Genomic DNA, 72,089 nt, shown 5'->3' on the forward strand with positions numbered 1-72,089 from the left:
TTCCAGTGTCCTTTTTCCCATGGATATATATCCTCCTCAGCTGGACATTACTCTTCTCTCACCGTCCTCTACCCATATTAAAGCAGTGAACAGGAGGTGAAACACAATTAAAAATGTGTTTTAAAAACCCTTAGAAAACAACAGAAGCACTAACAGATTTGGGAGGCACAACTTCCCCTGATGTCTCCCACTTAACCACGTGTCTCCTGCTTCCATTCTTTGTTACAATTTCTATCAAATCGGCCAGTGTGATTTTATTGATCTGTGGTTCCAATATGTCCTCTGAAAATTTTTTCCTTTTTTCTTTTCCTTTTTTTCACATTGGCATCCCATTCTTGTATTGGGCGCTCTGTTTCGGGCAAAAGATTCCTCAACATAATTAATAGTTTAGCAATTTCATACTTGAGCTCCTCTGGAACTCTTGGGTTAATAACATCTGGCCCTGGCAATGTGATACTGTTAATTTTATTGATTTACTCTTAAAACTTTTCTACTGATACTCCAATTTGAACCAGATCTTCAAATTCCCCTCACTTTAAGGAAAACTTTTGGTGTGAAATCTCCCTAAACATATCAAACTTAACGATGGAGAATTCTTTTTATCTATAGCCCTGTCTTCTCTGTATAATCTTTTTACTTCTTGATCATCTCTCAGTCCTACAAACTCTCTGGCAGGTATCCTTATTCTGGTACTGGCCAAAAAGTTTTCATTTTTATAGTTTTAGCAATATGTTCTTCAAAACGACTTTTTTTTTCCCTTTTGTCCTGCTCTATTATGCTTTTATATTTAACTAGTTCTGTTCTCTTTCCCTTTTTTGGAAGGTTTCATTCAGTTTTCTGAAGGATATCTTTTCAGTTCAAATAGGGTTTTTCACCTTGCTTGTTTAACCATATCATCTTTAGGTTTTGGTCTTTTTTGCTTTTTCTTTTTTTTTTTTTTTTTAATCTTTCTAGTCTTTTTGATGGGTTCGCCCTTTCACAACAGTCTCTACAATTCACCCCCAACCACGATGTGAAAGGACGAAAAATTCCACATCCAAAATAGTGTCTGCAGTCTGACACAGATACACATGAAAAGCCCCAATTTCAAGCCGAACTCATAGGCTGCACAGAAATTCCCTGCTGAGCTTTTAAAATTATTCTCGCACTTGCCTTACGATGGAAATCATCTTCTTCCAAGGACCAAAATTAAACAGTAATAGGTTCCCTTTTTAGTTGTTTAGGTATTTGATGGAGGTGCTGTTTCTATAAATACACACATAAATTGCTTAAAATTGATTCCATTGCTTATTTAACAACTTTAATTTTCACTGAGTGCAGGGCTTAAAATGCTAGCACATGTCGTGTTCGCCTGGGTCAGTTTTAAGAATAACTTGATCTTCTATATTTGCTCCTTTTTTAGTTTAGCTTTTCTGGTGTAGGTTGAAACCTGCCCTTGAAATTGCGTATGGCTCCCATTAATATCAATAGGAGCCATATGTGTACACTGAAGGACTAAACGCTACATGTACCCCCTAAGCACTTCCCCCATAATGACTGAGTGTCCTATTACAAAGTCATTCTTTAATTACCATTTTTAGCACAAACTTTTTCTTTTAATATATTCTAACTGATGATACAATTAATTCTCTGAAGTAAGTGTCATTGCATAGTAATTGGAAATACCATTAGTAGTTTCATGCACTTTTCACAGTCAAACTGCTTTACAAATATTTGTTTACATTTTCTCATAGCATTTTTGGGGCTACAGTGGTGTAGCTAGAAGAACTTTTCCCAATTTTCTACTTTAATACTTGCCTACAGCTAGTGCTCCAGAAGTATGGCAGAAAACATAATTCTACATTGCCTGTAACTTTTTCCTGATTGAACTGGGTTTTGCCTCTCTGTTTTACAGAGCTACACCACAGCCACATCTGTGTTTTTATTCTGAATTGGATTCCTTCACAATCATAGACACTGCTTGCAATTAAATGCATAGAACCTGCTGCTTTAATTGAGTTCAGTCCAATTTGTCACTTCAAACTTTGGAAAATAATGTGTAAGGAAAGATTTACTTGCCAGTTTCATTCAGCTAAAGTTGATGGAAAACCTTTTGATCACTCAGCCATTAAACACATTTCAGAGTTGTGCCAAGCTAATTGCTTGAGCTTGCTTGAGTTTATTTGTATTTAAAACAATCTAAGTTGATATTTTCCAGGGCTGTGCAAACCATTATCATTGCATGCACTTGTGTTTCCTTACTCAAGAGTTTTGGGGGTCTGATTCTGCTCTTACACACCTACTGGTGTAGATCAAGAAAAACTCTGGTCCCTCTGGGAAACCAAGGAGGAAAATGGTGCAGTAGCAGGTGCCAACACAAATTTGTTTGTCCATCTGTTAACTGGTGCAATCAGAAAGTGGCAGAGCCACAACAATGTTTATTCATCGCAGAGCACCTGCTTCTGGTTATGACAATAAATGTAATGGTGCCTCAGCAGCTGAAGTGCAGACATGCCCTTTGGGATCTTGCTGGACTGGGGTGGAAGCGTCTACTGGGAGCCCAGCTGTAGATAACTCATAACAAGGCCTCCAGCTTTCGGGGGTCATGATCAGCATTGTTGCTGTCTTGCTTCTAAGAAATACAGTGGGGGTTTTTAATCCCTTGATTCGTGGATAAAACCAGTAATAGGAACTGCAAATTGGTTTTGCTTTGGTCTCATTACTTGAAGTAAAGGAAAAGCCTATGTTAAATTCAAAGTGCAGGGCACAGAGTCTTCATCTTTAAGACATCATTACAGGTCATGCAATGCCAACTTAAGGATATTTTGTTAAACAGTATTAAAAAGATTCATGCTTCCTGCCAGTTCCTTGAAGAAAGATAGTCATAAATGAAAATTTTAATACTTAAACCATGTAGAACTTACAAGCAGGATGGAGCTTCTGGGCATTACAGAAACACATATTATAATTTTCCAGTCTGAGACATGGAAGTGTGAAATGTGTATGTGAGAGGAGGAGGCGGAGTGGACAGTCATTACTGTCCTGCGTATTTTCATTAGATATATTTCCAAAAATAAGGACTAGAAACTACCATCACTTACCTAAATTTCAAGGACAGGGTACTGGTCTGCCTCTCATCTGGTAGTGGGCTACAAGTCCTAAAGGAATTAAAACAACTAAATTCTTACTGGATTCCCTTAGAATAACTGATTTGCACATGCAGAGACTGAGAAAATCATCCATCTAGTGACACAGGAAATGCAGGTCCAGTTTGCACACACAGAATCACAGAATTGAATCCCAGGTTGGAAGGGACCTCAGAGATCACCTAGCCCAACCTTTCTAGGAAGAGCACAGCCTAGACAAGATGGCCCAGCACCCTGTCCAGACGACTCTTGAAGGTGTCCAACCCCTTCCCTGGGGAGATTATTCCAAAGGTGACTGTCCTCAGTGTCAAAAATTTCCCTCTGGTGTCCAATCAGAATCTCCCCAACAGCAACTTGTGTCCATCCCCCTTGTCCTCTCCATGGGACTCTGTGTAAAAAGGGAGTCTCCATCTTCTTTGTAGCTGCCCCTTAAGTACTGGTACATGGTGATGAGATCCCCTCTGAGCCTCCTTTTCTCAAGGCTGAACAAACCCAGCTCTCCCAGCCTGTCCTCGTATGGCAGCTTCCCAGTCCTCTGATCATCTTGGTGGCCCTTCTCTGGACCCCTTCCAGCCTGTCCACATCCTTTTTGTACAGCGGGGACCAGAACTGCACACAGTGCTCCAGGTGTGGCCTGACAAGCGCTGAGTAGAGTGGGATAAGTTCCTCTGTTCCTAATCAGGCTTGTGTGGTTTTTAGCTGATCACTGGATTTCTCTGTCAGATACCTTCTTCTCTGCAGAAGGGAAATAATATTGCTTCTTTACCTTGGAGGTTTGTTCATTGGGTATCAATACATCATGGAAAAATTCTCAGGTATCTTGATAACGCATAAGGTGATTCAGAGTGGCCATGTAAGCACTTTTCACCTCAAAATTCACTTTTTCTGTAAAACTGACAGAATAAGACTTTGAACTTGAAGGGGAGATGTCTCGAGTTGCTTCGCTTGCGAAGTTGTTTGCTTTCTAGTAAAAGATAGGCCATCTTATCGCCTTGTTTGTCCACAGCTGACATGAAAGCACATTGATAGACACATCAGATCTCAGTAATTCAGCAGCTGAACTGGCAGCCCTACCCCTGACCCTTTAAAATTCAGCATAAAGATATCATGAACAGAGAAAGATAATTCTTGACACTGACATTTCCGTGGTTCCCTTCTCCCTTGATGAAGTATGAAGATGTTTCATTAGAATTGCAAGTAGTGACCCTTTGGCATGAATACTCTCCAGAGCAATGCTTTCTGTTCAGGGATCAGTGTAGTGGAACAGGCTGATAGGAATGGCACAGAAACACCAGTTTTAGGCAGAGTTCCTTAAATTTGTTAGAAAATTCACAATAGTTTTTAGATCCGACCTGCATACCCAAAGGTCTGAACAGATATCTCCTTTCATTTGTTTTTATGGATGTAAAAGTACATATAACACAAGAATGAATTTTGTATATTGTTTCAGGCTGGCATTTACACTGTGTCCTCATTAAGGTTCTCTTTATATTATTTTACACTACAGTATTTACATTTATAGTCTTGATTTCCTGGGTATGATCTCTTAGGATACACTTGACCTAGAGCATAACACTTAGAAGTGAAGTTTTGAGCATTTAACTACTATCACATAGGTTGTCTAAATTAGCACAAGCAGAATAAAAGCCCAAATGCAAACTCCAAAGGCAATTGTGTTTTGAACCCAGGGAAGCATCTGGTAAAATGTTCTTAACAATATTTGCATTTTAACTAAATAAGCAAGTGTTTACTAGGCACAAGAGAAGGAAAATAAAATTCTGGCTGCATCCCAGATTAGCAGTCAGCTCAAACTGGTGAAGATAAAATAAAAATATCTTGGTCTGGAGGACTCACAACAAACAGCCTCTCATAGTATTTTTGCATTCCTCTGAATATATCAGAATCTCAAAGCTCTCCTTATTGTCAGGATTTCTTGATGTCCTGATTGGGTTTTTTTTCTGTTTTTCTTTATCTTCTGTTATCCCTTATATAAAATCCACATCAACAAACTAGGAAATGTCTTTTGCTACATTTACATGCAGCTACATGCCTGGATTAGCATTATTTTCCTTTAGACTTTCCTTGGTGCATCTCTGTTCTTAGCCACATGGCAAGCCTGTTCTACTCAGAGCAGGTCTAGACAGTCCAATGGTTAAAAAGTTGATCTGTCTGCACAATAATCCTGCTCTTACAACTGTGATTGTACCTTGCACCCAGGAAGGTTGCAACAGGAAGCTTGAGTGAAATGGTGGTTTGGAAAATACCAGCTGAGCTCTATGGAGTATAAGTGGTGAGATGAGAGTTTACTATGTGCTTTACTGTCTAAGCACATCTCCTGGAGGATCCCCTGTCTATGAGCAGAAAGACCTTCTCATGGAAGGTCTTGCTAGAGGAGCAGGCACTGACTTTGGAACATGGCTTGTTCATCTTCTCCAGCAGTAAATGTAGCTCAAAACTTATTATAATGGGTCTGTCACTACATAGTCCTTACATGAAGATGATGGAGGAGCCTGTCCCTCACTTCCCACTGTTGGTGGGAATGTCCCCAACTTCTTCATTGCTTCCTTTAAGTCTGTATTTGATTGTTATGAGGAACTAAAGGTTTATTTTGTGTGTGTGTGTGTGTGTGTGTGTGTGTGTGTGTGTGTGTTTATTAGGATGTATTTCATTTCATTGAAGTGGAAGGAAGAATCATTCATTTTGTATTATCATCTTTTCAACTGTGTAATGGGCCTCCCTAGCAGAGTGCTACCTTCCACAAGAATGAGAGAAACTTTTCTGAATAAAGAAAAAGAAAATGCAGGAGGACAAAGCCAGACTTGGGATCTGATATAAAGAATTATATAGATATATAGAATTTAGCAGGTGTACATTCATGTCCATGTGCATGATTGTATGCAAGAGTGGTTGTGGCTGCTTTAGAGTCTAGAATACATTTTCCTCTGCTTTCATATTTACGAAGAAGCAAAAATTAAAAATCATTGTTGTCTCCAGGCACTTGTCTCCATTGGCATGCTGCCTCAATGACAAACAGGGGATATGTTGGTCTATAATTACCCATTTCCGAGTTCCCCAGTGAGACTGGAAGCCCATCAGCTATCCAGAAAGTTTTCTCTCTTGCCTGTTATCCTGAAATGGGCTGTAGCAATAACTAAGCTTACACTGGTGCAGTTTCCTCCCTCCTGACCTCCTTAGAGAATTAAAGTGGCTTTCACAGGATCTTTCCTACCAGTGGGAGAAGCTTCATGACCACGTCAGTCAGCATTCATATTAACAAAGGTTTTTGTGGAGTCTGTACCTCATACAGACTTCAGTGCATCCCACATACCCCTGGGTGGAGAACAAGGACCCTACTGCAAGCTGTGAATACAGAAATGAAACTTTACTTCTTCCAGCTCCAAAAACAGCTATCTTCTTTCTGCTGGAAAAGCAGTTTTAGTGGCTGCTAGGCAAGTTTTTCTTGGAGATTCTACAAAACAGACGACAACTGGAACACTATAAAAAGATGTCAAGATAACAGCCTTTCAAAATAAAACCTGTGACTAATCCTAAGGGCTGGTGTATGGACAAGGAAAATCCTGACCTGCTCACGTGCTCCCTTAGCATCACTAATCCACAACAGAAGAGGTAGTCTGTGCTCTCCATAATCCATACAGTCTTATCTGCTGAAAACTCACCATATACTGAAATTGCTAACAGCGTAGGAAGAGTTACAGAGAAATACAAGTGAGGAAGTCAGCAGTAACATCATATGTTTTTTCTTCTTGGGATTATGTTGGTTAGCAGCATTTGTATTTTCAAGGTTCTATTAATTTATATATATACATATATTAATTTATATGTATATGTGAAGAAATTTGAGGCGGATATATAAGATGGAGGCAAGAAAGGCCTAATTCCACAACACAGTTAAAGCTGCAAAGTTATTTCCTGATCCATCAAGAATGACAGGAATAGGGTTAAAGACACTAAGTTACCTCTGTGACTTTCTAATAGCTGCCCTGAAATGTATGTTAACCTTGTGTGTTAATTCACATTTTAAGATTTCCGTATGGAAGTGCTTCCAAAACAGCATCGTTTAGATTTTCCATTTAGCTTCCTCAGAGGAGATGTTGATGGCATATATCTGCTTCCCAAATTATTCTTTTTCATAAGAAGGCCATGGGCAGTCAGAGTATATAATGGGAGTTGTGTAATGGGAGTTACGAGGGCTATAAAGCACCTCTAAATAAATTAGACCTTTAAACGAAACACAGGAAAAAAAAAAACAGAAACAAACAAAGAAACAAAAAACATTAGCCTCATTAATTTCATAGCATTCCTGAAATAACTGACAGTAGCAAAGGGACCAGCACTGATGAAGTATTGCCCTGATAAGGAGCTTAAAAGGCATGTTGCAGAGAGACCTGGAAACTGAATTTATCACTTTCTTCTTTGCAGTAGGAAGTGTGAAGCTGCTCTCTTTGCACCTGTGGCTAATTACTATAGCCCTAAATTGAGGTTACAAGTAATAAGGAAAAATATGCCCAAGAGAAGAGTCTGGACTGCAGAAAAGAGAAGAGAGATAGAGAAATACACTGCCTGAATGCCAAATCCAGGGGAAGACATGGATGAAAATCCTGCCCCTTATGAAGTGTATGGGGTTTAAATGGCAAGTTTTTGACAGAAGAGGGGTCTGCAGGGGTGGCTTCTGTGGGAGGACACCAGGAGCTATCACCATGTTGGCCAAAGCTAATTTCAGCTGGCTCTAAGATGGACTCACTTCTCTCCAAAGCTGAGCAAACAAACAATTCTGGTAGTGCCTCTGTGATAAAATATGCAAGAAATGGTAAAAAATTCTATTCAGTAGCTGTGAGAGAGGGGAGTGAATAAAAAGTGAGATAAACAGCTATGCAGGCACCAAGGTCAGTGAAGAAGGAGGGGGAGGAGGTGGTCCAGGTGCCGGAGTAGAGTTTCCCTTGCATCCCACAGAGAATACCATGGTGAAGCAGGTTGTACCCCTGCAGCCCATGGAGGACCACACGGGAGCAGATATCCTCACTGCAGCCTGTGGAGAGCCCACAGTGGAGAAGGATCCTGGCAGGAGCTGTGGCTCATGGAGAGGAGCCCAGCAGAAGCAGGTTTTCTGGAAGGATCTGGGGCCCATGGGGGACCAAGCCATACAGGAGCAGTCTGTTCCGGGAGTATCGCACCCTGTGGAAAAAAACCATACTGGAGCAGTCCCCAAAGAACTGCAGCCCATGGGACCCTGCGCTGGAGCAGGGGGACAGCATGAGGAAGAAGGAGCAGCAGAGGTGAAGTGTTATGGACTGACTGCAACTGCCATCCACCTGCACTGCTCAGCGGGGAGGCGGTGGAAGAGTCATGAGGGAAGCTGAGCCTGGGAAGGAGGCAGGAGTGGGTGGAAGGTGTTTTTAGATTTGTTTTAATTTCTCACTATCCTACTCTATTAATCAGCAATAAATTAAATTAGTTTCCCCAAGCTGATTCTGTTTTGCCTGTGAAGGTACATGGTGAGTGATCTCCCTGTCTTATCTCCACCCATGAGAGTTTTCATTGTGTTTTCTACCCGCCCTTGCTGAGGAGGAGGGGCGATAGAGCGGCTTGATAGGCACATGGTGGCAAACCAAGGTCAATCCACCACATGAAGTCAGTAAAAATCTTGCTATTTGGTTTCCAGAGGCCTGGTCTTGGTGGCTAGAGAAGAAACAATCTGAAGGATAAATTGCCCGTTTGAGTTAGCCCATTGGAAAAGCCAGGCAGACAGCAAGCGCCAACCTTCCTGCCCCTCTGAAGGGGGCCTCTGTGAAGACAGGCCTGTGCACTCATTCTGTCCCTGCTTCCCATGCACATGAAGGGATCACAGAGGATGTCTACACTGCTCCACACCAAGACTATGTCCTAAGAGCAGACTGGCAACCCTCCCTCCTGCCCTGGAAGGGTTATTTCTTCCAGCATTACCTGGATTTCTGGACTTCCCCAGAAGGGAAGAAACTAAGCGTGTTTGAAGACTTTTCTGCAGTTCCTGCCCTGCAGCAGGTGTCATGGATGGAGGCGAGGCTGAGAGTGCTCCAGAAGGGTTGCACAATTTGGTGGAATTTGAATTTCACTGAAGGCTGTTTGGCCCATAACCAGCGGTAGATGTTGGGTGCTGAGGGAAAAGTAAAAGGACAAAGCAAGCAGGGAGCCGTCTTTCCTCCAGCTGTCAATGATCTGCAGCTCAGGAAATACCTAAGCCAGAGGCAGTTTCTGTACATCTAGCAATCTGCAAGGTTCCCTTTATAGTCAACAGAAATAATTAGGCTTTTCTAAAGCCTAAATATCTCACCATAAGGTAGCTATTTGAAATCAGTCAAATGAATCATTCCCTAGGAGGACTTATTTCTTTCCTGTAACTGTAAGGAGGAGAGGAGAAAACTAGCTTGCATGCAGATACCTACCCTGCAGATGAAGTGAAGTGGGCAGTCAGCAGGCAGAGGTAAACCTTCTTGGGACCTGAAATGTTTAAAACAGAGCAGAACTTGCAGTATAGCAATTGCTGATGGCCTCCCTACACAGGTGCAAAAAGTCAAGGAATATTTTATAGCCATCCTTGCCCTGAGCATGTTGGAGTAAAACTGGTAAAAATAGGTGCATATTGTCTAAGAAAAATACATAAAATATCTCTTTCTGTAAAGTAGGTGGAGAATAAGTAGTGGAGTACCCAGTGAAGAGTACACAACTGTGCTATCCCTTGAACTTTCAGGGGGGCATGATAGGGCTGTGTGTTTCATAATTCATCTGAGAGTTTGTCTGCAGTCAAGGCAGAGAAGAGATCAGACATCTTCAAACTCTTCTGTTCCATTAGTAGTTCCTCTGATCAGCACTAGTTTCCCCGCACTCCCTCCCTCCCTCTCTCTGTATACTTCATGTGATTTAAAGAGTAAAATTCCTGCTTCCTTAGCTCTGAGCTGCAGGGGGGCTCACTTTCGCAGCCAAAGGATGCACAGTATGGGGGTATGCTTTGCTGATCTTTTCCTTTTGAATGGGTTTTGAAAACTGATTATGTGATTTTAGCAGATTTTTTTGTAGGACCTTTCAGGGACTTCTGTCTGGAGAGTTTTGTATTTGGGTGATTTGAAAACAAATATTTGGAGCCAGGTGGCTTGTTGCAGAAAAAATGTTGATATAAAGGAGGAAAAAGAGCAATTATTTTAAAGTTTGCTTTCTCTCCCGTGGCTAATTCACCCAATTATAAGCTGATGACTGTTTGCTTGGTTCAGGAAATGGGTCAATGAAAGGTTTCCTACAGGCACAAAGAAAAACTTGCACTTACTTAGATAAAGAAAAACAAGGAAAAAAAAGAAAGTAATTACAGACTGTCCTGCCAGCAAAATCTCAACAGAGAGAAGTCCAGCATTGCTCCTCCAGAGATCTCACTTGTAAAAGGAGCTCTACAAGTTTGAAACTATCCTTTTATTGTGTGTTTGGAAATGCCTAGGATTCTGGATTCCCAACCCACATATGAACTTTTAGGTAGTGGCAAAATAATAAAAATACTATAGCAAATCAAGTGTCTGCATTCTTGTTGAACAGCATAAGTGGGGTTCAATTAAATGAAGTGAGACTTTTGTTTGCCTTCAGCTTCAATTGGCAAAGCAGGACTAACTTGATTAGTCCAGAGGCAAATGCCACACTGGGCTGTGTGGATAGGATGAGTGGCTTTGAGCTGAATGCTTGTTCATATTTTCTTGGCTTCATTCAAACTTCAAAATCCAAAGCCATAAGAAAGAGCAAAAAATGAAAAGAATATTTATTTGGCACAATTTGAAAAACTTGGCTTGTCTTCAAGTGAATCCAAGAAAACAATAATTTAAGCCAATACAGAGCTGAGTGGAGAAGGGACCAAACATGAAGAGGCTGAGAAGCAATGTGCTCCCTTACCATGATTTCAGCTGCCACCTTTGCTCTCCCCTGTACCACCTCTTGCTCTGGAGACTCACAGGTCACTCTTAAGATTGTCTCAAGTCTGTTCACCTCTGTAAAAGTCATGTGTACAGAATTAAACTCTCTTAGTTCATTAAAGCACATCAAGATGAAGGTAGCTGTAATTGTACGTAATTAACTTTTTTCCTGTTCCTTAATAGTTGAGATTATGGACATTGTTCCCACGGTTTGCAGTAATGGGGCCTGAACTCTCACTTTCTTAAAAAAAATAGGGTATAATAAGGCAGCTGCTAGATGGTTTGTAAAAAAAATATGTTCTTCTAGATGTCTGTTTCTCTGCAGAAAATTCCACCTTGCAGTGGAGATGGGAGGATTTCTTCTCCACAGCTATGGCTCTGCAGACTAGACCCAAGTAGATCATGAGGAAGCATCATAGAAATGGGTCATTGAAGAAGGTGAATTTACTTAAAATTATTTAAAATCTACTGCATACACCAAAATGTGTCAAGAAATCATGCAGAAATCCCAGAGCTACTACAAAAAAGGAAGTAGAAAAGGAACCGTAGAGGGTGTTAGCCAGTTGTTGCATCATTATTTCAGGCCCCATCTAGACTAGGCCTGTTAGGACAGCCCAAAGCATACATGTTGTTATGTGTAAGTGTAGGCACACCCCACATCAGTGTGCCTGTCTCTTTAAATTCATCCACCATTGCTATCACAGGGTACCTGCTCCAGAGCAACAGAAGCTCTGGGAGATGTTCCTCTGAGCTCAGTAACTGACCAATTTAGATGGCTTGGCTTCTTTCTGATCCTCCTCAAGGTCTTTTAAGTGTAAACAAGATCGTTAAACATTTAATTTGACATTTATTACCTTTAAATATTCATAAGCAAATGAATATTAAGGACACACCTACTGCAGAATTCAAGCCTGACTGAACGTCTCATTATGTGCATGTGAAAGCCAAAGCAGGAGCACTAGGCAGAGCTGTCGTATGGGTTGTTGCAAATCCCTTTTGTGACTAAAGAAATGGACTTCTCCTCTTTTGGAAGAGCTGAAAGGGCAGCTGGACATCTGTCCTTCCCTAATAAGACTGACTTGTGGTACGCAGCTGTGAAACCTCTCTGACCTAAGGAGTTCATTTAAACACTTCTAAAACCATAACGTACTTTGTTATGTTGTTGTTGGATTTCCAATGCACAGGGGTCTTTTGGCCAGCATAGAGCCTAAACCACAACATAGTCTGGAATCTGGGCATAGGAAGTTAAATGTAAACTGGAGCAGCCCTAAGGCTCCTCTAATTTATGCTGGCAACCAAACAAATTGCTGGAGTACAAATGTGGCATAAAGCCTAATTTGCCTTCAACCCATCCCCAAGGAAGCTATGCCAAATGCCATGATGAAATCAGGATGGAATCAAGGTCTCGCTGTCGAAAATCTCTCTCTGGCTTTATTGCAAGATTTTCCTTGTGACAGTATTTCTTTACTATATTTTTTTATTATCACCCTTTTAGTGCTCCTATATTATCTATCACTTAAGAAGTATTTTTCCTTCATTGCAAAACCAGCACTCACATGCCCAATAGCTTTTTCATTAAAACAAAAACAAAACCAAACACAAAGAAACAAACAACAATGCAAAAAGCTTTATTTCCCTTGGATAGTTGGAAAAAACACATTAAATAATATAATCTAACTTTTTCTTTCCCTGACAAGCAGGAGACTGTTTAAATGAGTGGGATGATATTCTATGGATTAGGAAACATAGGTTCTTAGCAAGGGAGAAGAGGTTGGATGTGTACTAGAGTGGGCATGTAAACTGAAAACGTTTAATCCTGAAAGCTGAATCCAGCAACAACAGAAATCCAAAAATATTCCACTTTAAGAGTTGTTTGCTGTAATCAGATTACAGGATTCTCTGTAAGATTTCAAAACCTTTTCAAAGAAGCACTTCTGCAAATGAAGCTCTATAGAATCCTGGTAGGGAGGATCTTACAGGCAGCTATTTTGTTTTAGCACATAATTATATGTAATTTGTCTAAATATTTTGTTAATTGTTTAAGTTCTTAACATATTGCAGTGTGTGCGTTCCTTTTCAGTGCGTTTCCATTCACTTTTTAAATAAGACAGAAAATGTCATGTCTGGGTTCCTCTTTTAAATATACTCCTTTTGTACATGATATCTTGATTCCTTTGGCTTAAAACACCTCAAATTACAAAGCATGTACATTCTTCAGGAAACACATACACCCCCACACACAGAGTATATCAGATGAAGTTGCTTTAAAATAATCCTATAATTTTTCCTGAGCAATGACAAATTTTTTTTAAAGAAAAACTGTTCCCAGGAGACATTTTGATAAGAGCTTTAAGTTGATTACTTTTTATATCCTGTGTCGTGTTTGGCTGATAAGCTCCCAATCTCCATCCTTTCACATTGTTTTTATCTTTCTGTGCTGAACCCATCTACTCAATGTCATCTTTCAGTTGCCAGCATGAAGGTGGCGGTGGAGGGGGGAGAGTGGAAACATGAGAGTGGCACAGTCCAGCACCAAGTCAGAGATTAGGGGTCAGTCTGCCCACACAGATAACTGCTACACTCTCAGGAATTAAATTTGTTAATCTTTGGAATGCTGTTCATCTTTAATTAATCATATAAGCTATAACAGAGTCTTTGATCTAAAAGCAGCATAGCCAGAAACCTCCTGCTTCTTTTGGCTCTGATCTATGAAATCTGAGTTGTTGGGAGAAATGCCCTCCCTGCTTCTTTTAAAGCTCTCTCCTAACCCTCTCCTGCTTGATTTACAGAGAAATGGGATGGTTTCATGGCTAAGTCACTGTGCTGGAGTTTCAGCAGTCAGGATTGGGCCCTTGGCAAATGCTGTCTGCCACTGTCAGCAGGAAGGTGATCTCTGCTGGATGGTATCTGAACTGCTTTCTTTGGAAGGGTCACCTCCATCAACCTGGCTGTGCCAAAAGCATGGTCTTCCTGAAAGAGGATAGAAGTCCTGTCCTGGATTACACCAATCCCAATACACTTCAACACAGGCAGTGACTTGCTTTATTAGTGTTAAACGGCACTCAGAGGTTTAGAAGGACCATGTTGTATGAGGACCTTATTAATTTCATCAAGCTGGTTCTTTTTCTAACCAGAAAAAAAGGAAAAAAATGATGATCAGCTATGAGGTTTTACTGTCTAATCTTTTGTAGATAAATACACCATCATGCTTGTCTTCCTTGGAGCATGATTAAAATTGTTTACTTGTTGGTATTTTGTAAATGTATGATATGGAGGCATGGTAAAATTGAACCACAGGATCTCAGACACCACTGGCACTCTGACACACAGTCATTACACTGTTATGGATCGGGTGTGGATTATTGACACAACCAAAATACAGTTAAACTAGGTAGCTAGCAAAAAAAACCCCAAGGAACCAAGCAACCAACCTCATCACATGTGCACCTACGCCACAAAATCCCTGCAGGTAGTACCTTGGTAGAGCTTCACTGACTTCTGAAGGACTCAGAACTCCTTTCAAGGGATGCCCCATGGCTGATTCTTTCCAGCCTCATGGCTGATTCTGCTTCCTTGAAATACGCAGTTCACAGTACATACGGCAGGATGATACACTCAAGGATGCGGTGTGATAAGGAGGGGAGAAAAAGTAGCGCAGAAACTTGAGGGAGAGGAAAAATAACACAGAAAATTTGTGGTGGCATCAAACAAATGGAGCTGGTGCCTTTCAACATATATGCTGAGGTGGAAAATGGTATGAGACTGAACTCATCAGCTTCTGACACCCATAGGACCCTCCACTCCTATTTGTGCACTGTCTGCTATCTTCCCAAAAACTCACCCCTGTCCCTGTCCCGAGCTACCTCGTTAGTCCTGTTCCAGTGGATCCCTCACAACGAGTCTTATTCCCTTCCTTTTCCTGCTATATTGCCTGTTCCACCAGAGGCAACCTCCCCGGTGTGGGAACGGATATGCTGCATGTCTACACCTTTAGCTCAAATTTATTGAGTAAATGGTCACTGTTTCCCTCTGAAGTAAAGAGGTACTGTGAGACAGTACTGGCATTTGGCTGAGAAGCAAAGACTCTATAATTTGCCCAGGCTCACACAATTAGTAAAGAACTAAAGCCTCTATGCCATGTTCCAAACCGTCCCTTAAGTGTGAGCAATCTTAAGTGTGAAAATCTTACCAAAGATTTTCTCTCCACTCTTTGCCATATAGACAGAAGTGCTGTTCCTCTAGGAAGAAAGAATCATGGTATTAAATTTCGTACTTTGAACTATTTACTTTAAAGATTCACTTCTTTTATCATATTCAGCAGCTATAATAAATAGAGGTCCTTGCTAGAACACCTATTCACAGAAAATATATATATGTGCAGTCTCTTACTTTTTCAAGTAATATAATCGATATTAATTGTTGTACTGTAAAATAAGATTCATTCTTCACTATGAATGGGATGGAATGTGAGTTTCATTAAATCTTCTCTATTTCAGCGCAATACAACAAAAGCCAAGTTAAACTGCAGCTTTGAGAATTTCTGCAGATGGTACAAATGGAATATATAAGAACTTAGTTAAAAAAGTCATGTTTCAAAAGTGTCAAAACAGAATTCAACATGTTTAGAGTGTCCCTGTAGAATGACACACAGAGAGAGAAAATACAATCGATTGATTCATGACAGAGACAGAATTGAGACCATCAGGTTTACACTTGGCTCTGCCACTGTTTTCTCTGAGTGACTTCTGGCCAAGCCATTTAGTTTCACCATGACTCAGTTTCCCAGTTGTAAAACAAGGAGTTGTTGTGTGCCTACAGCACCCAGCTGTTGTGAAGATCATTTCTGCAAAATGCTTGGTTAAATGAAGAGGCATAAGAGTCCTGTAAGGTTGGCAGTGAGCTTTTTGCAGTTTGCCTGAATCAAGGAGAGACAAGATGATACAAAGAACAGAGGTGTTAAACATCCTTCCTGAGGGCTGATTCCATTCTGCTACGTATGTTTATGGCATATTCAGATTTGGAAGAATCTAAGGGATGGGTTTTGGTTTTTTAAAAAATATCTGAAGTATATCCTTTACTTGGGAAGAAAAGCTTACCAAATGTACAGAGCCACCTACTCAGTGTTTATTTTACTGACTCAAACCCAAGTCTTTGGGATATGCATATTTCTCACCTCGGTGTTCTTTGGGATGCTGTACTAGAATCTAAGACTTTCTCATGTAATCATTCACTACGAAATTATTGATCACTTTATGAGATAAAGGTAAAGCTCAAGATTGGAAACTAGGAGTTGCTATAATAAAGAAATGTGAAAGGACCAAAAAAGGGAGAAAGATGAATAAAGAGAAGAAGCAGAAAAGCACAAAAAGAAAGACGAAGAATAGAAAAGCTGTGATTGTGAAGGTGAAAATGCTTTAAAAAATAGGGTAATTGATAAGAAACATTTGTTATTTATTTGGCTAATGCTTTATTCTTGGTCTTTGCACAAGATTTAATTGGCAGCAGTGGTTGACCAACCCTCAGTGTCAGCATGGTTAGTTTCAATGCTATGTCACCCTGGTTCACAGGACCCCAGTATAGAAACATTATTCAGCCTCCTCTAGGAATCAGTTCAAAATTCCTGACAAAGAATAATAAATTCCATAAGCCAATGAAATGTATTAGATTCCACCTGTTTCCACTTTTGAAGGATGGAGTCAAGCTTCCTGATTAAAATATTATTTTGAATGCTATGTTTTAGGAAAAATATCTCCACTGCAAACATTTTGACCTGATAAAAAAGCCATCAGGTTTACATCCAAAGTACACAAAGCAGGGAAATTCATAGAATCATAGAATTATAGAATTATTAAGGTTGGAAAAAAATCTCTAGGATCATCAAGTTCAACCATCTACCCAACACCCCCAGGCCTCCTAAAGCATGTCCTGAAGTGCCACATCTACATATTTTTTTAACACCTCCAGGGATGGTGACTCTCCCACCTCTCTGGGCAGCCTGTTCCAAGGCCTGACCACTCTTTCAGTAAAGACATTTTCCCTCATATCCAATCTTAACCTCCCCGGTGCAACTTGAGGCCATTTCCTCTTGTCCTATTGGGAGAAGAGACCTCACTACAACCCCCTTTCAGGTAGTTGCAGAGAGTGAGAAGGGCTCCCCTCAGCCCCCTCTTCTCCAGGCTAAACCCCCCCAGCTCCCCCAGCCGCCCCCCAGCACACTTGTGCTCCAGACCCTGCCCCAGCCCCGCTGCCCTTCTCTGGACACGCTCCAGCCCCTCCAGGGCCTTCTTGTCCCGAGGGGCCCAAACCTGAGCCCAGCATTTGAGGTGGGGCCTCCCCAGGGCCGAGCACAGGGGCCCCATCCCTGCCCGGCTCCTGCTGGCCACACCAGGGCTGACACAAGCCCAGGGGCTGGTGGCCTCCTTGGCCACCCGGGCACTGCTGGCTCATGCCCAGCCGGCTGTCAGCCAGCACCCCCAGGGCCTTCTCCGCCGGGCACTTCCCAGCCCCTCTGCCCCAGGCCTGGGGTGCTGCCTGGGGTTGGTGTGACCCAAGGGCAGGACCCGGCACTTGGCCTTGTTAAACCTCACACAACTGGCCTCGGCCCATGGATCCAGCCTGTCCAGGTCCCTCTGCAGAGCCTTCCTGCCCTCCAGCAGATCGACACTGCTGCCCAACTTGGTGTAATCTGCAAACTTACTGAGGGTGCACTCGATCCCCTTGTCCACATCATTGATAAAGATATTAAACAAAAATGGCCCCAAAACTGGGCCCCAGGGCACACCACTTGTGACTGGCCACCAGCTGGATCTAACTCCATTCACTGCAACTCTTTGAGCCCAGCCATCCAGCCAGTTTTTTACTCAATATATAGTTTGAATATATTAGATTAATATAGTAATCTTACTATATTAATATATTCCTTATATTGACAATATCTTGTTAATCTTTTCTCCATGTTTACATATGCAAGAGAACAAATCAAATCATTCCTATTTTGTAGCTTAGTAGGCATATTTTTATTATCATTTTTGTTCTGAAACAAAAATTAACTTTTTTCTTTCTTAATTTTCCATTTGCCTTTATTGCATACCACCTATCATGTGGCTATCATGTTGTTTTCAACTTCCTGAAAAGGTAGGGCTCAGTATTCTGTTCATGGAAATGACAGACAGCAACACCTAAATCTCTTCCTCCAGCAGCCTCCTTGTTAGACACTGGGAAATTCACTCAATCTCTACTTCAGTATGTTATAGTACTTTGAATGATCAGAGCTGAAGCCTAGAGGATTATATCCAGAAAAGATTCAGGCACCTAATACCTACCTTACACTGAATTTTAGTTCTGTCATCCCTGTGAGCCATCCAGAAATCAAATCAAATGACAAGCTCTCTACGCTACACAAAGGAGACTGGCACAGGGACACCTGACTTGGGAAACTGTACCAAATCTGAGATTTCTCCAGCTGTTTCACCACTTTGCCACATCCACATTAATAAGTCCATTTTACAAATATAGTACAGATAGAAATACATCAATGTGACTCCTAAAAACAGAACAGAAAGTGGAACTGAGGGCTCCTCTCTCCCTCAAGGTGTTTGTGTCACTGAGTGACAAACCCTTCTTGCTTTACTGCTGACCATCCGCAAGTTGCTTTCTTCATACCTCTTGGCTTACTTTCGTCAGGAGATGTAGCACACCTGTGACAGCCTCGTCTGTACTCACGGCACTCTGCAGAACTAAGAAATTCCCGCAAATGGAGAAGGTCATTTAACCCAAGTTATCCACTTACTGAACCACACTGAATTTGGCCGTCACTCTTGCTCACCCACTTATCTACAGCCAAAGAAATAACTGAGGTACTGAACTGTTGGAGACAGGTTTGGCACCAAATCTCAGTCTCATATTGGCTCAGGCCAGAAGTGACATGCCTAAGAGGCAGGATTTGAAATCTTCCATCAGGCTTTCTTTTTGGCTCATGCAAGCCTCCTTTGGCTCAAAGTTGTGAATTGTGTTATTATGGGCTGAACTCTGCCTGGCATTATTTGAGATTTTTTTCTGTCAGACTTTTAAGATAGAAGCTTTGAAAAGCGAAGAGTTGAAAATGAGCACAGTTAGTTGTTAATTCTTCTTAGCAAACTTACATTATTAGTAGTACTTGAGTTTTAATTCTTCTTCTCACACTGCTTATTTTTTTTTTACTTCAGTCCCAGTAGTGTGTGAGCTCAAGTACTGAATGAAACACAAAACCAGAGGAATTCTGATGGGAAAAAAGAGTATATTCAAGAGGGAAAAAAAAAAAGAGTCAGAAACTGGTCTTTCCATGTGTTGGATATACTCCAGAATTATCACTGGAAGGAGAATGCGTAACTTCCATTAAGCCTACTGATAATGGAGCTAGAGAAGTGCCTGACTAAATACAGTTATGTGGCAAGCTGTATTTTATGGAGACTGAGCAGACACAAAAACAAAGCAAAGCCCCGGGAGGTCATCTTAGAAAAATCCAGTGATTAGGAAAACGATTATCAGGAATGAAATACTGACATTAGATTGCTCTTGAAAGCTGGATCAGAAAGGGAGATAGGAGATGTGATGTGTTCCTCATATATCAAAAGTATTAAAAGGGATTACCATTGTGACCTGTAGCTGAATACAGTCTTGCCCTCTAACATAAATGTGCCAACTCCTGGAAGTTAAACTGAAATGGCAGCAGGCTTGTTATTACTTGAATGAGTAAAAAGTCTTCATGATACTGCCCTTAAAAGAGTATGGTATATAAAGGAACACATGGTAAAGATTTGCTCTGAGCTGGATTGGAGTGTGCAGCACTAATCTGTTGTGCTATAACAGCTGTGTTATGGACATTCATTGTTGAACTCTGTTGCATGACCCTGTGGAGTTTGAATCTGATCTCAGCTGGTTAATAGACGTGTCAAAATTGGAGTGGAGACCAACCTGTTGGTTGACTGTAAAATGTTTTTCGCTGGATACCTGTAGCAAGACAAATACAGCATCCTTTGCTTGATTTACAAGGGATTTATGTTGACAAGACAAGTATATGAGGCTGAAAAAACTAAGAGACCAAAGGTTTAAATTTTGTCTTGCATCAAGATCCAGCTGGCAGAAGGTGAAAGCAGGTTGAGAAGGAAGTGTAAAGACAGTAGGAAATCTTTTGAAGCAGTGACTGCAAAATTAATATAAAGATTAATGCTTCTTATGACAGCCAGTGATGGCCTTTCAGGAGTATTTGTTGGAGCGTGGTCCTATTTTACCCCAATTTGCCCTCACACGTTCACAAGGATTTGGTCCCATGTGGGATACCAGACTTCTTTTGCTGATTTTATTATAAGTGAAAATATTTCTCTCTCCTGCCTGTTCTGAGAATATTCTTATAGAAATTGAACACAATTAAAAAGAAATGCATCCTTAATTAAATCAGGATACAGCCATTATTATGAAAATCAAATGATTTTAAAATATTGATGTGCAACAGATATAACTGAAGCGTTAATATGTTTACATGGGGCTGTGGGGTTTACATTTCTTCCAGGTATCAGCACTACTGATACTAGGGACTGCATTTCCAAAACAACTAGTTATTTTGAGTGCTCCAACCAAAATACTTCATAAGCACCACTATATTTTATCAGGGTCAAAAAGAAGCTCTGAAAATCACCCTCTTCAGGTACCCAAGTCAGACTCCCAAAAACTGAGCCATATAATTTCATCAGTGTTTTGAAAATGTAACCTCAAGTAATGCAAATCCTAGTTTTAGGGTCCCAATTTTTGTCTTTCATTGAGATGCGTCCTTTGTAAGAGAGGCAGAGTGTAGCAAGGATAAAGCTAAACTCTTCCATGCCTCTTGAAACATTGTGGGATAGAATTAAACTGAAAACAGTTGTTGGTTCACTGAACCACAGGAAGACATTCAGCCTTGGGGGATTTTTTTTTTTCGCTGTCTGTAGCCACATGAAATTTAAGTATCTTATCTAGTCAGAGGAGAGAGAGAAATGTAACTCCACAGGATGGTATCTCAGGTTGGACTAAGTGGTTGTCTGTATGTAGCTATCTCTCTCCATTGGCCATTTTGGATTAGATTATTTCTCTGATAAGTATTTTCAAAGACTTTGGGTCTGTTGCCTTGCAATGCTGGTGGGGAAGTATCATAAGCTACAAGGCATATGATTTGCCTCCCCTAACTTCAGATATCTACAGTGTAGGTCACCGTATGTAAGCTGGTTGACCGGGCTCCCTCCAGAGTGAGTTAAGAAAAACACGATAAGATTCATCTAACTTATTTCAGAAGTTTGTTTCAAAGATGAAGTGATTCTGCTTCTGGAGGTGTATTTCCTCTACATGTATTCAGAGGAGAACAAAGGAAGCCCAGGTTGGCTGTCTCAGATGAAGACATCTACACATTGCAGAAGTTTGTGTTTGGGCAAATGTTCCTCCTCCTTAGCCATATCTATGTTCTTTAGATAACAGACTACAATAGCTTCCCTACCCTTAAATGCAAAAGTTAAATAACTTGTAAACTGTGCTTGTTCTGGTAGATCAATAAAGCTGTTAACCCTCATGTAAATGCTTTATCATGTAATTTTTAAATTAATGCTATTTGTTCAATAGTTTGTAACGTACCCTTGTACTGCCATTGCAACCCATGTCTATACTGAAGAGTACGTAAGTACACAATACCCAACATATAGGCCCAGCTGGTTTGACGTATAAATTATGTGCATTCTGCATGTCACCATTTTGTAAAATGTGATTTAATCAGGGCATTTTTCAGCAATCGGAAATATTCCTAACAAATACCTGTAGCCAATGGCTCAGAAATATTTCTACAATGTTTTCTTGCCAATACGAAGGAAGAAGGGTTAAGATATTTCTTGTATGTGGCACCAAGTATAGAATAAGGAAAGAGAGTTGACCATTTCTTAATTCAAAATTGTTTTTCTTAATTTTTCCTACTGCTGTCCCAAGCTCCAGAGGTAAACCACATATCTAGAACATTTTATAAAAACTTCTGTAGATGTTCTTCTTGACATAGTGGCCATGTAAACCGTGGCACTCACTTTCACCAACATAACAATGGTGGAAAACCATAAGAATGCTTTTCAGATGAGCTGTTTTCAGTGTAGGCTATAGAAAAGCACTTTGGGGTGAAGTTCTGGCTTCACAAAAATGATCTAACCTTTACTGAGGTCAACGGGACCAAGACTTCACCTTCTTCCCCTCTTTCCCTGTCTCTGCAATTGGAGGACTATTAATGAATGTGTTAGTTAACGTTTGCTTAGGGCTTTGGAGAAGCAGTGTGAGCAAAATGCTCATTAACATGGCAGACGTCAGAGCTTGTGTCCCCACTCCTCGCCATGGGAAGCACGGCCGCTTTTACTTTTCACCCATCAGCTGTATTCTCGGGCCCATCCTCTGGGTCATCTGAGCTGTCCAGCAGCAGTGCTTCCATTTAATTAAATTAATTCTCCTGTGCTAGATATTAAACAAAATTCTTCTGCCACTCTCATATCAAACTTCAAATACATTTTAATCTGGGTTTGCTTCTCATGCTGTAGTGGGAGGGAGAGATAAGATTAAAGAAAAACCTAAACTGGACAGAAAAGGGGCACAAGCGAATCAAATTCTGTAGTGGTGGGTAATGATTATGGTAGTAAAACATATTTCTAGGTGAACTGTAAGTCAAATATTAGACTTTGGCATAAGTATAAGCCTCTGCAGACATGTTCCTGAACTCCTGAGGGCAAAGCTGTTTGAGGGTGCTCAGGACGCCCTTAGCTGGAGCAAACCCAGCAGGAGCTGTACAGCCTGCCAGCATTTCCCCCAACAGCTCCATCTCTTTGGTACCGCATAGGGTCTCGTGAGATATTTGAGTGAAAAGTGCTGGGATGGAGATGACACAGTAAAACAGAAAGAGGGAGAGAGAGAGCATGCTGAGCTCTAGGGACTATATAAATATATTATAAAGCCCTGGAACACTCAATAATTAATCCTAAGCAAGAAGTCTCTCTCACTTTCTCTCTTTATTTCCTTTTTGGTTTTTTTTTTTTTTCTTTTTCCCCAGTAAGGAAAGAATAACAAAACAAAGGCTGAGGAATTCCCTTCCCCCACTAAACTTAGTCACTAAAGCAAGAAATAGTTTAGTTTAACCCTTGATATACATAAAGTTATCTGCTCTTTGTTCACACATCTTTTCCCTCCGTTCCCGCACTGCTTCTCGTTTCCTCTGCAGGTGTTTTAACCCATGACAGGAGGCCGACTTGCCTCCTTCTTTCTGGTTTCCTTCACAGTGTGCTGCTCAGGATTTTAATCAGAATTTCTGGAGCAATCCCAAATGCTGCTTGTCCTTGTTTCCTCGTGCAGTTTAACCTTCTGCAGCGGCTCCCGCTTTCAGCGATGTGTGCCGCAGGTGATGTCTGCATCAGCCTTTTTTGCTGCTGAACAGTCCGGGTTGTCTCATTTTCTGTTCTCCGTCTTGGGCTTTGTCCTCTTAATTTAACTGTGAGATGATAAGGCTGCAGGATGTGTCTTAATGTAGCTGCTCCCAAGGCAGATCCAGACGAGCCGATGAGGTTATGTGACACTGGGAGATTCGTCAGCTGCGATGTAGCAGCGAGATAACAGCCTTCGGTGTCCCTGGGCTGGCGCTCGCTCATCTTCTGCTGGTCTGTGCTGGCTAACAGGAGATGCAGAGTTGGGAATTCGGTTGGTGGCTTAGAGATTTGTCTCTTGAGATGAAATACAGTCACCCCTTCCCAGGAACCGCTGCTTGGGCCTCCTAATTTTCTCCCTCTGTTGTTTTTTAAGTAGCATGTTTGCATACACATGCATCTGCAGAAAGAGTTGCTGATAGTTTAATCAAAAGTACAGATAATGGAGCAGCTCTGTTAGCTGAGCTCTCTTCTGAAAATAAGCTCCTCTTAATATCAACAGTGTTTATCATTTCCTTTACATTAGAAAAATGCCCCGAATTGGGTCTCTTTTGTGTTGGGCAATGACAGCAAAACACAGCCCTTGACCTGAAAAAAAAGATCTTTGCAGGCTGAATAAATAAAACACAAATGAGGCAGAGGGAACTCCTGCAGAAATGAGCAGGAAGAGGAATGTTTTCAAATGTCATGTTAGATTTACAGCGCCAGTACCTCTCATTTTTGCTCAGTCTTTGTTCAGCCTCCCTTCCTTTTGTTTCTTCATGAGTATATTCTATTGTTTGTTCTCAGCTGATTCAGGGTTTGGAGGGAAGGCTGAAATCCTTATTTTTTAAAGAAAATTTCGTGATAGTTAATGGAAAAGGGTGGCTGGGCTTCAGTTATTACTAGGTTTTTTGTTCAAGATGGTCCTGTGGTATGGTTATGTCAATGCCACATTTGCTAAATAAAAGCCTATGCATCTAAAGCAGTTTAAATACAATAACACCAAAAAACTCTTTTTAAAAAGAAGAAAACAAAACGAAAACCCCAAAACATATTAAAATAACATTAAAACAAAACAAAACAAAACAAAACAAAACAAAACAAAACAAAACAAAATAAAATAAAATAAAATAAAATAAAATAAAATAAAATAAAATAAAATAAAATAAAATAAAATAAAATAAAATAAAATAAAATAAAATAAAATAAAATAAAATAAAATAAATAAATCCAGAATGGCCTACTATTGCTAGACAACACTTGGAGCAGGAGTTAGCACCCTTCATCTTCCATGTCAAATCAGACTGTCCAATTAGTGATACTGAAATTAATGTATTTTTCTTTTGCCTACAGAACATGAATTTATACATCAAGCCTGGTAATAAATCAAGATTTTCTTCATTTTAGTGATGTTAACACTGAGTATAAACATCGCCTTCATTGTCAGGCAATGGAAAAGTAAGTTTAGAATAAGCTGATGTATTAGTTTATTCAAGACTAATCATAGCATAATGGTATTTAGTATTACCTGAGGTATTTCCATAGCTAATTTTTCTGAAAAAGCATGTAGCGTAATGATCCTAGGTATTATTTGGTTCACACCCTTTACCTCATCTTCTCAATCCATAAAACATCTCTAATAACTCTTACATTTTTGTTGTGAAGTACTTGGAGATTTAGTGATGAAAAGCTCTAATAAAAAAGGGGTAATAGGAACAGAGCATAGGACCTCAATTTAAAGAAATTCAGAGAAGAAACAAACATATTGCCATTGATTGCCTTACAACAAATCCCTCAGGAAGTAAATGCAATGTGAAAGAAATTTAAATTACTGAGTTGAAAATTCAACCTTATCAAAAATTCTTCTGTCTGACTGAGAGTGTTGGGTTGTTTTCTCATGGTGATAGCATGGTCAGCCCTGTAAAATGTGCACCATTGGCCAAAAAGTCTTTGATAAACCATGTAATGATGCAATTCATGTTGCAAGTGGCACCTTGATGCCACTAATTATTCAGGACAGGCAAGAGAGAGAAAAACAGAGAACTGTCATAAGTCAGAAGGGGAGCTGGAGCAATGTGTAATCCTTGTTTTTACCAACATAAGCTTTTTAGGGATTAGGGGTGGTTATTATATTTGTGTCTTGTTAAGGTGAGTACCTTGACTGTGCTGAATAAATAATAAAATAATTAAGACGAGCGAGCGTCTAAAACATGCAGGGCCCAAAGGGTGCAGAAAGCAAAGGTGAGGTTGTTTTGTTACAGTCACAGTTACAGTCTCGCGGAAATTGTCAGCTTTTAGGGGTTTCATATATGCAAACTAAAGTGTAAATGTTTGATTTAGGGCACCAAGGATGATTTCCCTGTCCTGTGTATTCAGCTGAGCGAATGAATGAAATCAATAAGTGTGAATATTTGTCAAATTACATTTGGACCTAATGAGAGAGAAAGCTGATCATCATGCTCGAGAGAGAGCAAAGGATATAGACTCCAAAACATGATGGAAAAAGAAAGAATTATGTTCTGCTCTGCTTCATACCCAGCCTTTATCACTGCACGAGCTGAGTGCTTTCCAGTAGCGCATTAAACAGTATGACTAACATCTGTCACATCAAGATCTGTTCTCCCTGTCACTTCTTCCATCACCACCACTCCCCTTGAAAAGTGGGAGCATTTGATGTGCAGGAGACAGTTTCATTTTGGAAGGTTTTGGGAGGGGGGGTTGAGTGCTTTTTTTTTTTTTAATTTTATTTTTTATTTATGCGCAGGCAGCTCTCTGTTTAGTTTGGAGAATGCAGTGGGGTCGCTTTTGACACAGAGGCGATAAGGTCTGCTGTGGTCCTGCAGAGGTTTGTTGACCTCTCACACAGTTCCTAAAGGTAGAACGTTTCTCTGTGGACTTTTAGAGAAAAGAGCAGATTTTGAGTCTGATCCAGGACCCTATGGGACGGTGTTATCCACAGATTGAATCACAGAAGTGTTACAAACCTGAAAATCCCATCAGTATGGTTGTGCAAGGACTTTGGGGAGACTCTGAGGATGGGTGAAACCTTGAGGTTGAAACTGAGCCCTGAAGCCCCACACAAGTCAGTAAGAGTTTTGCTGCAGGAGGAACAAAGAGGAACAAAGAGGATTTCAAAATTTCGCCTTGCTAATGATAACACTTCTAAAACTTCAAGGTCTGTAGCTATTGATTCTGTTACACCTTGTTCTCCACAGATGATAGTGCTGATGGTGATTTGACCTGCATTGGCATTCATGAAGCTATTTCTCATTTTGAAACTCAAATAACTGGGACCAGGACCAGGACGTCTGGGTTTCAGTTTTTCCCTGAAATGTGGTTGCTGGGATTTGCGTTGCTGGTTTTTAAAAAGAGCAAAATATATTCAGCCAGACTGTAAAAGAGAAAATAATAAATTCCAGTGATTTTTAACATTTTTTTATTTAAGAATCATTAACATCTTCAGCTGGAGATATTCCTCTCTAAGAGATGTCACCTATTTACATTTCACTTGCTTTATCTCAGTTTTCTTTTACAGATCTGTTAGATCTTGTCTACAGATCCCATTGTGATCTGTGGACTGGTGCTGAAAATCATTGACCTCCCTAAATTAAGACGTATAAAGATTTCACATGCAAGAGATTCACTGTAACTGTCATGTTTCTGTTGAAAATTTTGCTTTATTTGATCAATATTTTTTGTAATTTGCACCTTCAGAAATTATGCCTTCATGTGAAGACCTGAGCTTTTTGTTATGTATAAATGAAAATTTGAAAATATGACCCCAATACAGCCTTCTAATAACTTGCTGGTATTTTCAGGAGAGTAATTAATGATTTTAGAATAATCAGGCTTACCCATACTGCAGGTATTCAGAGCAGTTATAAAGAGAATGATGCAGCTTCTCCTTTCCCCTTCCAGGACTACCAGGAAGGTTTGAGATGAGTAACGCAGAAAGAGCAGGTATTGGCACAGAAAAAGAGGCATGAGTTCAAGACATCCAGGAGCCCAGGGTATATCTTATGGTTCTGGTCCTCCAACTCCTTCCAGGACACGTGGCTTAACTCCTCATTATTACTGATATCAGGCTTGAAACTTGGAATGTGTTAAGGTGAGGAATGGAAAATTAATCAACATAGTAAATGATGAAGACTTGAACTGAAATGGTGGAGGGAAGAGGGACATGTAGTGAGCTGCTGCAATACCAGTGGCCTGGCAGATACTAGGCTAGAGAAGCACATAATTATTTCTCATTGGACATTTTGGTTGGAGGGGGAAAGGTGGCTACACCATCTGGCAGCTTTTTGTGCTTTAGTCCCAGCTGGTTCTTCTAGTGAGGGCTCCCAAAGAGACTAGAAAGCTGGCCTTGTTCACCAGAAACTGTTGTGAGTTGGCTCATATACTCTAAGTCAGAAGAGGCTGTTCAAAAAGAAAAATTTTGGAGGCTCACACAGAAAATTATAGTAACTTTCAGGCCAAATCTCATGACTTTGGCAGTTCAGGTCATCTGTTCTGGAGTTCCTGGGATTGCTCGTCTTGCTGCCCTGGAAAGGCTTAAACACATGCTTACTGCTATGCACTGAATAAAACCCTGCAAACGTTATGCCAGGAATAGACTTAAACACATCTGTGAGTCTTTGCAGAACCGATGTCTTGCACTAAAAGCATATGTTTCCATTATTTCAGTTATTACTTTTTATGTAGAACATTTTTGTCCGTGGTTGTGTCTGATTCTTGTCAGGTATCATTGTGGTGGAATAAGGGCTCATCCTCCTTGGAAAAACTAGTAACCAAGTTTCATTGTCTGTGTGGTTAACACTCAACCGCCACCTTTCCAGTCCATTCATTTCCATTTCACTTTCAGCCCACTTTAACTCTGTCCAAGCTCCTGCAAATAAAGCAATCGTCATTGCTTCCTGGTATACACTATCCCTTTTCTTCTCCTTTCTCTTTTCATCCTTAAAATCACCTGCAGGATCCGGTTGCTTTGCACCGATTTGAAGCACTTTATTCAGAAGCCTCCATAGCCCTCCCTGGCAGCATCTCATTTCAGCTCGCGGTATTTGGTGGGCGCTGCCTCTTGCACCTAGTCTCCCTCTCATCTCAGAACAAGCTTCAAGCATTGCATTTCCCTCTCCTCATTCATTTGCCTGCTTTCAGGCTCGCTGCTCCTGAGAAGCGATCATCCTCCCTCAGTCACTGTTGATGTGGTAATAATTCACTAGTGCAAAAGCTGAATATATAAATTGAGGATTGAAAAAGACTGAGAACAGCAGCATAATTAAATCAAACCTGTGATCTCTTGTTTCTCTTACCCTTGCCTCCCCCATATCTCCAAGAACCGCTCAGACCCCTACTTTTGCGTTGCAAGGCAGAATTCAGTACAAGAGCTATAGGGGGGTGTATGAGTATGTGTGTGTGTCTGTGTGTCTGTGTTGCGGTGAGACCATCGGAAACACAGCATCAAACCCTAAGATCTAGAACGTGGAAACCGATCTATAATGGCACTCCCTTTTCCATGCTAAGAAAATTATGACAGGGCCTTCTCACTCAGAGTGCCCAAATTCCTGTTGAATAAGAGTCATTGCTTGTCCATCTGTTTGCTTTTTTTTTAATTAGTTAGACTGACAAGAAGCTGCCTGCCACATTTTATGTTGAATTCATTCTATTTAGCATGGGTTGGCTGCAAAGCAACTCCCTGCTTCAGTCAGATGGAGAGGCCTGGCAGATGGGACATCTTTCAAGGTCATTTTTGCATGTGTCTGTGGGTATATGTGGCCAGAATAACCTTCACTGTGTCACTTTTATTTAAACATTTTTTCCCCCTTTGGCTGTAATATACTGAAAATACTACAACTTTAAAATATTCTGCAAATACAAACTCATTTTCATAGCCTTGACATCTTTTAAATATGTCATCAAAGTTTATTTTGCTAGCAATAAAACCATAAAATGTGATAATTTATGGAAGCAGTGGTGTCAGTGTATGAAATTAAGGAACAAGTGATGAGTGGAATCAACAAGAGAACTAAGTAGTAGCGAAGACCCCAATTTTTATCATTTGCAATCCCATCAGGCTCTGCCCTTAGGCTCTGACACAGCAGCCGTAGCTACTCAGTAAAACTGAGGCATCAGCTGGCCTGAGAACGGCCAGTCTGCCCAGCGGCTTTCATCTTAGGTTCCCCTCCATTGATACTATTCTTCCTTTATGCAAGATGTTTGTTACAATGCAGTTTTCCCCTTGACTCTGCCAAGTTTTGTGTCCTTGGTGAGGAACACTGGGCGATTTACAACCCGGGATCCTTCGCTATCTTCCTTTAGCGACTGTCCAGGCTTCTTTGACCTGCACAGGGTCCTTTCAGGGAGTCAGCAGAAGAATCCTTTGGACACCTACAGGATACATGAATGCGATGGTGTACATATGTATACATCTACTTACAGTCCCATAGCACATCTGTACATACATGCTCTACAAAAAAGAAAAAACATAGTAATTACTTGTAAAATATATAGCAAGTACAGAAGCAGAACATCTTTTCCATTCAGAGCCAACTGTGAAAGAATGCAAAACCCATTCAGCTTATGCGACTGAGCAGAAAGCTGACAGATCATCTTTTTTTTTTTTTTGAAGTGCAGATGTAGGTAAAAGTTATAAAGATGAAGATTGTATCATCCTGAGTCTCCGAGAGGGAGTCTGGTTGCAGCTGACCTGGAAATCCCAGGGTGATTGTGTGTGTCCCCTGGAAGGTCAAAATCTACTGTGCTATTTCCACCTTGTAAAATAATACAGTATTTCATTTTAATGTGGTGGTTTGTGTCTGAAACAAAGAGCATTAACATATCTGTTCATTCTTAAAAGTGTTTCCAATGAATCTACTCAAAGCCTGTTTGCAGTATTTGAAACCACTATAGCAGGTTCAGTCCTTTTTTGCCATCCTGTTTTAAAACATACCCATCATTGCTGAGTCTGTTTCTAACACATAAAAACAAGAGAACCAAAATCTAATCAAATGGATTACTGAGGATTAACTAAAGTGGATAAGGACATTTTTGGAGGTTCATAATCACTTCTAGTTGCATAACAGACCTGTTATCCCACATAAAAATATTTTTTTTCATACTTAGAGAGTTGTATAAGCTTTTGTCTGAGAATTTTCCTTCTATCCAACAAGACAAAAGGATCACACATTGATACTCAGTAAAACTTGTTCTTGTCACAATGGATGAATGGAGTAATGGATTATTTTAATATTACTAATAGTCAGTTACAGGCCACAAAAACCATCTGTGTAGGAGATACTTTTTTAGGACATGTAAGAAGCAAAAAATGAAATTATCTATGTGTACACATATATGTTCATACACATGCACACACATACGTATACACACCTCAGAGAAATCTTTGTTTTCCTTTTTGTCTTCCAAACAAATAGTGGAGAAGAAAATGTTTAGATTTGTAATATTTCTGATAATACTGACAACTCCGTAACTACAAACATCCAAGGTTGCTGAGCACAGCTATGTTCTTCGAAGAAAATTTTAGCACAACTGGACTTGTTTTGGATACCTCAGTCTGTAAGAATAATGGTGATGTAAAATCTGACATCATTTCTTTGCTGCTCTAAAGCTCATTCTGTAAAAGTAGCTTGAGACGGGCTTTCTTCTAGACTACAAAAACAAGCTGAGCGTAGCAGATAATTAACATATTTCTAATCACCACTTTTTACCGACTAAAGGTGAAAATTGCATTATTTGCAAATGTGTTATCTGCTATGGTTAAACAATACATTTTCAAGATGTACTAATCCCTGTCAATGCTAAATGGATGATGATGAAAAAAAAAGTGAGCATCATCACACCAGGTAGTTTTCTGAATAGATGTGTTTTTCTAGTCTGGGCTGAATGATTAAGTATAAACTATTCCATACCTGAGTAAAAGAAAAAGGAGCTGAATTGTAATTTTTGAAGATGCAAAATAGTTGTGAATGAGAAGCAGTATGATCCTCTGCTCTGACTTTCCAACAAGAGAATGTGAAGACAAGGGGCAGTCACCCACCACATGGGTGGTGGGAGAGCTGAGCATCTCCTCCCTAAGCCTTGTGTGACACGGGAAGACCCCAGGGAAGGCACTGGGACAGGCAGCTGCCACTGCACAGGCTCAGACAGCAGAGGTGGGGGTGGGAAGAGGCGCAAGTCCTTGGCTTTTGCACAGTGCGGAAGGATCTCACCCAGTGCAGGAACCCCGTGGGCTGGGGCCAGCTATTTTCTTTGATGATTAGCTGTGTCTGGAGCTCTGGGTCAAGGACTTGGAGGGAATCCACAGTCTTGTGCTGGGGGAACGGATGGGCTGACAGAGCTTCAGCAGCTGTAAGGGCACCCTCAGTTCCTCCCTGCTATGTCCAGCGATATAGTTGTCCACAGGGGACCTGACGCTCCGGTAGATCTCCTCCAGTTTTGTGCTATCCTGGAGCATAGCACTCACTCAGTAATTTCTGTGACAATTCTACAACCTCTACCTACATGTCTTTTGTTTTTCAAATCGGTGTGCTGTGGCTCAGTCTTAAGTTAAACAGTTTAACTGATGAAGAACTAACATGAAATCTAGATACACTCCTTGAGGAGCTAATCACGCTAATGGTTTAGCCTGAATTTATCTAGTTTCATCATCCAGACACTGGCTGGTACACTGTGTTTGTTTTTACTTCATCTAAATTAAAGATCAGTTTACAGTCAGAAAGCTCTTCCTTCTCTAAGTGCATATAACCCATGACCAGGTCAACTCTCGGTCATCTACAAGTATACTAAGTACACTGGGAAACTATGATTTCCCCTTAAAGGCATGTTTTCCTATCATAGATTATCCTTTTAAGATAATTTCCAAAATCTTTCTTAATTAACATCTTTTTTGGAAGTATGATTGCTGGAAACCATGCAGGTAAAGCCTTTCAAGTCCTATCACTAATAGCATTTCTATACTCTAACTTGATGCTTAAGCACCCAAAGATTTTACTTACGTTCTTTTTTATAGCATCACATGTTTTTTACTTTTCTTTTTTCGGTTGGTTATCCAGGAAGAAGCCTTAGATCTTCTTTCAGTATAGCATATCCCTGCCTTTTAAGCATGGACTGTCGCCCTGGTTCCTAGATGGAGGACCTTGCATTTGTCTGACTTGAAATGCAGTTTTTATTAAATGAGTCACTCTTAAGAAAGTACTCACAAGGGTCAGGGTATGTAAGGCCTTTCCTCTCTCCCACTCTGCTGATTTTTATCCATAATGAAACTGAATGAGTGGGAGCTGAGTTTTAATGTTTTTTTAGTAACTTCTTAAATTCATTTCACTATGTTTAAACAAGTGCTAAACTTCATTTCCTCTCCCTAAAATGATGTAATCAGACTGTCAAGTCTACGACTTGTTTTGATGGTAGATAGTCCTTGATTATTACTAATGCAAACGGTTTAATATCCCCCCGAGCCACAGCTAACCTGCATGAAAAGAAATGCTGCCTCTCTATAATATCAGGAAAGCAAACTGAGCTGGCCTTCTCATTGCAAATTTGGAGAAGAAAACAAAAAGGCTTACAGCTGGCCACAGATTTCACATTTGTACCCCAAGCAATGTCTGAGTGTTGCGTTTCTTTTCTTTTTATGAAGGTGTGAGTGTGATCTGTCAAAACTCCACTCAAACTTCCTCTGAAACTTATTTGACTTTTGAAGAAAGGGTTGGTTTTGGTTTTTTTTTTCATAATAAAAATACCACCCAGCTGAAGCAGAGTTGCATGCATTCAACAAATTTACAAGGTGATATTGTTAACATAGATTTTACTACCAGAGGTCTTGCCATGGGCCATACCTTTCCCCCCATCTAATTATATGATTTCCTTTTTCTTTGTTCAGCAGAGTCCCGTCCGTTTTTCCTTCTGGTCTCTCCGCAGCCCATTTCTCGTGCTGCTGGCCTGCTGCATGAGCTCCCATTTCAGGCAATATAAAGCCTGTCACAGGCCACGTGCTCAGTACTTTCCTGCTCTATGAAGTGATTTCCCATGCTGGCACCTGAATCTAGAGGGACATAAGTCTTTTTTTTTCTCCTCAGCACATTCAGTTTCTGCACGGCTGGCCTTTTCAGAATAAAATCCCATCTTTGCTCACACTGCAGTCAATCCTTGCACTAAGGGACAGGGGAAAGTGCTTAGGATGAAGCACCAGGGTTTCCAGAAGGCCAGGGTAGACACCATGACTGGTCATCACTTACAGAGTCTTCCCTCACTTGTTGTGTGGCAGAAGGTTTCACCAGCACATTCAGGATTTTTTCTGGGGGGTGCTTGGAGAGAGTGTAGATGCCGTGTTGGATCCAGTAGGACGTATAGGAAGTATACAGTGGGGTAGGTGCTTGCTGGTTGTAGACAATCGTAGAGAAGACCACCACAGGCTTGGAGCAGAGAGGCTGGTATGTCACTGGTGTAAACGTGCCAACAAGTCTGTACTGTTTGGCTGACATGAAACATCAAGAGGTCTACAGCAGCTTGGCAAGGGGGCCATTACCTTACCAGACTAACTGCTTAGTCAAAACTCCTTGTTTAGGGGCCTCTTCCATGCAACCCAAACAGATGGCTGCTTTGGTATCAGTGTTGAGATGACTACGCTTTTTTTCTCTTATAAAATGTTTTTAGAAGACTCTTGAAATTTATTTTTCAGTTCTCACTTGCTACTTTTCCATGCCTCACCATTTTTCTCTTTCTTTCCTCATGCATTCTGCTTCGTGTCTTTGGAAAGAACCACGTTAATACACTGCATGCATTATACAGCACCTCCACAAAGAACAAAAGGAAGGCTAAGTACTAAACGAGGGAGGATGCATACAAAAGGAGCTCAACATATTTCTATATTATAATTAAAGCTATTAAAATATTTCTGTATCCAACACTGACATTCTGTACCTTTGCAGCAGCTGCAGAGTCAGAAGAAAACTTGAGGCTGTAGTTACAGGCCTCCAGGGAACGGCAGCTTCTCAAGGCCATGAATGCCTTATTGCCATCAACACGGTTTCTCCTGCTTTCAGGCTTTTTCTGAATTGTATAAATAAGGATCAATGCTGAGAAAGTCTGTGTATCTTGAGTAGTCATTGACTCTAGCTGAACTGAGAGCCCTTGGGTCCTTGCAGGATCCAGTTACTTGCTGATCATTAAGCTGATAACAACTGCCTCTTCTTCGAGTTGGTCATTTTTCTTGTAGTGCTGACCCTCCAGACAAAAAGAAACAAAATAAACAACGAAAAAGGAAAAAAAAAAAAAGAACAACAACAACAAAAAAAAGCCCCAGAGAAAAATAAGGATAATTATTCTCAATAGAAAGAAATATTGGACTAGATCTCCTTCCTGTGCCTCCTCATGATTCATAATTTAAATATTTGGAGTGTTTTGGATAGGAGTACATAAACAATGGATAATACGAGGCAAAAGATGAGAACTGACATGGCAATTTTTTTGCTGAACAGGTCAGAAGTTCAGGTAATGTGCAGCTCACTTTCTGCTCACAAGACTCATCAGATGCTGAATTCATCTCAATATGTAGAAGACAGAATTTCCCATAATGGGCAGTAAGGCACAAGCCTCTAAAACCTGAACTGCAACTATATATACATCTATTTTTATATTCAGGGATCTTATAAAAAATCACCGCCCCTTTTCTGCTAAATCTAGTAGCAGAGTGTACTCCATGGTAGCACCTAACTACATGTTTCTGAGGTGGAAGCACTTTCACCTTTCAGCATTTGCTCTGAAGCTTTGATAGGGAAAGAGTTGGCAAAGAGGACCCTGCAGTTCTGAAGACCTCCTGTTTTGGATATACTCAGGTCAGAAGCCTTCGATTTGATTTGCAACAGAGGTAACAAACTGGAATCTGGACTTGTACTTCCACAATCAACTGAAAATTTCTCAGAGCCTTATCCCAGAGCTTATCTCCCAGGACTAGGAAATCTCAGTTTCCAGGCTATGTCTTGTCAACTCCTAATATTTTTTCCATGCGTGAAGTTAGCTTAAAATCACCAAAAAGCATATTCTGCTCCCTGGGATTGTTCCACCCATCTTCCGTTCATCATTTACCTGTTATAAATTCTGACATTATAGGAAAGTTCACTTCTATTTTTTCCCTTCTAATTCCACCTCATTTCTACTCTGTGCAGTGGCTAAATATTCCTTTTCCTCCTTTTTTTCACACATTTTGAACATTTGCCACTGATTAGCATATCTTTGTCCTTTATCAAGATCCCATTGAAACCTTCGCAAAACCTCCCATAAAAGTCACAAAGAGCCAACACAGCACCTTAGTCATCACTTTCCCAAGTTATTCAGAGGCTGTTTCCTCCCTGATCAGTCCTCCTACCTCTTTAATTGTTTGAGTTGATGCCTCTGAAGTGCCTCCAGCTCTTTCTGATAATGAGGTGTTTCAGCTGAACACCTTTCCAGATGTTGTGTCACAGGCAGTAGGCACAAGGGAGAGGTTGTTACCACCTTATGCAGAAACATGGTGGTAATTCTGCTTATGCACTCTGGAATAAAGTTTGAATAGGTTTTTTTCGGGGGGTTGGGTTTTGTTCGACCTTTTGTTTTCCTGTTAAGTATCGATCACAAATGTATGTCTAATTTACAGGTTAGAAATGAGCAAATGACTTGAGCCCATTTTCAGAGGCTGTAACCTGCCATCTGAGGTGATGATATTTCATTCCAGTGTTGGTTGTTTCCCTTCAAATTGTCACCTGAGCTGCTGTTTTAGAACAGCAGGTTGCCCTCAGTTTTCTGGTCATCATTTTGAGGATCTGGCTGAAGCACTTAGCAGGATGAAGGCTGCGATTTTCTGCCCCATGGTGATGCTTGTATCTGCTTGTCTGGTTTTTCACAAATGCTTGGCCTGTTATTTGACCTAGGTGACTAGTACAGATCAACTCTGAAATAAATACTTCATAAATTTTAAGGCCAGAAGGGAACATTATGCTCATCTAATCTGACGTTCTACAAGCAAAAGTCCATGGAGTTTGACAGGTAGCTCCCATCTTCTGATTTAGCTGAAATATGTATTCTAGAAAGTCCTGTCTCAGAGATTTGCAGTGATAGGCAGTCTGCCTTATCTCCTAATAACTAATTGCCCTAACTGTACCAAGAAAAAAAAAAGAAAAGAGAACATTATGCAGCATATCCAGAGTCAATTAATCCAGCTTTAGAGTCCAGTCATTAGGTCTTGCTGTTTCTTGATCTTTTAGATTGCTATAATAAATCCTTTACCAATGTAAGCAACTGCACTTGCAAAGAAAATGACAAACTCAGGGGCTTAGATATATTGTCTACAGATGTGTGTTAAGCAATAAAAAAAAGATTTAAGCTCAGGAAAAAATAAATATTAAATATTTAATTGTTGATCTGTTTATGGAAGATACATTTTCCCCATAAGAGTATTAAAAAGAGTGGATAAATTGCTCATCATAAATAATTGGAGAAAGCTGACTAATGGCCCAAATTTCTTTTTGTTCCCCCCCCCCCCTTGGAAGATATTAAGATATTACTTTAAAAATTGGGGGGGGCTGTGGTTTGGTGTTTTTATTTCCCTGCAGATATGATTTGATTCAGTGACGACTTCCCAATGAAAGTGGTTTTGTTCTGAAGAGAAATTGTGAAAGAGAAAAAGAAATCAAATATTAGTTTCTGTTCACATAAACTAATGGCATCAATGAGAAGTAAATTTGACTAGAAAGTAATTCATAAGTGCAGCAGGGGTCTGGTTTTCTGTCACTGTGGAAAGTAATTAAAATGGAGCTCTCACAGATAAAAATTTGGAGTACTCAGAATATTCCATCTGTTACTGCATCCATTTCTGAGTGGTTCCAGAGCTGGGGGATCTAGCTTTTTCCAAGACAACTGTCTCTTGACTGAAGCAAGCTGCCCACGCAGTGGCCATTTCAATTCAAGTGCAAACCACACAAAAATTATCATTTACCTTGAAACGGTTGTCAAGGTCGGTCTTTTCTGCAATACATGGGGTGAGTGTGTGCTGAGTGTGTTTACTCATGGTGTACAGTTTCATAGCTTGTTCTGGCTCTATAGAGTCCCTCATTTTTTGGTGAACAGCAGAGCGGTCAGCCTCTGAACTCCATGCCAGCACCCTGTGCACAGTCTGCCAAAACGCAAATGATGGCTTGAAGACCAGCAAAGTGATACAGAGCTGATCCAGCTTCATGATTCCTTTGGGCAGGAGGGAAGATTGCTTTGGGTTCTTATTTTGGGTTATTATGCAGCCCAAACACATGCCCTAAAGCCCTGGGTAGAACCATATACGTGCTTCACTAATGGCTTATTAGTTATGAGCCTCCTTCCATTTGTTCAGTGGGCAAAGCGGGCAGTGGTGCGCACCCTGTCCTGAAGAGCCCAGAACAGAAATTAAAATATGAACAACGAGCAGAAGACAAACCCATCAGGAACCCAGGGAGAGGATAAGGATTGCTGGAGAGTCTGGCTGAACAAAACATGCCGAGATCATTCACAGAGCATAAAGACACAGCTCTAGTACCGTAATTAGATTAGGTGTCTCTGGTTTAGATATACCTGCAATGACTCATTAACAATCCTTAGATAAAGCAACATTAATTGGATCCCATCACGTTTACCACCTTTCAGCAGACCATGTGATTAGCCTAGGACAAAACACCTGGAAAGAGACTTTGATGAAAGCATGTTATGAATATTCTTAATGGGTGGGATTTAAACCAAATGGATTATAAGCCTTTATTAACAGCTCACCTGTAAATCCTGATAATTTTCCTTTCTGTGAGTTTCCAGTGTAATATTTGCACACCCTGATTATAAATTTTGAAGAAATAGCTTATAACTGTGGTTAAAATGCAGCATTAAAGCAGTTAAACAGCCTCCTTATTAGCATTAGAACTATAGTCAAAACACATTATACTTGGCTAATAAATTTATTTTTTATGTAATGGAAATGCCATCAAAGCATAGTTAATCTGAATTGAATTAGATTATAATTGGAGCTCTTGTGCACAAGGAATGAAAATGATTCTTTATTGTTGCAGACTGACAATGCAGCATTTGTTACTCCCTCCTCACTACCCTTCTAAGTGGCAGCTGTAATATTAGTGTGCTCATCTCATAAGCTGTGCATATAATATCACTACGTCTCTAAGCATGGAGTTTAGCAGTAAGACAGAGGGAAATGTATTGCTTTGGATGTAATTCATCACATTTCCACCCTGTTCCTTCAGAGGTGCAGGTACTTGAGAAACAGTCTTGTGCATAAGCATCCTCCCTTTTTGCCCGCACTTCTGGCTACGTATGTTGGGGGGTGGTGGTGTGAATGTGAGCTCCCAGGACTCAGAGGAAAATCTCAAATGCTCCTTTACAATGTTAAAGGCTGAATGGTAAACATGCACCCCAGGGCTTAGCCCTACTCATCAGGCTTACTGACTGCTCACCCAAATAGCTGAAGTAGTTTCCCCAAGACTTTATACACCCAACTTATATCTCTAGGGAAGAGGGCATGGTAAATGGATGCTCACGGCATGGAGTTTTTGGTGTCTTTTCATCCTCTGCAGGGCACAGGGAGGGAGCTACACGCTGTTCCAGTGCGCACAGGTTCCATCTTACGCTGCCTAACTGGCAGACTCACCGCAAAGAGGTGATGGGGCGAGGGTGGGGTGTGCAGTGCCCTGCTAATGGGGAACTTTTTGCCTAAGAGCATGGGTGTACGATAAGGACAGATAGGTCCCTGCTACAGGAGGGAAAACTTGTGGCAGTAGCAAGAGGAAATTGGATGCAAAAAGCAAAGGGTAGAGGTCCCCATTCAGGACACTACCATGCTCATCACCATGGTACCTAGGCACGTCGTCAAGGAAACAATGTTAGGACCTTTTTAGCAAGAACTAAGTGACACTTACACTGTCACTAACATAACCTGAGCAGGTATGAGGTCTGGGAAGGAAGAAGAGGAAAGCAGCAAGGAGTGATTCTCTTTTTTCCTTCTTTATTTTCTTCTTGTTTCCCCTATGTTAAACCAAGACAAATGAGCAAAATGCACTTCACCCGCTCATAAAACCAACTGGTGGTGTAAACAAAGAGAAAGCAGGAAATTAATAACCTATAACTCAGCTGAGAGCAAAGGGAACATCCCTTGTAAGTCTGTCTGATTTCTATGTCATCTATCCCAAATTTACAACGTGGCAATTTCTAGTTGCTTATAAACCATTAAAATTTGCAGCACAGTAAGCAGCTAATGTAATTTTGCCTGCAAGTGGTATCATATCTTGGATCCGCAGGGAGATGAGCACACTCGTGTCTTATCATTGCCTTCTGTGGTAGGTAAAAGTGCCCAGTGCTGTTGGGCTTAGGCCCAGTGTGAGTTAGTTGAAGTTCATTACTGACAACCTGGGGCTCAGTTCCACTTATCTGCAAGTTCTCATTTAGCGTGAATCATCACAGTATCAGAGCATCTTCCAAAAACACGTTAAGCAATCAGATTAGTACCCAGCACATCTGGTTTTATCTCTCTTTTCTCTTTTTCTCCACAAGAGTAGCACAGGGCAAAAAGGCACTTTACTCAGAAAGATGACATTGCTACCAAAACCCGTAATATATCCCAAGCCAGCCTGGCAGAATGTTATTAATGCTTCAAAGTCAAACACTGAAAAACAGAGAAAATCCAAAACGAAGGTTGCCTGTGAGACGTTTATTGCCTTTTTTATTTAGTATTCATTAAATACACAGATTTTGTTGCTAGGGGATTTATTTTTTTGACTCTTTATTTCATGCAGTACCATAGGTGGAGAGTGCTTAGATGTTTTTATCTTTATGATTTTATTTTTTGTGTGTGTATAAATAAGTATAATAAACATATTATACACATATATATATTTTTCACCTTTTTGTGGCTTGTTGACTGTATGGAAAGAAATTAATTTGCTTATGTTCTTTTCTGAGGTGTTCAGCAGTTTTGTCCCTTTGTCCTTGAGAAAAGTTAATTAACTGATATTTATATCTTTCTGTAAGGTAAGGGAGAGGTGTTAGCTCCCATTTTCCCTTCCAGCGCCTGATGTCTCAAAGTATAATGCCATATAATACGGCCCAGATTCACCCTATCTACCTTTGCCAGTCCCTGTTTGCTTTTCTCACCACCAACCCCAGCCCCACCAGACCCCTGTTAGAGCTTTCTGCTTTACTTCATTCTGGTTTGGATTTCTCCCGTTCTGCATTTCAGCCTTAGAGCTCTGATGGTGGCATGGGATGAAGATCAACATAGTTCCTGACCCCAGCCTGGAGCAACTGAGAATAATCAGTACAACAGAAAGTCTGCCTTTACTTTGCAGACCTGTTCTGAAAATACTTAGCCAATTTGTCCCAATGTCATGTTGAAAATCTGGCCAGTGCTTGGGGCTGTGAAAGGAAAGGACCCATTTGGCAGAAGTGGATTTTTCTGGGCTGGACATGGTCTGTTACAGACTAGAGGAATAAGCATAGGCCAGTAGCACTGGAGCTGAATATCTGCTAGAAGATGCTGAATGCCTTGGGTTACTGCTCTTGGCTTCAGTTAATGCAGGATTAAACTCTGATTGTCTTCAGCTCCCGCGGACATGAGTGAGAAGTGAATTTGCTCAGCATCTTGCAGGCTCTCGCCATACAGAATCCATTTCCCAGTGCTGTGTGTTATTTTCTAGAAATGATTTTACAGTGTGTTTAAACACCTCTATTAAATTATTTTCTTCCCAAGAAAGTACTTACTGCTCATTCAGTGGCTGGAATTGATTGCAGCAGTTTTGTTTTGTTTTCTTTTTTGTTTTCATTTTGTTTTCTTAGTAGCTTAATGTACAGAGGAATAAAAACTAGGCAATGACAGAAAAAGTAAGATTAGAACAAGGGTCAACTCTTCCTTTTCCTTATAAGAGAAAAAAAAAATTACAGGACTTAACTGAAACTGAATAGATCTAGGGAAAACTATACTATGCAAATCGTACTTCCAGCTTGTTTGTATATCCACAAGCTGCATAGCTGCTCAAAGCAAGAGGATGACTCAAAAACTCATGAAAGCAACTGCTCCACACTCTACCCTCCTAGTCCCAGCAGCTCTCCTGTGTCTACACCTCTTGCTGTGGGGCTGCAAACTACTCAGCTAGAAAGTCAGTACTGGCAGAGGTAGCTTAAATATACTCAAAATCCTTTCAAGTTCAATTAGATCTCTAAAATATATTTCAAAGTCCTTCCTCCTGTTGGGAAGAGTTGGAGTGAAAGGGTCTTAAGAAAACCTGAGTGGCTACCCTGAAGAGTGTGAGAAGAAAGGTCTACCAGCTCTGGCGTTGGCAAGAAAACATAGAGAACTTCCTATTATACTTTTGCTTTGCCCCTCAGTGCTAAATTTACCCTTGCCTGGTTTCTGCTCCTGTTGAACACTAACAGCAAAGAAACCCAGCCACTGGAGAGCTGGACATTGCTACTGGGGATTGCTCAACCCTAGTCTGGTCTTGACCACAACCATGAATTATATTTGTGCCTGGGAGAAGCTTTGGCAGCACAGAGCCCATCTAACACACGCTTCCGCTGAAAGATGTTTAACTCCCTGTTGGATATGGGTCAGACAGAGCTGGTCAAGTGACAGCAGCCCTCCATCTGCAGCCATATGGGTCTGCAGCAAGAAGGACGCTGAGATGGAGTCGTGCAGTGAATATCAGCAAAACAAGTCTTAGACATCACTTTGATAAACTAGTGGGGGTGGGAAGGCCTGGGAAACCTCAAATCTTTATGTGGCCTTCACTTTTCAGTGTCTCCATTTAACTGCCCCCACACACTACTATTGTCTGTCTTGTCTAATTTAGAGTGTAAATTCTTCAGGGCAGGGACTGTCTCTCACTGTGTGTTTGTGTGGTGAGGCCCTGATCCTGATTGGCAGCTCCGAGTACACTACAAATCTATTTTAATATAACCCCAAATTGAAAATTCTGTATCTTTGAGCCTTAGGGGATGTGGGACTGTATTTGGGAAAGCAGAAGCTCTGAAAAAATACGGAAAGGTCATTGCAGACAATGTGCTGAATCTGAACTGCAAATGTGGAGCTAATGGCTAAGAGACAAGGCTAATTTTGCTCTTGGTCAAATGCAGGCAAGTTGAACAGGTCGATGGAGGCATCACTAACCACGTATTAGGATACTGAGGGAAGCTGGGGCTGACATGTGTCTCCATTTCTCATGTTTACCCTTCCGAAAAGTTATTGAGAAAATAGAAAGGATTTCAGAAAGAGATAAAAGATGATTTAGAGTCTGGAAATCTCACCAAACTTCAGTCCCTTAAATGAGGCATCCAAGTGAAGGTCAGAGTTGTCCTAGAATAGCTAAATAGTTATCAGAGAGAGAGAGACACCTTGAGGAGATATTCACATTTGAGGGTAGTTAAACTGCCTCCTTTAGGAGCCTCCACTGATTACAGAGGGATGCTCAGGCAAGTAGGCACAGGTAGTTACCTGAGTTTGGTACCATCAGTCTTCCCACCCCAAGAAAGAATAGCTTTGACACTGAGTGTATTTAGCTTGTTGGAAAGAAGGTTAAGAGGAGACTTGCTGACACTTTGTAAGTACCTACACAGGAAAGGCGGTTCTCAGTAGGATAGGGCTCTTTCATCTCTCAAAGGTATAACAAGATCCAGTGACTGGATGTTGAAGAAAGACAGATTCAAACTAAAGATAAGGTGCAAATTTTAGCAGCAAGAGTAATGAATCTTGGGAACAATTTACAATGGAGGTGTTAGATTTCCCATGACTTGAAGGCCCTAAACCAAGGTGAGATGTCTCTCTAAAAGATATGCAGTTGCTTGGCCATTAGTTATGAAGCTACAGGAATTGCTAGGTGATATGTAGAAGGTTACATTAGATGGTCATAAAAGCACTGTCTAGTGATAAAATGCACTAGTCTAAATAATGATACTAAATATTCCATCATAACAAATTGATTTTGCATATACTGTACCAGCTTAGTGTTACTCAGTTAAAATTGCCTGCGCTTTTAGGGCCTGATGCAAGTGGACAAAGTACATGGCTTCCTCAGCACCCCAACAACAGGCATATATCCATCCCTCCTTACAGACTGTTTACAGCCTAATCCATCATCTCCCGAACTCACCATTTCCCAGCGTAAAGACTGTAATATTGCTCATTCATATATATTTGTGGAGAGATATATACACACACACACATACATGCATCAAGAGTGCCTTATGGAGTTTGTTAAGAACCACATTTAGGCTCCTGAGAATCATTTTCAGAACTGAGGTCCCTCTGGTCTGAAGGAATTGCCTGTTTCTCAGAGATGCTGTAATTCTCCAGGACTGCACTCTCCACTCTTGATGGAGCATATAAGGGCAATCAGCTTAGAGAGCTGAGTTAGTGAAACACTAAAAGTGAGGAACATGGTTTCCTGAGCTTTTCTTAGTTGGCGTAGCTAAAAGAAAAGCATAATCACAGGAATTACTTGCAATATTTCCCCCTCGTACTGCTTCAAGACCGATAGCTGTAGATGGTTTTCATTGCCCAGGTGGCTGCAGATGAACCTGAAATGTCCACTGGAGTTGAGACAGGTTGGTGTTTGCTCTAGAGGGTACCTGCTCTGTGTGGATGGCGTGGTGTGCTGCTCAGCACTGAAGCCGTCAAAGTACATTTGTCTGTGATATGGGGGATTAAACTTTGGTTTGCTATGCATGCAGGACAGCTGTCAATCATGCATGCCTGAAAGGTGTGCAAGGTGTTCTGATAGGAGGAAGCCACAGCCAGCTACAAAATGAGAACAGGATTTCAGGTGCCAGGATACGCTGAATATTCATCACCGCGGTTTTGGGTTTGGTTTTGTTTTTTAAGAAAATTATGAATTTGAGAAAAATTGAGCAAATAATTGCTGTCTGTGACAGCTGCAATTAATGTGCTAATAAGGTAAGGTTTCTGAAGCCCTTCTTTTCCAGTAACTAAGAAATTTCAGATACTTACCCCACTGCTGCGTGTTGTCAGTGATCATTCTGTACAAAAAACAGTTATTTGGGGAGCATGAATACTCTCAAAATGAAAACTAAACCACAAAGAAAAGTTTCCTGGCAATGTCTATTATTAATACCCAAGGACATTATGGCAGACAGGAAGGAAATTCTTGTGGCTAATTTACTAACCTGGAGACGAGGAGATGTGAGCTCCGTCACAGCTTCTTAAACATATCCTCCTGACCTTGGTGAGGCAACTCAACCTCTTATTGCCCTCAGTTCCTGTCAATAGCACTTGTTTTACACTACCTCGTTTCAACAGTTCCGTATTATAAGCTCTGTTGTGCTGCCCATCATTGCTATGAGGCTGTGTAGTTCCTGGCCCCAGAGAGTCTCAGTCTCAGATGTTGCACTTCATATTTATGAGAAATTATAGGAAAGGGTGCTACCATCAATGCAAATGAAAACTTAAACTCTACACCTAGCAAAAAATATGCTTGGGTTTACACTCCTGGAAAGAAAGGAGCTTCTTTCCATGGAGAGAGGGAAAACAATTAGCAGTCACCATAATTTTCATCCCTACGTCACAAAAGTACTTTACAAAGGCTGCTAAGTACCATTAACCCCATTTTACAGTTGGGTGGGAAACGGCATCATGGAGCTGCAAAGTGAGTTGCTAAAGGCCATGTAGTAACTCAGCAGAAGCTATGCAAATAGAAACCAGGTCTCCTGATGCCAAGCCTTATTCCTTGGCCCACACAGCTTCTACACAGGAGACCTGACCTAATTCCAACATCCGTGAAAGCGGCATCCTCCTTTGCAACAAGCCTAAGCAGGTATATGGAATGAATGAATGAGCCTGCTTCTCCAGTGCTCACCATTCTTGTGCAATAATTGCTCTGCAGATGTTTTTGTGAGCTTGATAAATGTTTTATTTACATGGAAATGTCTCGGCTAACACCCACAGTAAACATGAGGCGGTAGTCAAAACGTTACTACATCTATTATCACAGACAGTGGGCTGAAAGATATGCCTGTGTCTGCTGTGAGCAGGCCTTATTTTATTAGCACTGTGGTACTTCACTGTTTGTATCGGAGATGAGCCATCTACTTTCACATGATCGTGACCATGATTTAAGGGCTCCCACCCCCTAAGGCTGCTTATTTCTCTATTGTATGCTTGAAACCATTTTTGAATTACATCTGCAATTAAGAGTCTAAGGAGGATGCTTATCAGTAGGGATGGCACGTAGTAAATTGGGTGTCAGGGTTTGGCAGTGGTTTGGGAGGTGTTGCAAGTACCTGGCGTGCGGATCCTTCATGCAGCCTTTGCTCTGCAGGAAACACGTAGGACCATTACAACAGTGGGCAGGGAGCTGAGGGGCTGTTTCTAGTCCTGGCTTTGCTACCGTGCCTGCATGAGTCGTATAAGGCTGGATCCACCCTGCTCAACTTCAGGTGTTTCACCGAGTAGCCTGGTTTTAGAGTTTCAGGGCTCTTTTGCAGTTGATGGATCCATAAGATCTCAAGCTCCCATTGGAGCTTCCTGTCTATATTGAATGACAAAAATCCTTTACACTCACAGTTAGTTTGTTCCTTACAATTAATTGGTTTTGTGCAATTCCAGTCTTCAGTTCTTTATTTTTTGACTGCATAGTGTAAGATTACTGTGTCTCCTTCATTAAATGTAAGGACCATCAGACTCAAAGTTTCACAAACTGAATACTCACAATCTGAGGTCACTGGGATTTTATTTCTTTGGCATTTCCTCTGTGTTTTGCATGTTTAAAATGTGTATAACGACATTCTATCTAATTCAGTGGAGACCTGCAACACAGACAAACTGAAGCCTGCATTACTGATATATTTGTTCTAACCCAGATTTTATAGCCCGATTCATATTAACAGCATTTCTGTAGGATAACAGTGGGGCCAGTAGTATCTTAATTAATAATGACCGATACCACATGCTCCAGGAGACCAAAGGACACTTAGGGTGATTAGGATTAAAGGCATTGTGTTTTCCTGCATTGGAGAACACCAGCAAGAAAAAACATGGACGCACAGAAAGCTGCTGCCAAAATACAAGTCCATGATAGATGTAAAGTGCTATGAAAATACTAAGTAAAATATTATCATTTGTTATTACAGCTGCAGCGTAATGTGGCCATTTTTTATAGCTGAACATGTCATATTTTTTCTTCTTTCATCTCACTGCAACTTTCAGGAAGCTATAGGTGATCTGCTGGCTGTGTATCTCTGTGCCTGGGTATGTACATGCATAAGTACAGGTACTGATTTGCATGAAAGAAAGCAATGGGAGTCTTTTATATTTAATGTAGGAAATACAGGGAGAGGCTGCTTTGTCAGCAGTCTGAAGTCCTTTGGAATTTGGCTACTCAAGACAATTTATAAACATATTCCCTGAGACAAACACCCCCCCCCCCCCCCATTCCCAAATAAAGTAATACCTAGTGTTGTGATAGCCTGGGGTAGGGATAAGGTCTGGGGAAGGTCTAACATGATTTGGAAGAATTCTCTATTAATGAGAAATTATCTATATGACTCACTCCTAGCCCGCCTGATTTTTATTTGTGGATTTTTTTTTTTCCCACTGACTAATACCTATCTGTCTCACTCATTCTCATTTTTGTTAACACACCCAGTAGCTGTGCTGCTATTTCACAGAAAATAACTTCCTTTGCAAAACTCAAGTACTTAAGAATGTTCTGATATTTTAATAGTGCTATATTTAGTACTGTTATTTACCTCAGTACTGATATATATGACCCCAGTACTTTGCTTACCAGTTATAAATGTGGGTGATAGGGATGAGCTTAAATTTGTCACAAACAGGAGAGTATAAACATAAAGGGACAAAGGGCAGATGAAAAGAAAACCTCTAGGTTAATTTTTTTTTAACATTTTAAATGGTACACTAATGTAAAGTGTACGGGGAATAAGCCAGAGGAACTGGGAATCTTAATGCATAATTAGAATTATGGCTTAATTGGTTTAGCAGAAGCTTGCTAGGCTAATCCACATGACTGGAATTTTGATGTAAAAAGGTATGGCTTGTTCAGAGAGGACGGTGGAAGAGACAGAAGATGTGGTTTATAGATCAAGGACATATCGTTGGCTCTGAGAGTCAGAATTCAGTGTGAGATGGACTTGCTGAAACTGTCTTATTGAAATAGGAAGGAAGCCATCCGAGTAGTGAGATGGGCTGGTGGTCGCCACCAAAGCAGACAAGTGAGACAAATATCTTGAGCAGATACTGGACTATTTCAGACCCCAGGGGCTGTGGTCAGGGGGAACAATGACACCAAATATCAGCCAGGACAGAAACACAGCAGGAATAGCAAATTCTTGGGTTGCTCTGGAAGCTGCCTTTTATCACCCACAATTGGGATGGTTGATGTGAGAAAATGCTCTTGTAGGTTCTTTTCCGACCAACAGATAGGAATTGGAACAGAGGAAGTTCTACCTAAACATGAGGAGAAACCCCTTTGCTGTGGGGGTGCCAGAGCAGGGGCACAGGCTGCCCAGGGAGGCTGTGGGGTCCCTTCCCTGGAGACATTCACCCCCCGCCTGGACGCGGCCCTGTGCCCCTGCTCTGGGGGTGCCTGCTCAAGCAGGGTGGTTGGATGGGGTGAGCTCCAGAGGGTCCTTCCAGCCCCCACCATTCTGTGACTCTGTGATTCTGTGAATTTGTTGGGAAACTAAAATAGGAAGACACTGAGAAGAGGGATTCCTGATTCCTGGGAAGATGAGAGAGAACCAGAAAGTGAAAAGCAAAGAGATCTTAAGAAAGGAGAAGTCAATAAATTCAGCTAATTGGTAGAGAAGATCTCATGGGAAGCAAATCTAAGGGGAAAGAGTTCCAAAAAGCTGACTGAGGAAACTCTGGGGCTCAAATTATCACATGGAAGATGTAGGAAGGTTAATAAGAGCTTGCCTGATGTGTGATCATCTCCACTTTATGAAATTTAGGAAAAAATTACAGACAAAGTGGAATATAGGTCAAATCAGTGGGAAATAATATAAGCGCAAGCACATAGGGACAAAATCAGAAAGGACAAAATGTTATGCAAAGGGTTTATAGCAATATAAAATCATATTGGGTAGGTGCATTAGTAATAATAAGAGGAGGAAGGAAAGAGCATGAAGAAATAACCCAGCAAAACATGTTTATTTTTAACTTGAATCAGTTAATTTGTTCGCCATGCGGTCCTGCAAACTGTCGTACTGGCACAAATGAGCAGTAATGCAAGGGAAAGACGGATGGCAAAGGGAAAGGAGGAGGAGGGGCTGGGAGCTGCCTAAAGCAGTTCTTTCTATCACTAAAAGAAATGTAAGTACGGGACAAAGAAAGAAAATAACTGATGATGGGGCTGAAGCTTTTAATGCCTTTTTGCTTTAGTCTTCCCTAGAAAGATTAACTGCAATTGGATGACTAACATATTAACACTGGGGTTGAAGGAGTAAGAACCATCAGTGAAACAAAAAAGGTATGGTAAGAAATTGCTTGCACCAGTTAGATGTTTTCAGATCAGCGGAGTCTAATGTAGTTCCTCACAGGATATTTAGAAAATCAACAGAAGTGTTCTGTTAATAGTTATCTTTGATCATTCTGAGACCATGATAAACTCCCAGCGTAAATCCTCTTCTTTGACTTCAGTAAGGCTTTTGAAAGGCTCTGAGACATCAGCCTTTTAACAAAGCTAAGCTTAGATGAAACTGCAGTAGAAGTGGGTGTGCTAGAAGAATTTTTTGTTAGTGAAAGAGATTGAGGATTGGCAGTGGTCAGGTCTTGATCTGATTCTGTTCAATATTTCATCAATGACTGGGAGGACAGAATAAACCCCATTTCCCAGTATTGCAAACCACACCAAGCAAGGAGAGCTTGTAAACATGTAGAAAAATTGATAGATGTGTAGACTTCAAACTGATCTTTGTAGATACTGTGAAATAAGAAAGGCAAGTGTGAAGGCCCCACTGGAGAGCAATCAGCTGCATTATTACAGGGAACAGTTCCTCCTATCTGTGTCTGAAGATCATAGCAAGTTTGGGCCTAAACTTACAACAATATACTACAGTGAAAAAAAATCACATTGGAATGTATAACCAGATAGATGTGTATGTCAGATGCATTAATTGCTCCCAGTAAATACCTTAGAAGAGGTACCAAGGCAGTTTGGCACACCATACATTTATATGAGCAGCAAAAAAGTCCAGTGAAAGGAAATTTAAATGATCAGAGATCACGAAAATGTGACCATGGAAGGAAATTTGAAGAAGTGGGATTTGTTCAGCCCAGAGGAGTAAGGGCTGAGGGACAGTCTTACAGTTCATGGTATAAAAATATTGCTGTGAAAAAGGGTGTGAATACATAGTGTACAAGATCATCACAGAACATATAAGAAAACAAATATCCAAATGAAAAAATCCAGTGTAATAAAACTTTCTATACCTAAGTGTAGATAAACACTGGGTAATTTTCCTAAAGAGGTAAAGTGTGCTTCAAGAACTGGCTAAGTACCTGCGTGGAATGGCATAGGTATGGCTCAGAGAGGGGATGGATTAAATGGTATCTCAAGGCCCCTTATACTTCAGCCCTCTGTCATACCATAATTTGTATCTTCTGAGTTTAAGAAAAGGTTTCAACCCGATACGTGGAGTTCAAAAGAATGATGAAAGGCTACATACTACACTGTATTTTTCACTTGTTCATCTCCAAGCCTTTTACAAAAGATACAGGTGTTACTGGGTACAGACAGAACAGAGAAGCAGCACCCTCCCAAAATGTAAAACTGGATTAAAGTCTGGACCAAAATACAAGTCCCTTAAATCCTCAGGTACTTCAAGCCACCGCTGCTTCTGCCAGGATAAAATATCTCAGAATAATTGCAGGTTGGATTTATCTCAGAGAGGAAAGGTTCATCAAATACATCCTGAGTCTGCAAAACTGACTTGGATGTGGAATGTGTTTTCTGGTACATGCTGCTTTCAGGAGGATCCCTGAATAATGTCCAAAGCATCCTTCATGAGATACTTGGCAATCGTGGTCCTAAACCTGACAAGAAGCCAAAAAATCTCATAAGTGAAGATTTATTATTTTTTTTAACAACATCACATGTGTTGCTAATTTGCACCTAATCACTTGATGGTGTCTCTGCCCATGGCAGGGGCATTGGAACTAGATGATCTTTAAGGTCTCTTCTGACCCAAACCCTTCTGTGATTCTGTGATCTGTTCTTTAATGGTAAAGTTTGCCTATCTCTCTAAGTAGCAGGGTAGGCTGGGGGTCTTGGAGGGCGGGAGGGAGGGTTTGTAAAGGTGAATACCTCTGCATTACACAACAGAGCTGGACCAAAATCCAGAACCATTTGAGCTAGGCAGTAAGGGACTCCCCGGGCAAATGCATTGTAGCATGGAGATCTTTTTTGCCAGAAAGCACACATGCAACCATTCTCAATGTATCAACACACAGGCATCCCCAGAGCTACCTGTCACGAGAGCAACGGTGTAAATTCCACCTTCCTCGAGCCAACCTGGTTTGCCATCACCTATGGCACTGCTGAAAGGGCATTGCCTCTCTGGGTCCATACACAATCCATCTGTCCAGTCTGAAAACGCCAGGAATTTTTCAAGGAGAATGTTTATACCTGCAAGAATAACCACTGCGGCTTTTGCTATAGTCAACGGAAGAGCATAAACTGTTGAAAGTCAGAGGAGACTTATTTAGAGGCAATTACAACTGGAAGACCAGAATATTTCCTCATGTGTATACCTGCCATACCTTTGCATATTTGTGTGTGCGTGTGTGATAGCTTTCATCATGAGGAAAGGAGGAGAAGCAAGCAGGTGTCTGTGAAGATACCTATCTTCAGTAGAAGACTAGGGACAAAAAGACCTGGCAAACTGCAGAACAATCCACCCTGAGAGAATTTTGAGCCCTGCTTTACCAAAAGGCTTCCACAAAGCAAAAAAAACTTGAGTCTCAGTTAATTTACATGTATTGAGACAAGTACAACCCTCTAAACGATATTGCTGTTGGTCCTGTTTAAAGCCGTTTTCAACATAGCTGCTGCAGAAGCAGAGTAACACACGGGTCCTGAGAGACTTCTGAAAATCCCAGAAGCTGGCAGCTTTGACAGCATGCTGTAAGACTTCTGGGTTTTTTTTTTCTGAAGTTTTGGCCTGTAATTAATTGGTTTGATTTTGCTTAGCAAAGTTCAGTTTATGCTTTGCAGGCACCATTAGTATTTGAGTGTCTGCTTCTGCGGTGATGGATGCCATGTAGAGTTGGGTAGGTTTGGAAATGGTTTTCTTGTCCCCACAAAACTCTTCAGGATTTAAAAAAACATTTTTGTACTGAAGTCAAAACAAGCTCTCTTAAGAAGAGGGGGAGAAGAACATGTACATGTTGTGCCATTAATAATGATTTGATTTTCAGAAAAGCCACTTTGGACATCAAGATCCTCCTGGGTCTCCCTGAGGCGAGTATCTCTCCCTCACCCTCCAGTGCCCAAACTCTTTATGTGAATAAATTCATGTTTATTGGAGCAAGGAGATCAGTGTGCAGATTTGTCACGTCTCAAATTAGTTTTTAACCATGGTACTAAAGAGCTTGTCTCTTTTCTGGCCAAATGAATATTTCATTATTTACACAGCTGCAAGAGGACCTCGCTGGTCATCAAGCAGCCAGGTCTTTTGGGGTGAGTGGCTTTCTGCTTCGCAACCACAGAGTTGCATCCGGAAAGCTTTTTTTCTGACAAAAGCTTAGGCTGAAGCTGGTGTGGTTTTTGTGAGTGGTGCCAGTTTCAACAAATTCATATTCTTACATGAAGGACAGAAAAGGGTATTTCATCAGAAATTGCAGGCCAGCAGTTGTGTTAAGCAGCAGGTCCCGTGCAAAATCCGTGGTCACCATGGTTTTGATTGTCAAAGTGTTATAATGTGGATTATCCGGAAGTACAATGAGCATACACAAAGCTCCTGATAGCCAAATCTAGCTATCTCCCAGAGGCACTTGAGAATTGCTGTTCAAGAAAACAATGAAGCGGGCTGGGTGCTGCAGGCTCCTGGTTCAGCCTCAGCCAGCTCTGCGATCTAAATCCTGTTTACAAAGGAGCAGAGCGCTTGCTCTTTAATTGAGAAAAGTAGTTAGGAGATTATCACATCTCATAAATGGCTAGAATCCTCAAGTGGCAAGATGGTCGGGTGAAAATATGTTTTATTTTTAGTACATTGTTGCTGTGCTCCTGTAATAAAATGTGAAGTGCAGGAAGGCAGCAATTTCAAGGGGAGCTTTTAGAAAGGAGAACTGAGAGCTGCTGTTCACACCATTACTAAATCCTTATTCCTGTCCAAAACAACATAAGCTGAAATGTGGTGGGGTTGCTCATTATTTATCTATTTATTTACTTGTCATGGGATTCTCAAAGCTTTCATTTTGCACATAATGATTGACTTAGCACAGTTGACTGCAAATTTTTGATTGCAGGGTCTTTGTATTGCATTAGCACCTAGAGACGTCAGCTGAGATCAGGACCATATATGCATATCTGGCTATAGTGACAGGCAAGGTGTTTCTGATGAGTTCATGATTTGTTTCACCCAAAAGTGCAAGAATATGTGTTGATACTACTTTTTAGGATGAGGAAACAGCTAGCCCAAGGTCACACAAAAAGTCACCATGATAGAAACTGAATCCAGGTTCCAGCTAACTTATGAGATTATTTTTTTTTTCATTCTGATTCATCAATAAATAGCAAAGTAATTAGAAAAGCAGAGATTAAATAACTCCTTTCCTTTCCTTTCCTTTCCTTTCCTTTCCTTTCCTTTCCTTTCCTTTCCTTTCCTTTCCTTTCCTTTCCTTTCCTTTCCTTTCCTTTCCTTTCCTTTCCTTTCCTTTCCTTTCCTTTCCTTTCCTTTCCTTTCCTTTCCTTTCCTTTCCTTTCCTTTCCTTTCCTTTCCTTTCCTTTCCTTTCCTTTCCTTTCCTTTCCTTTCCTTTCCTTTCCTTTCCTTTCCTTTCCTTTCCTTTCCTTTCCTTTCCTTTCTGCCTTGCCTTGCCTTTCTTTTTCTTGCCTTGCCTTGCCTTGCCTCTGTCTTTAAAAAAAAAGGCACATTATTTTGCTGCTTCTTTTTTTTTTCTGGTGGGCAAACCTTCATTTCAGGAATGAAGAAAAGACACATCCAAAATATCAGTAGTTTATTAAAATTATCTGAGATGGTCCCAAGGCTATCTTTTCTTAGGACATGATAATAGGGAAAACCTGGCAGCCACTTAATTTGATTAAAAATAATTAGACTCATAAATGTAAACATGTTTCATATCATGAGGTGAAGGAAGATCTAAGCACTGTGGTTTAAAATACCAGTAGCTGTGCAAATCACAGAGTCTTTCATGGGGTGCATTGAGTCCTTAATCATACAAACTCCCAGGGTTTTAAGAGCCATTCAGTCTGGGAAAACAAAGCTGAGTCTGAAGGACAGATATTTCCCTAGTAAACATTTCTAACCTCTCTTTATGAGGTGTGTGAGGAGGTCACCAGACCAAATCAGGAGATAGAGACCAGGGGACAGGGTCATACCCAAGGAGTTCAAAGAATTGTAAGATGGGTTGTGAAGAAAATATGCAATGAGTTGTGAAGAAAATATGCAATAATCCAGGGAAACTCAGCTGAAACCAAAGTGGTGCAACTCCAGGCAACGAGAACCATGGGACTACAGGAGAAAGAGCTGAGGGATAAAATTTTTGCTGTTGACTTCACTGAGGGGCAGAATTTCATATTAGGGCTCCTGAGGTTTATTCCCTTTTCAGTTACATGTCCTGCAGCAGAAGATTCATCTGCTTTAAGGAGAGGAAAAGGCTAACAGAAAAGGCTTGATGAAGAGCATGTGAATTTGAGAGAAGGTGATGCAAAGGCAGTCTCCATAGCAGGAAGTCAGGCATGGCCAGTATTAATGCAAGAGGAGCCCTGAGGAAAGAAGAAAGGAACTGAGCCATGGGCCCATGGCAGGATCTGAGAATGAGCTGCTGAGAACGCACAAGAAAAATGTGAGAAGCCAAGGGCTTACAAGATGGGCATCAGGGATATAAAATTTTACCTACAGAAATTGAGTGAGTCCGCAAGTGCCATCTGTGTCCCTTATCGCTTTCTGCCCCTCTCCCCATGACTGTGGCTCAGGTGACAGTATCCACTGCTTGTAAGAAGGGTGGGCCAAGGATCCAGTAAGTCAGGACATGCCAGCCATCCCAGAAAGTTCTCCATGGTTTGCAACTTTATTTCTAGTCCTACTTCATGCCAAAGCCACATCTTTACTAAAGACCCGATTAAGTACAGCAGCTTAAGCACAAGCCAGAAATATCCCTGGCCCTGCCATAGACTTGGTCTAGGACCTTGAGAGTAATCTTAACCTCTTCATGCCTCTTGTGACCCACTTATAAATGAAGGACAATAACATTTATCTCTCTGATGAGGTGATGTCATGAAGGAGAATTCATGAATAGATATCAAGTATTCTGAGCTCCTGAGAGTACAAGCTTCATGACAGTCTAATTTTCACTCTGGGTTCCTGAAGTCTTATGCTGTTGTTCTGTCTGTCCATCTGTTTATCAGTACCGTTACTAAAAACTGAACTCATTGTTGAATTTATCATTTGGACAAGGGCTAGAAGTCTCCAAGAAAATATAATAAGGTACTGATAAGTTCATGAAAATTAATGGGAGAGTGGGAGGAAAAGACTGAAATTAATACTCTCCAAATCTGGGAGCAACCCTTATGTTAGAAAGGCTGTGATAGGACCTTTTTCTGCCTGGGCTGACACTGCACAATCAGCCTGTACATAGTGACCAGCCAGTTATCACATGTATATCTTGGAACTAGCCACAGCATGCGGTGCCTTTTGTCAGCTGGTAATTGCTAGACTTAGAGCCTGGAGGCACAGAGGATACTGAGAGGAAATTATTATCTACAGGATATCTGCAGGCTTTGGAAGTAGGAGCTGAGATCATAGGGAAGTCAAAGGAAGGTAAAAAAAAATAGGGCTGTTGTGGTGGAGGGAGGTCATAGAGTAAAACAGAAACCTGTAGATTTGCAGGCACTGTTACTTCCCCTCCTTGCAGAAATACTTGTTAATTATTATTAGAACATCTGTTTACTATTTTGACTGGCTGGTTACAAAAAAATTTACAAAATGACAGGAAATGAAACAGAAATGCAAAACAATTTTTTCTGTGGCACACAATATTTCTGAAAACACTCATTAGTAAGGGAAGCCTCAGGGAGACATTTCAGAAATGTATATTTAACTCAAAAGCTCAAAATATAGGCATAAAATCAGCTTCATCTTTGATACTGACATTCAACAGACAACTTTGAAACCCTGTTATAGAATAAATATGAAAAACACAATAGCTGCTAGCAGTTTTTCAAGGAATGAAGCCATTGTAGCCATGGAATCAGGTACTGCTCCTGCTTTGACAAGGAGAGATTTGGCATGTCAAACATTCTGCATGCTGCAACGCATATCACATGTTCAAATGATGTTCAGTCAGTACGGAAAGGTAATTGCCAGCAGCTTTATAACTCTGTACCTCCCTCTGTACGATGCCAAAAAAGATCAGCATTGATGTTGGCTTCACATAAGTCTACATGCTCACTGCTTTATGATAAGGGGATGTGAAGTGTTTAGCATGAAAGCTGAACAGTAGAAGGGTTGAAGCTAGTTGATGATGGTGATGGTGGTTGATGGTAAGGCTTAGTTTTCATGAATATAAATAAAGTTTTATATCGCGGATCACAACTGAAAAAGGAATTTTTGTGTGTGTGTGGTCTCATTATTATTATTTTAATTATTATTACAAGAATGTATAACTGATTTCTTAATCATAGAACCATAGAATTGTTTGGGTTGGAAGGGACCTTTAAAGGTCCTCTAGTCCAACCCCCCTGCAGTGAGCAGGGACATCTTCAACTAGATCAGGTCGCTCAGAGCCCTGTCCAGCCTCACCTTGAATGTTTCCAGGAATGGGGCATCAACCACCTCTCTGGGCAACCTGGGACAGGGTTTCACCGCCCTCATAGTAAAAAAATTTCTTCCTTATATCCAGTCTAAATCTACCCTCTTTCAGTTTAAAACAATTACTCCTTGCCCTGTCACAACAGGCCTTGCTAAAGAGGCCGCCCCCATCCTTCCCACAGCCCCCCTTTAAGCCCTGGGAGGCTGCAATAAGGTCTCCCCGCAGCCTTCTCTTCCCCAGGCTGAACAACCCCAGCTCTCCCAGCCCAGCCTCGCAGCAGAGGGGCTCCAGCCCCCGGAGCATTTCTGTGCCCCCTCTGGCCCCGCTCCAACAGCCCCGTGTCTGTCCCGTGCTGAGGAGCCCCGAGCTGGAGGCGGCGCTGCAGGGGGGTCTCACAGAGCGGGGCAGAGGGGCAGCACCCCCTCCCTCACTCTCCTGCCCACACTGCTGGGGATGCAGCCCAGGGCACGGTTGGCTTTCTGGGCTGCAAACGCACATTGCCGGCTCATGTCCAGCTTTTCATCCCCCAGTGCCCCCAAGTCCTTCTCAGCAGGGCTGATTTCAGTCCCTCCATCCTCAGGGGTATGGATACCAGGGTTTGTCCTGACCCAGGTGCAGGACCTTGCACTTGGCCTTGTTGAACTTCATGAGCTTCTCACAGGCCCACCTCTTCACCTTGTCCAGGCCTCTCTGGAAGACATCCCATCCTTCTGGTGTGTCAGCTGCCCCGCTCAGCTTGTTGTCATGTCCATACTTGCTGAGGGTGCACTCGACGCCACTGTCTATGTCATTGATGAAGCTATTAAACAGCACTGGTCCCAGTACGGACCCCTGAGGGACACCACTCATCACCAGTCTCCATCTGGACATCAAGCCATTGCATATGATAATCATATACCTGACCTGGCAGAGAGGCGATGACAGGTCAAAATTGCCAAAACAACTGAGCTACTAGGAAGTTTGCTGTGAGGGTTAGGTATCAGATTAAATTTAATTTGAATAATCTCAACATCTATGAAAAACTGCGTGTGTTCAGACACATCTCTATTCTAAGTTCAGATGGAGGCGTAAGTCCAAGATAAGCTTTTCTTTTGTATACCTCTAAGAGGAAGGGGAGAGAGAAAGACAGTAGCACAAATGCTGTCTGTCCATCCTTGGTTTCACTTTTACCATGTGAGGAAACTGTCCTCCAAAAGATGCACTTCGTGCTTGTTTAGCCTAATGTCACGTCACTGACTGCAGCTCATGCCGTGCAGAAATGTTTATTTCTGGGACAAAGGCGACTCCTAGTATTAGCAATTGGGGTTTGGTCAGAACACTTTTTTTTTTTCTTTTCTAAATGCAGTAAATCAACCAACCTATGTGAACAGGTGGGTGTAGGTGTAACTTTTTTTACACTGTCAGACGGACTAGCAGATTCCTAAATGCTGGTAACCTGTTTGTCTTCTATGAAGCAAGGTGCCTGATCTATATAATTTCCAAAGACAAGAGTCAAGTAATAGGGGAGAAGTGGCAGAGAAACAATGACTCCACTACCTATCCATGGGGGAAAAGTAAAGTTTTATGATTAAAATTCAACAGGAATCAGTGGAATATTTTTATATCTTGAATGTTCCAGTACATTGGACACTTGGGAAACTTGCAAAGTTTTGGTGAAATGGAAATGAAACCAGAATTTAGCCTGGAAGAGAAGTACTGTATTCCATTCCAAAAGGAGAATTGCTGCTGCCCAGTTTGTGTCCTAAATCTTTTACAGAATCATAGAGTTGTTCAGGTTGGAAGGCACTCTTAAAGATCATCTAGTCCAACCAGGCTGCCATGGACAGGAGCATCTTTCACTAAATCATGTTGCTCAAAGCCGCGTCCACCCTGACTTTGAACGCTTCCAGGGATGGGGCATGCACAAATTCTCTGCACAACCTGTGCCACTGACTCACCACCCACATTGTAAAAAATTCCTTCTTAATGTCCAAGTCAAATCTACCATCTTCTAACTTAAAACCGTTACCCCTTATCCTATTGGTACAGGCCCTGGTAAAAAATCTCTCTCCATCCTTCATATAATCCCCCTTTAAGTGTTGAAATGTTGCAATAAGGTCTCCCCGCAGCCTTCTTTTCTCCAGGCTGAACAACCCCAAGTCTCTCAGCCTGTCTTTGTAGGAGAGGTGTTCCAGCCCTCTGACCAGTTTCATGTCCCTTCTCTGGACCCACTCGAACAGGTCCATGCCTTTCTCCAGAGCTGGGCACAGTACTCCAGCTGGGATCCCATGAGAGCAGGCACAAAGCATTATCCCATTTAGCCTTCCACTAAAACTTTTTTGGTTTGGTTTGGTTTTTGGTTTTCTTGGTTTTGTGGTTTTTTTTCTTATTTTTTTGGTAGCCTACCAAACACTCTGTGGTTTCATAAGAAGCACAATGCTTCTAGTGCTCCAGATGCCTCCTTCTATGAAGTTCACAGACCTTCCCATCTCTTTAAGGTTCTTCATCCTTATGTTTGTTTCTTAGACTATTTCTACTATTTCTCAGCTTCTTTTACCCTTTCACTCAATTTCTCCCAGGCTCTCCCTACCAAGGAAATTTATCTGAAAATGCTACCAAAAGAACAGAGGCGTTCAGAGAGGTCCTCTTTCAAGAATTTCTCTTCTCCAAAACTTTCCACAGCCTCCACACACTCAGGAAGCAACAGCTTTTAAAATACTCTGTATCTTGGTCAAGAACAGGCTCTGCCTTCTGGATGTTCACACAGTGAAGTTCTACACAAGCCCTCTATTTGCATGAGCAAGGGCAAGGGCAGCTTTTTGCACAGATTTTTCCATTCAGCCCTGCCAAGCAATTCAGCACTGCCATGCCCCAGAGGGATCTACATAGGAACTTTAGTGTCATCAGGTCTTTCACATCTATAAGCATTTCCATGCAGAAAAAGGCTGAGATGTACTGCTGGAATCTGGAGAAGTTTCCTCTCCCAGTGCTTATATACTATTTCTTTTGAAGAGACAACTTCCAGGACTATCATTCTAAGAAGTTTTCAACATCTACTTTTATTTTAAATTTTAGTTAAAAGGGAAATGGGGAAAAACAAGTAAATCAACTAGAAATCTAATCTAAGGAGGCAAATTGGAAAATTATACTTTACACTGTATAAAATTGGCCTATGAGTTTATCCTGAAATCCTGTGTGCATGGTATACGTGTGTGTATGTGTGAGTGCACATATGCATGCGTATATATACACAAATACATAGGAATCCTTAGGAGTTTGTACAGTATTTTTACAGTATTTATCAAGGCTTTTTTCCCCTTCCTATATTTAAGCTGAGCATCTTAAGTTCATGAATCCTAGGCATCTTCAGAAGTATCTGCATATGAACTTGAGCCAAGTCCTAAGGGAGACTTGCATGGCATTTGCACACCCTGTTGACATTTAGAACAAAAGTCAAGCCCTGAAAACATAACAAAATTATGGGTTAGCTCTCTTTCAGTGCCTGCATAAATTAGCAATACTGTCATCCTTGTCATTTAATACTATCGCTGCATCACCGTAGAAATTCATATTAACAGCACTGACCCACCGGTCACTGAACCTTAAGAACAGGGAACAGATTTCACAATGGGATGCAGTGACTTTTCTTTAGAAATGTTATCAGGGCTGTGGCAGCTACCATTTATTATGGACTTTTCAACCACAAATGAGTGGTGATGGAGAGAAAGAAAAATTACTGGACTGTTTTTCTGTGTAGGAACACATATTTACTCTTAATTTTATCACTGGCCCAAAATCTTTGTTTAAATTCGAGATCTCTGCTAGATGAAAAATGCAGTCTTCTAACAATCTAAACTTTGATATAACACTTAATCTTGATCCTCCTGATTTTAGTGTCCAAAGACAGCTTGGTCAAGGCCACCTGCCTTCTTGACGGTAGTCCCTTCCTTCTTGAACTTTCTCACTGAATTCAGTGCAAATGATTTAGCAAGCTCTGAAAGTGTTCTAGCTTAGGGAGGCAGCCTGAGATTCTCAGCATCCTTAGTTTAAAAATGTGCCCCTGAAGAAGCTTGTCTCCAGCCCCTTTAGCTTCCTGAATTATATTTATAGTCACACTTGGCATCTACCTGACACAGATCTCAAGGCAGTTTTGTAAATCACTCAGTTTACAATCAGTTAAGAAGACTTGAGTGTACAGGTGCTCAGTAGCAGTTGTCCAGACCCCTGGTCTGAAGAGCGTGCTCTGAATCGCAGTGTCCCTGCAATGTTAGAAACTTTATAGTCTAGAACAAAACTAAACAAAGCTGTCTTGATTCAGTCTGAACACTGCTGTGGGTAGGTCTAAAGGAAAAAAAAGGTATAAATATAAATGCAAGCTACTGATCCTATGGTTAGAATGTCAGTAAGGATACTTTAATACTATATATAGAGAAATTGTGTATATATATTATTATTAAGGAGATGGATGTATTTTATTTTCTGTCAATGCATAAAGATGTCTGAGTGTAATAATAATTCTCAGCTGGGCCTACCTCTGCATAAGTTGCTTACAAATCATTGCAAAGATGTGTACAGAGCAAAGCACAAGACACAGTTGACTAGAAAAAAGCTGCTGGAAAAGCCCGGTCCTGAGCAGGGACAACCCTGGAGAGACCCTTACTGCATCTCACTATGTAAAGCCAAAATGCACAAGAATGGTGAAGTCGTATTTAACTCCGTAATTATTGCAGTTTGCAGGTCTGATAGAGCTTTACAAAGCTGATGGTCAAATGTTGTAGCTTTTCTGAAAACACTCTTCTCCTGTGGATGGGAAAACATTTGGCATTAAACATTTTAGCAGAATTAGCCTTCCTTCTAGCAGAGGACACCAAAGAACTGCGAAACATTCAGAATGTATGTATTATTTAACTTTTCTGCATGAGGGAAACTGCGGTTCATAAGTGCCTTGTCTAAGGACTGAAACTTCACAGCGGCGTCCTCTGCTCAGACCCCTGTGAGCACCGTGACTCATCTGGGAGGCCAGGGAAGCAACAGTGCCTCCCTGGCTGCCTGGCTGCACCCCTGCTGTGCGCTAATATACAGAGGCCAAAAGAGTTTCCACTTGTCGGTAAACATAGCTATATTATTTTGTATTTCACGTCTACAAAAAATATTGCATCTTTTTTGTTTGTTTTATTTATTTTTTATTTTCTTTTCAAATCAACTTAAGGAAGGAGTTAGCATCTTTTGAAACAAAATTAAGGTCAGTGTTTCCTCCCTAATCAGCCTCACAGACTCTTTCTTTCTCCAGCAGGATGATGGACTGGTTGTAGCCCTGCCAAACTTCTCTGTCCTCAGCCAAATGTGACAATCCCTGGGAAGCTCCTGGTCCACTTCTTGCTTTGCCTCAGGTCTCTCCTTCCATCGCTGCCCCTGCTCAGGCTCAGCCTGTTGCAGGCAGTCACTCTAATAAGATGACAAATATTTCTTTTTCATTCCCTCTGCAAGGGAAGCTGCCATTGACCTGTATTCCCTTTCTGATTTTCTTTATATGCCTGTTATTTTTCCTGGTCAAAGGACAGTAGTAATGACAAGTAATGCTTGGAAAACAGAATGGAAACAATTTTAAAAGTTAGTTAGAGAGATTTAACTGTTAGCATCATTTCCAGTACCGTACCCTAACTGCAGGGACATTCATTGCCAGATTAATGAATACAGTGGGAAATAATCAGGGATATCAGACATGGACCAAATGCTATTGCAAATAAAGCATCTGTACTGTGATCAATATGTTCTATCATTTAGTTATCTTTCCTTGACTGAAGTAAGAAAATCATAAATTCTTTATCATAAAGAAGGAAGAAAGAAGAAAATCCGTTGTTCCCTATTCATTCAGAGAGCAGTCATTTTAATATACAACATAAAACATTCTGGCTACCTTTTTCTCTTTTTTTTCTTTTCCTTTTCCTTTCTCTTTTCCTTTTTCTTCTTCTTTTATTTTTTTATTTCCCTCTTCTTCTTCTTTCTTATTTATTTCTTTTTTTTTTTTGTAATATGAATAAGAAGTGCCTGTGGAGGTTGTCATCGATTTGACACAATAAGTGGAAGCCTAATTTTCCACGCTTCCAAAGAGATTTAAATCTATCCCAAAGGCATGAATGGCCACTGCAGATTAACCTCATTTCTGTAATTTGTTTGGCTTCAGTGTAGTTGTACATGGGATAAATTTAGTCATTATTTTCAAATGTGAGACAATAACCCATATTTTCTCTTTTTCACAACTACTATTGTGCGATTTCTTGACATTCAGGTGCAAAGCATTTGACTGGAGGGACAGTGCTTGGCTAGATCATCATCTTCTTTCCTTAACTTTTCCACTTCCATTCAATAGCTTTTCTATGACAGCTCCAGTCCGTGCCATAGATCATTAGGAGGAATTCTGCCTTAATATCTAGAAATATCTTGATATATCATGGTTTTAGTCTCTTTCAGCTGTCTTCTTTCATCACTATAACAAGATCTATCCTACTGCTTTAACCCTCTAATCTCTGTAGAAATGCTAGCGCGGACATAGCTTGGGATGCCTTGGGCTGACCTCAGCTGGATCACCTTTCGTATGTCCCTCAGGCTGTCATTTTGATTTTTATCACATGGCTTTCTTCATACTTGTACTTAGGTGAAGAAGAGCGCTTTGACTTCTGGTCTTCTGAGCTACAGCTACATGAGCAACACAGTGCAGCATAGCAGGAGGAAATACACAGGCTGAAGGAGTTTATTCTGAAGACCTGACATCCCCATTATAATTTTTTTTGGTGCGTCGCTTTGAGCTAGCTCTAGTCTAGTCCTATAGAGTAAATGCCCATTAGCAGTTGGAGCATGTTAAGTGACCTTCTGAAGCCCACCTTCCCCTTTTATCTGAAAGGGGTCCAGTTTGCTCCAAGGCAACTCTGAGATGCAGCCCAAATCACAGCGAGTGGGGACTATCAACAGATTTGCCTCAGTGGCACCCAACTAATGCAAAGTAAAATGCCAATGTAGGTGCATACATGTGAGGCACAGAAAACATGTTTCCTTTTTCTTTTCAGCTTTATTGGGCTGCTTATTTAACAAAGAATCTGGCCAGTTTTGTCCTTCCTGTGTGCAACAAGCTTCTCTGCTAGTTTAGATCAGTATCGTAACTCAGTTTGAGAGGCAAATGTCACTCCTCTCCCCTTAAGAATAAAGTATTAATTAGTGACGTAATGGAATCTCTCCATATTTCCTCACTCCCCATTATTCATACAAAAGTGATATTTGGTGATGTTTTAATGAGGCTGGATTTACAATTGAAGCTTCAATGTGAAGTGCAGAACAAGCCTTGTTTCACAGTGGTGTAGGTAAATGTGGCTGAGGAGGCAGCATGGTCAGCTAGTCTACGGACTGGCAGCAGCGACTAAGATTGGAGGAAAGCTAGGGGCGATACCTAGCCTTTACGAAATCAAGTTATTTGAGGAAACTGTCAGGTAAACAAGAAAGGTTTGTGTGCAAAACATAAATTTGGCTTTATTTTTTGCATTTTCTAAGGGATAGTATCTTTGTAATAAATGTAGCTTTTTCCTCTCCAGCTGTGTATCCTGATGCTTGTGTCTCCCTGCAATGGCTCTCTGGCTCTTAAAAAAAATCTTTATAGGGTTTAGTGTACTGATAGTACCTGATTACAACCCCTCTTACAGGAACACTCATGAGAGGGTGATAACAGGGATGATACCAGCAAAATGGCAGAGTATCAGGAGACAACCCACAGGGGATGCAGAGGCTGCTGGCCCGCCCTGGCTTACCAGGATTGTCCCACTACCTGTATTCTTAAAGCCTGTGGCAGTCAGTGGGTTTACAGGGGTGCTAGTCCAGTTGGGTCTGGTCCTACAAAGCTAATGGAGCAAGTCATGAGTGGGGAAACCTATCAGCTACACAGTATCACACTAGGTATTTTAACTCCTGAAGATGATGCAAGAGGAGAGCAGGGAAGATGGCTTGCAGACAGATTCTTCTTCTCTCCACCAATTTATTCTGTCCCCTACATCCTCTTGACCTGTGATCTTGCACAAGCCCCAAAACAAGCCTGAGCAGTGCATGGTTATGTGGATGTCAGTATAGTAAAAAACCCCAAAGCACTCCCTGACTGATGCTGCAGAGTGTTGGGGGGGGTGGGTGTGTGCGGTGGAACATGCATGGCTGTGCAAAGCTGTGACCAATCAGACAGTTCATTCTTCTTTAAGAAGTGTTACATGTCCAGGCTGTGGTATTCTGGCTCCCTTAGCGAAGCGTTAGCTTAAACAGTCGCTGCAGCACACATCCCTTTCCTCTAGTCCTATTTTTTCTGCATGCTGTAAGAGTTGTTCTGTTCCACCCCACAGTCAGCATCGAGATTTTTATATAAATGAAAGTGACTGAAATGATTCACAGCCACTTCATTGTTGCTGCTGTGCTGGATGGTAGGGGCTGGAGCATTTTTGGTACCTATAGAAATATCCTCGGGTGGAGGGAGGCAGGTAACAGTCTGGGCTGCATCCAGCAGAGGGAAGTGGTACACACACACTTTCCCAGCGTGCTCCGTCCCGCCGCTGTGCAGAGAAGCTGGGAAAAATGTCAGGTCTTGTGTTTGCAGAGCTGAAATTTCCCCCCCCCCCGCCAACACAAATGCCTAATTTAATCCCCTTTGGTTGCTCAAAGCCATGGCCTTACCCTCTATTTCCCCCAGACCGAGAAATAAGGGGTCTCCAAGCTGACTCTCACGTACAACCCCCTGCAATAAGACTTAGGCAGATGTTGGATTTTAAGTCCCAGACTAAGTGCTGGGAAGCACAGGTGCAGCCAGGGCTCCAAATGCAGTTTTGGTTTTAAGTGTAAGCCTTCTCACATAGAAGAAATCCTTTGACCACTTCTCTTTAACAGTTAAACACTTTTAAAATATATTTGACTCTTCCCATAGCTTCTAGGAAGAGTAGAAGCCTGCTGGACATTAATTTATGGGGAAGATAATGTCCTTAACCTACACTTCCCTTAAACTGCCTGTTTGCAAAGCAAGCGGGTTACTTTGTCTCTCCCTCACCCCACCTAGAGCTGCAGGGAGGCAAATTTTGCCTCAAGCTTTCAACCTTTTGATGCATGGATTTTCCACGCTGAGCTACAGTGGGTGGGTAACAAGAAGATCCTATTAAAGTGAAGTCAAGTAGCAAAAGGATTGTCAGCTCAGCAAATCAGAAACGTACAGTACCTATCCTTCCTTCACTGCCTTCCTTCCTGCTCTCTACAAGAAAGAAAGAAAGAAAAAATAAAGGTGATGAAGGGGGAGAAAAGAACAACAGAGAGCAATAGCAGCACTGGCAATGTCCTGATTTCATATGTAGGAAATTAATCTTTGCTGCTTAAGACACAGCCTCTTTAATGAAGAGGCTGCTGCAATATCACCGCAACAACTAGCAACCCACATGTTCGATTACAACAGGTTGAGCCAGTGCACGCTCCCCTGTGCCACACTCAGGAAAAATAAATCAAATGTCTATACCTGAGACTCCTTCATTTCCTACGCGGAGATCTACTTTAATGCAGGCTTTTCACGGTACCTTTCTTTGCCAAGAAGGGGCTGGTGATGGCTTATTTACCTACTTTCCTGTCCTTGAGCTATGTGGCTTTTATTTGAATAAATTAAACTGGCTGTTTCAAGTGATGCTTTTAGCCTCTTGAGTCTGGATCTAATTCTCAAAAGAGTTTTTGCTTAAAACCTGTTTTTCAAGTATCGACGGTCTGCAAGATGCAGTTCTCTTAAAGGACCTTGGTGCCTATGGGTAAGAAGAAATTTCATCCTATCTGGCTACCTTGCCTGCTTTTAGGTTTCCTATGTGTCTGTGACAGACTAAAAGTGGAATGAGGGCTTGCTAAAACAAGGAAACTTGCTTTTTTTTCTTACGTTGCTTTGCCTTTTGCTGTGTGTGTCTATGGGACCAGATTTTCAGCTGCTGGGAGTTGCTTTAAATCCACAGCTAGCAGATAATGTTTATTTTTTAATGCTGTAACTGTACTTTAGTACTTTTAATATTCCTGAGTGGATACACACATTTGCTTTGCTTCGTGGGACTGATTCTGTCTTCCAGGACATTGGTGGTAAATACTGGAAAAAGGTCTTATAGTTAGGAAGTTAGATTTCTCTAAAGCAGAGAAAAATCTCAATTTCTGGTTTTGGGTTGGGGGGATGTTTGTAATTTATTTTCCAGGACCTCAGCAGCAGCAAAATTTCAGGGGCCAAATGCTCAGCTGTGTAAGCTGACTTATTTCCAAGGCAAGGAAATCTACGGTTCATCAGAAGACCTGGCTGTTGTTATGGACATTGGGTGATTTTTTTTTCCCCTTGGATGCCTAGGAAAAGAAATAAAAAATCCCCAGTGTGAAATAGGAAAACATGCCCTAAAAATATGCACAAGAAGTTACCTTTTCTTCTTAAAACACTGTGGAAAGTTTTAAAGACGTTGGCCCAGGCACACTAAAACATAACATGTATTAAATCTGGCATGCTGCTATAGTGCACTGTTTTTTCTCTGCAGTTTAGCATTTGTTTTTTTCTCCATGCTATGCACTATCACTGTATTCAAGCATATTGTGTTTTTACATATGCACATACATTTGGAGGGGGGAGAGAGGAAAGCATAAGGATCATAGAAAGCAAAAAAACAGAGGTCCCTTTCATTGCCAGAGCTATGCTTTCATCAGGACCAGGGTGTAACAGATGCTACGAGAGCTCTCAGCGATGCTCAGGACACAAGAACAGAGAAACATCCAAGTTCAGACCTTGCTTCGGAAATGTTGGCTCGCTATTTACTACTGTGAGTAGCTAGAGCTCATCGTAGACCATGCTGGGCTCTTCAGTGACTGCAAAATGGTCCCTGACTAGAGATCTGCGTGCTTCATCCCACATAAATTTGGGATAGCTCTGTTGCAGGCAAGAGGTTTATTCCAGATCTGGCCTGATGCACCTGAAATCAGAATTTGGGCCTAAATAGAATAGTTATTATTAATATTATTATCATCACCGCTATTATCTCTATGTAAACAAAATACCACATACCATGATGTAACTGCTGCTTTTCTCTCTCTTTGTGATACCCTAAATCCTGTAATCTAATTGTTACACATCCTTGCTCAAAAGAAAAGCTCAAATATTAGCTTAAGTTTGTAATAGCAATTAGCACTGCAGAAGCTTAAGCTATCTGTGTAGATCACAGGGTTTGCTTACCACATATTTTTTTCAGTAGGTTCGCTTGGACACCTTATCATCTGACACTGGAAATTCTGAATTCAGCTGATTTTTTAAGTGTCTGTCTATCCTGAATGTCTGCACTTCATGTTTTAGGCTATGGGTGAATGTTCATTAAACACAGAAGGGAACGTAAGGGATAAGGGAGGCGGGGATGGGGAAAAAAGGTGTCTGGGAGTGGAAGAGTACTAAATAGTGACAAAATGCATTTGAAAGAAGAATGGCAGTGGGATCTGCTTAACTGATGGTAGAACCGAGCCAGAAGTAGGTTTTCATTCTCCACTGTCGGACCATGGGTAATAATTCACTCCTGAGCACCACGGCTGCCAACTGAAGGCGGAGGTGAGCAGAGCAGCTCCGCCGCCACTTACACCACCACGCCAGGGAAATTCCCACACCAGAGCCTGGGAGGCTGGATGCTCTGACTTTGACATTGTGGCAAATTTACTGCATGCCTTTACTAAGAGCGTTTTAAATTGAACTTTTGAACTGTAATCCAATTTGTCTCCTGGTGCCTCTGTATATTGGCTGTGGAGAGGGAATCATAGGGTTCCTGCCATAGGTTGTTCTCTGCTCATGCCCTGTTTTTCTGCTTGTTCTTTAACCTCTCCCCACTGGCAACCATCTGAAACAAGGTGTAGGATTATGAGGACCTTTACTTTTAACCAGTGTGGTTGTTCTTAGGCTCTGAAGATAAAAGAGAAGGAAAGTCCTCACTGGAAAAATTAAGTCCAACCCTGTCCTCCGGCACAGGAGGGACAACCAGGTTGCTCCATTAGCAATTTAAATCCCTCCCCCACAAAATCATACCCTCCATCATTGCTTTGCTTCTCCACTTCACTAACACCATTTTTATTTGACCTCAGCCCTCGGCGTGTCTTCATTTCCATTTTTTGTCTACCCCCATACACGCACATATTCTCTACGAAGGCCTCCTCTCCTCCTTTGCTGGCTGGCGAGATGCAGCGTGTGTAGATCGAGTCACTACCAGGTAGATGAGCTGGCCGGTTTGCGCGTGCTGACTGGCCAGCTGGCAGCCCGAGCCAAGCAATTAGCTAACGAGCTTATACCGCCGCCTTTCACTCAAACGAGCTGTGCTTTGTCATTCTCTCCCACACCACTGATTTTCATAAAGCATGTGGGATATTTCTATCTTTTAAGCTTTCACCCCTCTAGAGAATGGGGTGAAAATAGCCACCAGGTTCAGAATATATTGCTGGGTGCAGGATTGACAGATGGGGAGCCAGATGGACAGACAGCACTCCTATAAAAGCCTTATTTCCTTAGGAAAAGAGGCCATCAGGTCTAAGCACTACTAGCATAGGGTCATAGGATGGGGGGATTATGACCCTCGTTAACAGATGACATGTGTCAGGCAATTCTGCAGAGAGATGTAGAGGAAAAGTAAGTGAAGTACCTTATTTTGTTTTGAAGGAGTGAGTTTAAGTCCTGTTCTGTCTTCGGTAGATCCACAGCAGACTGGGGTAGTTTCTCCTTCAAAAGGGAAAGGGAAAGGAAGACAGATTTGTCACTAGCTCCATTACTCCTTTGTGTATTGTCATTTAAAGGCATTCATGTGGCTTTTCTTAATCCGACCCAGTAGGCTCATGAAACCTTTTCTGATGGTTTTCTTTACCCAGCCCAATAGGATAAATTAAATAGCATATTAAGACTGTAGTCTCTCATTCTGCAAATGACTGAACCCATCCTCTGACCTAGTTGCACTCTGAAAATGGCTGGATCAGACATGATCAAGCCTAACAGGCAACATAGCCTACATCTGGGGATTTCAAACAAGAAAAAAAGACTGTTTTAAAATCTACTGCCTACTGAATCCTAAACCCACCACTTAAACGTCACTCTCTAAAGCCATAGTCACTAAATGTGAAAATGCTACAGAAAAAAATCAACCTCTGCAACCCCCCTCTGGGGTTTAGTAGTAGAGGTTAACAGTAGAAGTTCACGTTTTGGACTGTTTGGTCCCTGTTAGGCTCATGATTAAGTATAGAATCAACCGCTTACTTTATTTAACCTTAGATACAGACGGTAATTTTTGTAGCATCCCTCCTTTGTGAGCTGGGCATGTGAGGTGGGGATTGTAAAGGAAACGAGAGGTGAAATGCCATAGCTGGGAGGATTATCGTGTGCAGAGTTGATATGAAAGCAAAATCTAGCTTGATTGGTTATCACATTCCCCCCAGGAAAGTGGGGCAACTCTTGGTTGCGCCAAATTTCCTGCCTGAAGAACTGTTGATCAGCAAGGGTGCTTGAGTTGTCCTCACTGCTGTGTTTACCCACTCTGGATGCTCGTTTATAGATGCTGACTGCAGTGTTGGGCAGTCCTGAAAAGGAAAGAATAATAAGCTTCAAAAAGTAACGTCACTTGCTGCATTTTTGAAAGAAATTGTATTACTTATGATTTTATTTAAGTTTGCAGAATAGCTATGAAAACATCTGATGCTCCTGATGCTATGTATAAGGTCATGACAGCTAAGGGTATCCAGTACAATAAAATAAGCACAAATGCTGCTGGGGCATTTCAGAACAACTTTCACACCATGTTTTCCAGTAATCCAATGTGCTTTCAGTATCAAAAGCTTTGTAATCATCCCTTTTTCTTTTCTTCCACTGCAAAAGTTTTTTTTTTAAAAAACCTCAGGTCCAATCTTCAGAAATATTCACTGGCTTCTGAGAGTTGTTCTCATGTCCCTGAGTCTGAAGTTACTGTAGAAAATTTACTTATGTAGGATGGCAATCCAAATAATCTTATTTTATCTGAAAGTATATAAAGGTCATATCAAAATTTCATTGGAGCTCCATCCTAGGAAAAAGAAGTTGCTTGCTTATGAAATTCCGTTATAAATGAATTTTGCATCTGGTCCTGCAAATGTACACGATTGTTGCTTTGTGACCCCTCGCAATGAGTAAAGGCGAGAGATGTGAGTAGGGATGTGCAAGATTAGATCCATTGCTTTGTGGGTTTTTTTTTTCTATGGCATTTTAATGATAAAAGACCAATTTCTGCCCTTGCTTAACCTCCAGCAACCCCACTGATTTCCTTGTTCATTCCAAATTGTAATGAATGACTTTACACACTGGAGCCCTTTTATTCTTTCTCTTCCAGATTGAGTGTCTCAGCCCAGACAATGGGCTCCTGCCCACATGAGTGTACGACTGGGACAAAACCACTGACTTCAGCCGACGTGCTCCGTCGTGACTGAGAGCTGAAGCTGGTCTGTGATACACGCAATTTAATGGAGCGTAAGCCAGGGAAAGGCATGCAAGTAAGCACCATTTTTAACTCCTTAGCATAGTTTGTGTTTGTATCAGCTCCGACTCGTGGTTTATACACATAGGATATGTATTAAATATCGCTGTACTTGCACTACATGTATCTATTTGAGATAATTATAGCTATTGTAGTACTGGTGGGACTTACAGCCTTTAATGCATTTATCCTCACAACATCTGATAAAGTGAGGAAGTATTTTTATCTGTATATTATATACAGGAAACTGAAGCCTAGATCATTTTTTGCTACACCAGGGAACTGAACCTGGATTTTCTGAGTTGAAAGCTAGCACTCAGACTGTTGGTCTGTCTTGATGTAAGCAGTACAAATAGGCACAGAGAATAGCGCTTCTTGTAAACTGGGGATACCGAACTACTTGGTAGTGATACAGCAGACATGATAAATTGCTTACTGTTAAATAAAGTATTTGGGAATTGTCACGTAGCTACGGAGAGGCCACGCTATTATTAATGATGCACAAGGCATATATTTCAGCTTATTCTTCCATATCCATATTGACTCTGAAGTGCAAACAATAATACAAACTAGATTTTGCCAGTAAACTAACACAATTTATCTAGAGGACAGAGCAGAAAGCGGGAGCAGAGCCCGATTGCTCCCTGCTCGTGTGCCGTGGTGTGTCTGCTGATGGAGGCGGTCCAGGCAGGGGACAGAGGAAATGTTGATGCTGTTTACCTGTCTGGCGAGGATTCATTGAGACAGGCTCTTGGTTGAGCCCTAAGACATTAACAAGTGATGAAAATGTGTATCAGAGCTGGTAATCGTACTCAGATCTGCTGTGCCGTCACCACAAGCTCACCTTTTCTCTGCAATCATACAATAATGTGCTTACTTTGCCGCCTCAAAGGTCAATGATCGGTTCAATGCATGGAAAGGAGATGCCTGAAGGGAAGGTGTTGGGGAGGTGGGGGCTGTATTCTGCTGTCTCAGAGGTCATTCTTTAAAGGGGAAAGGAGGTGTCTCCAGTTCAGACCTGTTCTTTTAGTAAGACCAGGGCCATCTATGAGTG

This window comes from Phalacrocorax carbo, chromosome 1 (genome assembly GCF_963921805.1).
Source record: "Phalacrocorax carbo chromosome 1, bPhaCar2.1, whole genome shotgun sequence".
Taxonomy (NCBI): Eukaryota; Metazoa; Chordata; class Aves; order Suliformes; family Phalacrocoracidae; genus Phalacrocorax; species Phalacrocorax carbo.